This window comes from Microcaecilia unicolor, chromosome 2 (assembly GCF_901765095.1).
Source record: "Microcaecilia unicolor chromosome 2, aMicUni1.1, whole genome shotgun sequence".
Classification (NCBI taxonomy): domain Eukaryota; kingdom Metazoa; phylum Chordata; class Amphibia; order Gymnophiona; family Siphonopidae; genus Microcaecilia; species Microcaecilia unicolor.
The window spans coordinates 480,240,766-480,312,854 of NC_044032.1; positions in this window are offsets into that span (position 1 = coordinate 480,240,766).

Consider the following 72,089-nt stretch of genomic DNA (forward strand, 5'->3'; position numbering starts at 1 on the left):
TGCCTTGTTCATAGTCTGTGTGCCTGTGTGCACTTCTGCCTTGTTCATTGTCTGTGTGTCCGTGGGCACTTCTGTCTTGATTTCTTATTTAGGGTGCTTGTGTGCACTTCTGCTTCTGTTCTTCTCTGTTTGTCTGTGTAGGTCCTGCCTAGTCTGCCTTGCTTGCTGTAGTCCCCTCTACCCTCAGCTTCAGCCTTAGTTCTGTTATTTGTCTGTGTGGGTCAGCTTTGTGTCCTGCCTAGTCTGCCTTGCTTGCTCTAGTCCCCTCTACCTTCAGCTTCAGCTCCAGTCCTGTTTGAGAATCCTGAATCCTGCTTGAGTATCCTGAATCCTGTTCCAGCCAAGCCTGTTTGAGTATCCTGAATCCTGCTTGAGCATCCTGAATCCTGTCCAGTCCTGGTTGGGGGGTTTTGCCTCCTGCTGCTGCTTGACGACAGTAGGTCAAGGGCTCACATTGTTCCAGAGTCCATGACTGTTTGTTTAAAGCCTGGGACCGTGACACCTACATGGCATAAATGCACAGGAGGCGAGTTTCTTTCAATTGAAAGGAAGCTCTGGAATGAGGGAGCACAGGATGAAGATGAAAGGTGATAGATTCAGAAGTAATCTGAGGAAATACTTCTTCACGGAAAGGGTGGCGAATTCATGGAACGGCCTCGGTGGTGGAGACAAAGACAGTATCTGAATTCAAGAGAGCTTGGGACAAGTACATAAAATCTCTAAGGGAATGATAGGGAGAATTGATGGCATGGATGGGCAGACTGGATAGGCCATATGGAGGGGCATAATCTAACAGAAACGCCTATCTCCATGGGCGTTTATCTCTGAGAACGGGTCCGTGAAGGGGCGGACCCAAGCGTATTTTCGAAAAAATTAGACGTCCATGTTTTATTCGCCAAGTTGTGAGCTGGGCGTTTTTGCTTTTCAGCGATAATGGACAATGAAATCGCCCAGCTCAAAAACGAATAAATCCAAGGCATTTGTTCGTGGGAGGGGCCAGGAGTCGTAGTGCACTGGTCCCCCTAACATGCCAGGACACCAACCAGGCACCCTAGGGGGCACTTTTACAAAAACAGAACAAAAGGTAAAAGAGCTCCCAGGTGCATAGCACCCTTCCCTTGTGTGTAGAGCCCCCCAAATCCCCCTCAAAACCCACTGCCCACAAGTCTACACCATTACTATAGCCCTAAGGAGTGAAGGGGGGCACCTACATGTAGGTACAGTGGGTTCGGGGGGGGGGGTTGGACGACTAAGCATTAAGCAGCACAATTGTAACAGGTAGGGGGGGGATGGGCCTGGGTCCACCTGCCTGAAGTCCACTGCACCCCCTAACAACTGCTCCAGGGACCTACATACTGCTGCCAGGGAGGTGGGTATGACATTTGAGGGTCAAAATAAAAAGTTGTGAAACATCATTTTTTGAGGTGGGAGGGGGTTTATGACCACTGGGGGAGTCAGGGGAGGTCATCCCCGATTCCCTCCAGTGGTCATCTGGTCATTTAGGGCACTTTTTGGGGCCTTATTCGTGAAAAAACAGGGTCCAGGAAAAGTGCCCTAAATTCTAGCTAAAAACGCATACTTTTGTCCCATTATCTGTGAAATGCGCCCATCTCTGTTCGGCAGATAACCACGCCCAGTTCCGCCTTCGCCACACCTCTGACACGCCCCCATAAACTTTGTCCGCATCCGCGACGGAGTGCAGTTGAAAACGCCCAAAAATCGGCTTTCGATTATACCGCTTTATTCGTTTTTGTGAGATAAACATCCATCTCCCGATTTAGGTCGGAACTTGGGCGTTTTTCTCGTTCGATTATAAGCTGGATGGTCTTTATCTGCTTACATTTTTCTATGTTTTTATGTTTACAGTAGCTTTCTGCATTGGCCCCATGGATAAATTGGAGACAATCCAGAGAAGTACTACAAAAATGTCAGAATTTATATCAAAAGCCTATGAAATGAAAATTAAGGACCTAACTATACATACCCTAGAGGAAAGAAGAAAGCAAGGATAGGATATTCATATACCTTGAAAATAAATAATGTGCAAAAGACGTGCATTTTTTTAAATTAAAAAAACATTTATATCCCACCTAATCGCAAAGTTCTAAGGGGAGTGATAGAGGAGATACAATACAGATTTTAAATACGTGAAAGGTATTAGTATGCAAACAATTTTTTTTCCAGAGACAGGGAAGTGGTAAAACTAGAAAACATGAATTGAGGTTGCAGTGTGGTACATTTAGGAGTAACTTTTTAATGGAGAAGGTTGTGGATGCCTGGAATGCCTTCCCGGAGGAGGTGGAGGAAACAAAAACAGTGACAGAATTTAAAAATGTGTGGGATAAACTCAGAGAATTCCTAAATAAAAAGACAATGGAATCAAAACAAAACTTAAATGACCTCATGGCTGTTGATGTTATGATGGTCAGGAGTGATGCTCACCAGTAGTTGGGAAGTAAATCGAGTGCTGGGCAGACTTCTATGGTTTTTGTCCCACAAATGGTAAAGACAGATCATGATTTGTTGTTGGGCAGATCTATATCTGCCATCATTTACTATGGCGTTTATTCTAGAAGGCCTGTTTATGATTTGGATGTCCATGTGAGCCAGGATGGATGTCTGTATCTCCAGAATGTCAAAATCACCATTTTGTAACAGGGACTTCATGAAGTCCATGCATCATGGACGTCAATTATTGGGTGTTGCAAAATGGATGATCTTGGGGTAGATCCAGGGTATGACCTCGGCAGCGTTCTGCATATCCTCACAGCTGCATCCGGGGTGACTCCCAAATCCACCCCGATCTTCCCAGGGCCTTCGCCACAGTTACCCAGGGCTTTCGCTCCACCTACCCAGAGCTACCAGGTACTTCTTAGCCAGGATCAGGTGACCCTCAGGGGGAGGAATGCTGGCTTCGGCCTAACCCCTGGTAAGCCTTTTCTTGGTTGAGAGGTGCCCAGCTCTCCCACCGGTTGCCTTCTCAGGTGCCGTGGAGGACTTGCAGCTCATCTGCATATCCTCGGAGCCTTCGCCGGAGTGACTCCCAGGTCCGTTCCGATCCACTCGGGGCCTCTGCTCAAGGTGCCGCGCGCCATTAGGCGCGCGAAAGCTTTCCTTCTAATAAGTTCTGGGAGAAGAGGATATTTCTCTGGTAAGTGAACAAATTTTGCTTGTGCTTTCGGAACTTGAAGATTGGGGTTTAAAGGAGGAACTGTAAGTTAGTGATAGGCTGATATCCTTAATACTTTAGCAAGTTTTAAATTACGGAAAAACTCAAAAAACACTAAGATGGAGTCAGCAGTCCAGCAGCGAGAGGGGTGCTATCCAGTCTTTTGCATTGAGTGTCACATGTATGATTATCTCCCAATTGGTGAGGTGTCATATGTGTGTGCCCGATGCAAAGAGCTCCTAGCTCTCAGAGAACATGTACGTTCTCTTGAGGCTAGAGTAGCAGACTTGATGGAGCTGAGGGAGACAGAGAGGTACATAGAGGAGACCTACAGGGATGTTGTAGAGAAGTCCCACCTCCAGACAGGTAGCCCCTGTGCTACCTTGGAGGAGGGAGGTCTCCTAGAAGGAGAGCATCACCCTGGTGAAGTAGGAAGTACTCCTGTAGCCAGGACCTGCCCACCAGGGGATGTATTATCCTTTCGCACCGAGGATATATCTCCAAATGTTGCCCGGGAGGGAAAGGTTAGGACAGCTGTTGTACTGGGTGATTCGATCATTAGGCATATAGATAGCTGGGTGGCTGGTGGACGTGAGGATCGCCTGGTGACTTGCCTGCCTGGTGCGAAGGTGGCGGACCTCACGCGTCACCTAGATAGGATTTTATATAGTGCTGGGGAGGAGACGGCTGTCTTGGTACATGTGGGTACTAATGACATAGGAAAATGTGGGAGAGAGGTTCTGGAAGCAAAATTTAGGCTCTTAGGTAGAAAGCTGAAATCCAGATCCTCCAGGGTAGCATTTTCTGAAATGCTACCTGTGCCACGCGCAGGGCCCAAGAGACAGGCAGAGCTCCAGAGTCTCAATGCGTGGATGAGACGATGGTGCAGGGAGGAGGGCTTTAGATTTGTTAGGAACTGGGCAACATTCTGGGGAAGGGGGAGCCTATTCCGAAAGGATGGGCTCCATCTTAACCAGAGTGGGACCAGGCTGCTGGCATCGGCGTTTAAGAAGGAGATAGAGCAGCTTTTAAACTAGAAATGGGGGGAAGGCCGACAGTCGCTCAAAAGAGCATGGTTCGGGATAAGGTATCTTTCAAAGATATCACCATAACAGGGAAGATAGAGTATCCTGATAGTGAGGTTGCAAAAGAGATTGTAGTAGATCGGGTATCTTTAAATAACAATAAAAATCAGACAAAAGATTGCCAATTAATACTGTCAAGTACTAAGCATGATGTACTTAGGAACAACAAACATAGTTTGAAATGTCTATATGCGAATGCCAGGAGCCTAAGAAATAAGATGGGGGAGTTGGAATATATTGCACTAAATGAAAAATTAGATATAATAGGCATCTCTGAGACCTGGTGGAAGGAGGATAACCAGTGGGACACTGTCATACCGGGGTACAAATTATATCGTAGTGATAGGGTGAATCGGATTGGTGGAGGGGTAGCATTGTATATTAACGAGAGCCTTGAATCAAATAGATTGAAAATTCTGCAGGAAACAAAACACTCCTTGGAATCACTGTGGATTGAAATTCCATGTGCAAAGGGGAAAAGGATAGTGATAGGAGTGTACTACCGTCCGCCTGGCCAGGACGAACAGACGGATGCGGAAATGTTAAAGGAAATCAGGGACGCAAACAAACTGGGCAACACAATAATAATGGGGGATTTCAATTACCCGCATATAGACTGGGTTAATGTAACATCTGTACACGCAAGGGACATAAGATTTCTTGATGAAATCAAGGACAGCTTCATGGAACAGCTAGTTCAGGAGCCGACAAGAGAAGGAAAAATACTAGACTTAGTCCTTAGTGGTGCTCATGATCTAGTGCAGGGGGTAACGATACGAGGGCCGCTTGATAACAGTGATCATAATATGATCGGTTTTGATATTGGCATTGAAGGAAGTGAAACTAGGAAATCAAGTACGCTAGCGTTTAACTATAGAAAAGGTGATTACGACAAAATGAGAAAAATGGTGAAAAAAAGACTGAAAGGAGCAGCTCGCAGAGTAAAAAACTTGCATCAGGCGTGGATGCTGTTTAAAAACACCATCCTGGAGGTTCAGGACAAATATATTCCACGTATTAGAAAAAAGGGAAAAAAGACTAAACGTCAGCCGGCGTGGCTAAACAGTAAGATAAAGGAAATCATTAGAGCCAAAAAACAATCCTTCAGAAAGTGGAGAAGAGAACCAACTGAAAGTAACAGGATAGATCATAAGGAATGCCAAGCCAAATGCAAAGCGGAGATAAGGAGGGCAAAAAAGGACTTTGAGAAGAAATTAGCGTTGGAAGCAAAAATACATAGTAAAAATTTTTTTAGATACATTAAAAGCAGGAAACCGGCCAAAGAGTCGGTTGGGCCGCTGGACGAAAATGGTGTTAAAGGGGCGATCAAGGAGGACAAAGCCGTAGCGGAGAAATTAAATGAATTCTTTGCTTCGGTCTTCACCGAGGAGGATTTGGGGGGGACACCGGTGCCGGAAAGAATATTTGAAGCGGGGGAGTCGGAGAAACTAAACAAATTCTCTGTAACCTTGGAGGATGTAATGGGTCAGTTCAGCAAGCTGAAGAGTAGTAAATCACCGGGACCTGATGGTATTCATCCCAGAGTATTAATAGAACTAAAAAATGAACTTGCGGAGCTACTGTTAGAAATATGCAATCTGTCCCTAAAAACGAGTGTAGTACCGGAAGACTGGAGGGTAGCCAATGTTACTCCGATTTTTAAGAAGGGTTCCAGAGGAGATCCGGGAAATTATAGACCGGTGAGTCTGACGTCGGTGCCGGGCAAGATGGTGGAGGCTATTATTAAGAATAAAATTGCAGAGCATATACAAAAACATGGACTGATGAGACAAAGTCAGCACGGATTTAGTGAAGGGAAGTCTTGCCTCACCAATCTAATGCATTTTTTTGAGGGGGTAAGCAAACATGTGGACAATGGGGAGCCGGTTGATATTGTATATCTGGATTTTCAGAAGGCGTTTGACAAAGTGCCGCACGAAAGACTCCTGAAGAAATTGCAGTCATGGAATTGGAGGTAGGGTATTATTATGGATTAAGAACTGGTTGAAAGATAGGAAGCAGAGAGTAGGATTGCGTGGCCAGTATTCTCAGTGGAGGAGGGTAGTTAGTGGGGTCCCGCAGGGGTCTGTGCTGGGTCCGTTGCTTTTTAATGTATTTATAAATGACCTAGAGATGGGAATAACTAGTGAGGTAATTAAATTCGCCGATGACACAAAATTATTCAGGGTCGTCAAGTCGCAGGAGGAATGTGAACGATTACAGGAGGACCTTGCGAGACTGGGAGAATGGGCGTGCAAGTGGCAGATGAAGTTCAATGTTGACAAGTGCAAAGTGATGCATGTGGGTAAGAGGAACCCGAATTATAGCTACGTCTTGCAAGGTTCCGCGTTAGGAGTTACGGATCAAGAAAGGGATCTGGGTGTCGTCGTCGATGATACGCTGAAACCTTCTGCTCAGTGTGCTGCTGCGGCTAGGAAAGCGAATAGAATGTTGGGTGTTATTAGGAAGGGTATGGAGTCCAGGTGTGCGGATGTTATAATGCCGTTGTATCGCTCCATGGTGCGACCGCACCTGGAGTATTGTGTTCAGTACTGGTCTCCGTATCTCAAAAAAGATATAGTAGAATTGGAAAAGGTACAGCGAAAGGCGACGAAAATGATAGTGGGGATGGGACGACTTTCCTATGAAGAGAGGCTGAGAAGGCTAGGGCTTTTCAGCTTGGAGAAGAGACGGCTGAGGGGAGATATGATAGAAGTGTATAAAATAATGAGTGGAATGGATCGGGTGGATGTGAAGCGACTGTTCACGCTATCCAAAAATACTAGGACTAGAGGGCATGAGTTGAAGCTACAGTGTGGTAAATTTAAAACGAATTGGAGAAAATTTTTCTTCACCCAACGTGTAATTAGACTCTGGAATTCGTTGCCGGAGAACGTGGTACGGGCGGTTAGCTTGACGGAGTTTAAAAAGGGGTTAGATAGATTCCTAAAGGACAAGTCCATAGACCGCTATTAAATGGACTTGGAAAAATTCCGCATTTTTAGGTATAACTTGTCTGGAATGTTTTTACGTTTGGGGAGCGTGCCAGGTGCCCTTGACCTGGATTGGCCACTGTCGGTGACAGGATGCTGGGCTAGATGGACCTTTGGTCTTTCCCAGTATGGCACTACTTATGTACTTATGTACTTATATCCATAGGTGATTCTAGGTAGCGTAGCGATGTCAAGTCCTGTAAATGTGGTCATAGCATTTAGAACTGCTAAAAACATTTCCAAACACTGCTGCAACCTATTTTTGTGGACATTTTGTTTGTTAAATTTCATTTTACTTACTATTTTATGATATCATATTTATAATCAGCCTGTTAACCGTTCTGATGGGCTAGTCCAGATGGGATGGTATATCAAATCCAATAGATAAATAAAATAAAATCCAATACATAAATTAATCTTTGGAAACTAGTTGCGTTGGTGCTGACTAAAGGAGAGTGGAGAACAAGTTTGTGGTCTGATTGACGTCACTGTCTGCCTGCAACCTGTATTGCCCCACCTTTCATGCTCACACACTTGCCAATCCATTACCCACACCCATACAAACCCCAGTCTCTTCTCTTCTCCTGCCAACCTCCCGCTGCTCTCTCCCCACCCCTTACCCCAAGTATGCACTCAGCCTGGCCCAGTATGAGCCTGTCCATCTATGACCTGCTGTTCCATAGCCCCTTCCCAGCCTTACTGCTCCCTGTGTCCCATTGTCCCTATATTCTATGCATGACTGTTGAACTGTGTGTGCTGAAATGAAACACTGTGAGTCTAGGTGTGGTGTGCCTGTGATGCTGAATGCTAGTGGAGACACATCTTAGTGGCTGGTAGTGGGACAAGTTCTTTTTTTTTTGGTGGCTGGGACAACGCTGGTGGTGAGACACATTTCATATTTGGGGTCTGAGAGCACACAGGTACTGATGGTGGGACAAGATCCATCATAAAGTGAACCTTTGCACCCTAAAGATCCACTTCAGATGCTTAGACCACTCTAGGGGCAAACCTCTGTATGGTCCAAGATAATTAAGCCATATATTCCTTGCATGCTGCATATTGTACAACTATGCCAAAAGACATCAACAGCAGTTGTCAGAGGATGAATAGCAGAATGAGCAACCTGTACAAGAACCCATTGGTGAGGTCACACACCCACACCAGACTGGCATAGCAGCAAGGAATGAACTGATACATAGACATTTTCGATAACAGTAATTTGTGTAGTTTATTAGTGACATTTACATGGATCATATCCTCCCCCATCCTAACACACCTATCCACCACCACCTGAAACACCCATCCTCCCTTTTCAACACCACCCCTCCCCACTTCTCACATATCACATGCTGCCCCCACTTCACACATCTCCATGTACGGCCAGGACACCGATCGAATGCTTTCCCCACATCTATACTAAGAACTACTGCGGGAAGCTGGCTCTGATGGACAGTCCAAATCAAATCTAGTAATCGCCGAATATTATCTTTGGGTTGTAACCCTGCAATGAACCTAGATTGATCACCATGTACCAGTTCTGGCAAAAGGCACTGTAGCCTAGCCGCCAAGATTCAGGTGAGTAACTTGAAATCCACCCCTAGCAGCGATATTGGACAATAAGAGCTACAGTCTACTGGATCTTTCCCGGGCTTATGCAACAAAGCCACTCCCACTTGTCGAAAAAAAAAGCGGCAATTGTGATTCCTCCAATAACGCATTATAGCAATGGGTGAACGGCTCTACCAAAAGTAGAGCAAATGTTTTATAAAAGAAATTTGAAAAGCCATCTAAGCCTGGAGCCTTGTACGTCGGATGATGGGCAATTGCTCCCTCAACTTCCTCTATAGAAATTGGGGCTGAAAGTTGAAAATTGGCATTAGGTGACAACTTAGGTAATGCAATTCCATCTAGATAGCTCTCAGCCATATTATCTAATACCCCTTCATCGGCAATATACAATTTATCATAATACTGTACAAGTTCTTGGCCCATGATTCCCTCGTCCTGTACCACAACACCATGCAAGATTTTTCTGCATTATCTTATTCCAAGCTTGTTGCTTACGGATTTTGGACGCCAGTAGGTGTCCCGCTTTATTGCCCCCTTCAAAAAATTCCTGTCGTGCCTGCTGCAGAGAAAAAGCTAAGTCTTCAAAATCTAACTCCTGCAGCTCTCTCCATTGTCTTAATTGTTGAATAATAGCGGAATGGAACGGCCGTGCCCTATGAGCACGCTGTAGCTCCCCCAAACACTGACAAAGCTGCAAGTGTCTCTGACTCTTCATCTTATTGCAAAAAGCCTGTGTCAATATACAAAGACCACGAGCAAAAGCCTTAAAGCTCTCCCAAAGGCAGACAGGCCCAACAGTGTTCATATTTCTTGAAAAATGTTCTCGAAGCTCTGCTTCTAAATGTGTAAACAGTTGAGGGTCTGTCAGCAAATTATCATTGAGCTGCCAAAATTTCATGCCACTCTGTACCTGAGATTGATATAACACTATTGACACCGGGGTTTGATCTGACCACACCCACTGTACAATATTTACTGTGGATACCAAGGAGCAGTGACCTTGCTCCATCATCCATAGATCTATTCGAGTATAGGAGTCATGCAAAGTGGAATAAAAGGTGTAATCACGTTCACTTGGTTCATATAATCCCTAAACATCTTCCAGACCCAAGCGAGCCATAAAATTTGGTAAAAACCATGCTGAGAGATTGTGGCAATATGAGAGGCCTGATAGGAGACTTCAATTGAACTAAACCCTACAAGAATCTAAAAATTAAAAGATTCACAGAAAGATGGTTTCTTTGGTAGTAACCGCCAGCTGCACTTGTCAACCCTAATTGAGTTGGTTTGTAAGTCAGAGACTCAAAGACCTAGAAAATATTCAAGTAGTTTTTGTTTGGGGGAAAAAAGGCACAAAGGGCTAGGGATATGCTGAAATAAAACCCCACCACCAACAACAACAGTTCAGTTTTCATTTTTGCTTGAAGTTTCATGATTTTTGGTGTATGCTAATTCACTTTAATAGCAATTTTTTAGCACGCACTGCTCTGTTTTAACATACACTAATCAACTTAGCGTGTGTTGATTTGTCAGTTAGTGAACATTAAATCAACACAACATTCACTAAAACTTTAAGGTGCACTAATAAGCCCCAAAAGCACAGTAACAAATGCACATCGCTATAAAAGGCCTTACCCTCACATCAGATAGAAAACATTTAATCCATATATCTCTTGGTAGATTCTTTTTTAGAAGGCAAAAGACTTATAGATACTTTCTCAGAGAACTTATTTTGTCCTCATAAATATGCAGACTGTAATGGAAAGACATTGAGGGGGTCCTTTTACAAAGGCACATATGGGCCTACAGCTGTCACACACCAAATTGGCACTACCGCCCGGCTACCACGTGCCCCGGGTGGTAATTCTGAATTTGGCGTGCACCAAAAACACACAGTAGAAAATATGATGCTTTCCCAGCGGTACGCAGCAGTGGGCGGTGCTGCATACCTACTGCCCGGGTAGCGCATAAGACCTTACCGCTAAGTCAAAGGGTGGCCAAAACTTTGACAAAACTCAGAAGGCATAAGGAACTTAGTAAAAGGGCCCCTGAAACTGGGGTTGGAATAATGTTCCCAGGTAGTGAGCATAACCAATGTTCTCAGGGAAAATTCTGAAGAAGTGAAAACCAAATTTATTCTGAGTTTTGTCAAGGTTTTGGCCACCAGAGATATGTAGGGATACATATAACAATATCTTGTCCCCTTCCCGACAATGCAGAGAGCAGGCATGATCTCTTATTCTGCATTTTGATCTCCTCTTGTAGCAGAAGACTTGTTCAATCCTGTCCCTTGCTGTTGCAAACTGGTCTGCCTCACATGTTTTCAGGTTGTCTTTAAAAATATTAAATGTAAAAAGTATTTTGATCCAGATAACATTCATGGAGATAAAAGTGTATACAGCATCTGTTTGCCAGGACATTATCTCTCCTGCCAAGTACATGGCTCTTAGAACCATCTCATAAAAAATGGCCCAGATCCACATTTTTACAGTCTCTTCATCTAGGAAAAAGCTTGATCCTCCCTGCCTGTTCAAACAGAACATTACACTGGCATCTCTGTTTGAGTAGATGCCTTCTTTAGATCCAGAGACTATAGTCAGGCTCTTTAAAAAGAGAAGCCTAAGAAAACCATCTTGAATTTTTTTCTTATTCAAAAATTTGGTCAAGGCTTTTTGGTCTAGGATGGAATAGAATTATCCTGTCCTTTTTTGTTTAAATTCCTGCCTTCTCTCTTATAATGGGAGAGTTTCAACCAGTGGCGTAGCCACAGGTGGGCCTGGGTGGGCCAGGGCCCACCCACTTAGGGCTCAGGCCCATCCAACAGTAGCACATGGTAATGAAAATGCTGCTCTGCACAATACTGGCACCTTCACATGCTCAGTTTTCAGCGCATGCCTGCTGCAGACTACCAAGGTGGAGACTGGAGAGAAGCATTTTCCCACCAGCTGAGATATTTTTTTGATGTGGGGGTGGAGGAGAGAACATTTTGTGCCCACCCACTTCTTGCCTAGGCCCACCTAAAATCTGCTGTTTGGCTATGCCCCTGGTTTCAACTGATCAGACTTGAAAGAGGGAGGAGATTTCAGATCTGTTTTCTTTTGAGTAGCCTATTTGAATGGATTTGTAATAGATGTAACTTATAAACTTTCTTTTGAATCAACAAAACAGAGCTATCCGAGGTTACAATGGGCCTCAATTTACAAAACCATCTCGACTTTCCCTCTAAAGGGAGATTTTCAGAACTCTGACTCTCTCCTCTGGATTCAGTCAAATGTCCATCCCTGGTTTTGACTGGGTGATTGGATGAGGTTTAAAGCTCCTCTGGTCTCAAAAGTGAAGCCTTTAATCCCAACCGGTCTGGGGTAAATATGGCCTAGGAAGTATTTCTTTTAAAAGAACATCAGAAATGTAGGGTGTGGCTCAGATACGGTCTGAAATGGGAATGGTAGTCTTTCATAAATTCCACCACTTCTTTGCCTTGCTGTCTTCAGAGGTAAAGTTATGTCTGTAAGCCTTTCTCGAACATCCTTATAAAGGTCTACTATAGTTAGGGTCTGCAGGCATCAATAGCTAAGGCATAAACTCTCAATTCAATTATTAAAGGATTGTAGGTAATATGGAAGAGATCATTCTCCTTACTAATTCCATTAGATGACAGAATCCCTCCTTTTCTTTTGAGGGAGAAATTTGCAAATTCCCGAACAGGGTTTGTATGCAAAAGAAAACTAAGGGCTAGATTTACTAAAGTGCTTCATTAGCATGCTCTACCTCATTAGTAGAGATGGGAGTTACCTAGTTCTATTCTGGAGATTTTTTCCAGTCCTGATTGTGAACTTACATCCCAAAGCTGTGTGGGATTTGTGGTGCCTGATCCCGCCCGTTGAAATCAGTACTAAGGGACCCATAATGCATCAGGAAGGTGTAGTCGCAAATCCAGGTCTGTCTCAAACTCTCCAGCCTGAAATTGGATAACTTGGTGTCTCTGCAATAGTGTGAACTAAGACACACATTAGCAGTCATTATTTTGCTGTTCAGCTCCATCTCACAGAGTACTGATAACAGCACAGGAAACAGCCTGCTCTACAGCACTCAATGTCAGATTCTAAGGGTTTGGACTAGGCCTCTAGGAACTGGTGTGCTGTTTTCTGAGCCTGGGAGGCAGCGTTCCTTTTCAAACATGGCAATTTGGGATGATGCAGAACCTCCTGTCATCCTTAATCTGGAAAGCATTAAAAGCAGGCAGGCATTTAGTAGAAATTAATTTAGCTGGTATTCTTTAAGAATATAGGTATCTAAAGTATGATATTGATATAGTGGTTGGTAAATGGATGATATATTTTATGTGAACTGTTTACATTTTTGTTATATGTTTTGTAATCTGCCTAGAATTATATATAGTATGGAATAGAAATTATTTAAACAAATGATAAATAAATATGCCATAGATAGATTCTCCGAAAGAGTCTTAATGCCCCAACAAGTGAAACTGAAGGCCAAAAAGAGTGACACTTTCCAGGCACTGTGTCTGGGATATAAATCTCCAGCAAGAGAAGCACCAAGAGCCTCCAATATGTGGGACAATGATATTTAATAGTACAGCATCAATGTTATAATGACCCGACACGAGCCTTGTTTCAGCGCTATGCACCTGCCTCAGGGGTCTACATATAAGATAATTTAAATATATATAGATAGATAGATAATGATAATATAAAAACATGTAGATTAACTAAAATAATTGTTTAAAAAAGGAACCCAAAATGACAGATACACACATTGGAATTATATAGTGAGATTCTTATCAATATTGTGAGCTATATGGTGAGATAACACCTGAATATAAATACAGTGATGTGGAACATAAGCAAATGGACTATAGTGTATGGCAAAATGTGATTCCTGAAAAAGTGTATAAACTGAACAAATGAGAATAAATAAATGAACACATAAGATGCGTGGCTTTTGAATTTGGTGTGATGTGATAAAAATGATAAAAATGACGCTCACCGTATGCATTAAGGATGTGAAACCAAAACTTTCCTGCCAAATGGCACAGAAATGTAATCTCTATATTCTAAAAACATAGAAATAATAATAAAAGCCTAAGCATACGTTCAATGAAGACAACATGTGATAATATATTATCAACATGAGCCATGTAGAAGTGAAGCTCTTGTCAGACTTTATATAACAAACAAACGGTAATAATAGATAAAAATACCTTATCTATATGCTTGTTTAGATATCTATTTGACCAAAAACTAAAGCAAAATCCCACAGATAAATTTAGATAATGAGACAAAACTAAACTGTACTTAATTCACTAAGACACATGAATTTAACCTAGTTCTAAAAAACATTGCAACATGTCTTCCCGCTATTGTTCTGGCGCTACTAAACCTGGATTCAGAAAAGCACATTTTACATGTCATGAAGTTTTTCCTGCTTATTGCCAGGGTTTTAATCTGGCGCAGCTTGATTTAGATAAATTTTAGGAAAAGCTCATCATGTGTTTTACAGAGCAACGTCAAGCATTATGCACTCTCGTTGTTTGTCAGGATAGTGTTCTAGCACTGCTAAACCTAATTTCAGAAAAGTACATTTTTACTTGTCATGAATTTATTTCCTGCTTTCTGTCGGGGTTCAAATCTGGCATGACTTAATTCTATATAGAGATGAACTATACTTCTAAAGGGGCACAGGTCTCCTTTATAATCAATACAGTCTCATATATAACTAGAAAACCAATCTCAAGGTAAGCAAAAGAAAATTAATTCTTTTTGACAGGACGTGACTGATGGTTCTGAAGCAGCAGAGGCGAAATGGGGGCCAACGTTGACCACGGTCAGAGTAATATTGGAAGACAGAAAGAAAGCATACGTCTTCAAGCTAAGTACTTTTACATAAAGTCAATGTAATTTAAGACGGACGAGTTGAGTGCTTTTCTATGCAAAAAGAATAAATATAAGCGATACAGACTAGGAGGTTTTTCGCCCATGATGAAGAAGTCCTAGCCCTCCTTCTGTAGAACAGAGGGTTTTCCTCCTAAGAATTGGTTTTCTAGTTATATATGACTTAATTCTACACAGTTGGCACACATTTTTTTCTACTGTACTGCCTTCTTAAAAATCTGGCGACAGTTTCTGATGCCTTCTTGTTTTTGAGCAAGCAGATGAGTACATAATACTTGACATTGTTCTGAAACAATGCAAAATGAATTTTCCAATCAAGCTACACCAGATTCGAACCCTGGCAGAAAGCAGGAAATAAATTTATGACAAGTAAAAATGCACTTTTCTGAAATTAGGCTTAGCAACGCTAGAACACTATCCTAGCAAACAGCGAGAGTGCATAATGTTGACAATACATTATCACGTTTTTGTCTTCAATGAACGTATGCTTAGGTTTTTATTATTATTTATATGTTTTTAAAATATAGAGATTACATTTCTGTGCTATTCGACAAAAACGTTTTGGTTTCACATTCTTAACACATACGGTGAGCATCAAATTTATCATTTTTATCACATCACACCAAATTCAAAAGTCACATATCTTATGCGCTCATTTATTTATTCGCGTTTGTTCAGTTTTTCAGGAATTACATTTTGTCATACACTATAGTCCATTTGCTTATGTTTCACATCACTGTAGTTAGATTCAGGTGTTATCTCACCATATAGCTCACAATACTGATAAGAACCTCACTATAGTAATCACTATCAGGCTTATTTTCGAAAGTGACCGCCGGCGATCTTCTGACATAAATCGGGAGATGGCCAGTGATCTCTCAAAAGCGAAAAAATCAGTATAATCGAAAGCGACGTTTTTGACATCATCGCAGTTTTCCTGTCGCCACGCCAGCGAAAGTTCAAGGGGGCGTGTCGGCGGCGTAGCGAAGGCGGGACATGGGCGGGCATAGGCATGGCTACCAGATGGCCAGCTTTCACGGATAATGGAAAAACAAAAGTGGCGTTCATCAGTATTTCACCGGGTTTACTTGGTCCTTTTATTTTCACGACCAAGCCTATAAAAGGTGCCCCAACTGACCAGATGACCACCGGAGGGAATGGGGGATGACCTCCCCATAGTCCCCCAGTGGTCACCAACCCCCTCCCACACTAAAAAAAATACAAATAAAAACCTTTTTTTACCAGCCTGTATGCCAGACTCAAATGTCATACCCAGCTCCCTGACAGCAGTATGCAAGTCCCTGGAGCAGTTCTTAATGGGTGCAGTGCACTTCAGGCAGGCAGACCCAGGTCCATCCCCCCCCCCCCCCACCTGTTACACTTGTGGTGCTAAGTGTTGAGCCCTCCAACCCCCCCCCCCAAAACTCAATGTACCCACATGTAGGTGCCCCTCTTCACCCATAAGGGCTATGGTAATGGTGTAGAGTTGTGGGGAGTGGGTTTGGGGGGGATTTGGGGGGCTCAGCACCCAAGGGAAGGGAGCTATGCACCTGGGAGCTATTTGTATATTTTTTGAACATTTTTAGAAGTGCCCCCTAGGGTGCCCGGTTGGTGTCCTGGCATGTCAGGGGGACCAGTGCACTACAAATGCTGGCTCCTCCCATGACCAAATGCCTTGGATTTCACTGGGTTTGAGATGGCCGGCAGTTTTTTCCATTATCGCTGAAAAACAAAACCAGCGATCTCAAACTTGGCGAACTCTGGCATTTGGCCGGGCTAAACTGTATTATTGAAAAAAAGATGGCCGGCCATCTTTTTCGAAAATATGGTTCCGGCCAGCTGTTGCGCCGCCGCCAAAATAGATCGCCGGTGACTTATTTCGCTGGCGACGTTCGATTATGCCCCTCCACATAATTCTAATGTGTGTATCTGTTGTTTGGGGTTCCTTTATTACATTTTTAAACAATTATTTCAGTTAATTACTACTACTACTACTACTACTACTACTTATCATTTCTATAGTGCTACAAGGCATATGCAGCGCTGTACATCATACACAAAGACAGTCCCTGCTCAAAGAGCTTACAATCTAGATAAGACAGTACAATTAAGACAGAACAATTAAGGGTAAGGGTGTTCATATGTTATCATTATAGATATATAGATATATTTTTTAATTATTAATATCTTATATGCAGACTCCTGAAGCAGGCACATCGTGCCAAAACACGGCCCGAGTCAGGTCATTATGTAATACATCTATGCTGTACTATTAAAAATCATTGTTCCACGTATTGGAGGCTCTTGGTGCTTTTCCTGCTGTGGATCGTGTTTTGTGCTGTGGACCCTCTCTGTGCTTTTCCCTGGAATATAAATCTAAAATGATTTAAATGTTGTACTGCAACACAAAATGATATTTAGCATTCTTTGGTGTTTCTGAACAAAGAGGTTGCAGTATGAGGCCAGATCTCATGGGAATTTGCACAGAAAACTAAGCAGTTACCCAGCTAAGTTTCCCAGAGCTGAAAATTGCTCTCTGCTCAGTGGCAAAAAATGTGCAGACGTTTCACAGCGCGTGCACTTTTAACTGCAGGGAAAAGGCCTGAGGCGGGGGGACTTCTGGGGACGCAAAGTACACACTGGACCTGTGAACTTTGCATGCCCAAGTTTTCAAAAGGCAATTCATATTTACTGTATATGACACTGCCCCCATCAGAGAGAGCCATAGAAATACATCTATGCACAAATAGACTGATAAACACCCACAGGGCTATGTTGGGGGAGTGTAAGCCTCTCTAAAGTTGAGGAAAGAATAGTCTGCTTGGTGACTTTGGGGACCCCTCCCAATTTCTGCCCTGGGCCCCATCCTGTCTAACAGCAGCCCTGTACACAAATACAGATACTGTTGGAAGATACACAGTGAAGATAGGCGCAGATAAAAGGGGAGCGCCACAGAAATGGAAAGAGATACCAGCAGACACAGACCTAAATGCAGGAAAAGAAATACTCAGATAGACAGAAACACACACATATATGCACAGACAGAGGGAGAGACAGACATACATAATCATACAGGGAGATGCATTAAGAGAGATAGACAGAAAGGGAGAAACACATAGATGAAAAGAGGAACCTGAAAACAGACCAAGACATTAGGAATGCGCATTTGTTAGTGTGCATTTGTTTGTTGGCACACCTTAAAAATTTCAGTGTGCGCGAAACTGATTTAACATGCTCTGACTGATGAATTAACACGTGCTAAGTTCATTAGTGCACTTAAAAAAGCTACAGTATGTATTTTAAAATTTTCAGTGAATGTGTGAAATGAACTGAAGAGACACCCAATACCTGGGAAAAACACCAAACAAAAATTTGGGGCCTGTGCATATGCTTAACAGACATAAATGGAGAGGGAATGATACACAGATTTGACACATGGAGAGAGAATGATATACAGGTAAACACATCAGACAGAAATACAAACACACGCACACACTAATGAAATATACAGAAAGGCAGACACACATATAGGGATCCCTTTACTAAGGTGTGCTGAAAAATGGCTTGCGGTAGTGTAGGCAAGGGTTTTGAGTGCACACCGGTCCATTTTTCAGCGCGCCTGTAAAAAAGGCTTTTTAAAAATTTTTCCTGAAAATGGATGTACAGCAAAATCAAATTGCCGTGCGTCCATTTCAGGTCTGAGACCTTACCATCAGCCATTGACCTAGCGGTAAAGACTCACTTGGTAACTGGGTGGTAATGACCTACGTGTGTCAAGTGCCACTTGGCATGTGTCCGATATGCGCGTCCGAAAATAAAAATTATTTTTCGGACACACGTATTGGATGCGCACCAAAAATGAAATTACCACAAAAGCCACACGGTAGCCGTGCAGTAACTCCAGTTGGGTGTGCATAGACGCTTACGTGGCTTAGTAAAAGGGCCCCATGGAGAAACACACACGAGGATATAGGGGAATATAGAAACGCATGAAGAGGGAGATGCACAGGGCTGTTAATATAAATTTGGAGAAGGAATCTCTTCTCTTTCTTCTGCTGAACTCCCCTCCTCCTGTTCTGTGCCTTTGTAAAGAGCTTCTCAGTACAGCTACTTAATCCCGATCATTCAGGGATGATTGGCTCTCAAGAACTGAGAGAGAATATCGGACCACAGAGATGTGAGGTAAACTGCAGTGAGCTCAGATTTGTTCCTACATCAGACTTTCTCCTCTTAGGCTCTAATCAGAATAGATCAGGATTATGCATAGGCAGAAAGTTTCGGATGCATGAGAGAAAGGGCTCACCGTGCCAGAGTGTGAGAGTTCTCTCGGCTGCACATGATACATGCCTAATAAATGAGACTTGGCAAGTCTATTGGTCTGAAAATCATGCATCAAAAAAATATGCTGACACGTCATATCCTCTGCTTGGCATTGAGTGCTGATGCTCTTCAATTCAGTGCTTGAGTTATCAGGGCCTATGTCTTGCCTCAAGCAGGGGAGTGAGGCTTCACTCAGCTCCTGGGCCTGTCCTCTGACTACAGAGCTGAAGAGGTTGTGGTCTCTTTAGCACAGCCAGTCTACCAGCAGTCAGTATGGTTCCATCATCTCTGCAACAATCCTTTGATGCTAACTGTGATAAGCTACACTTTGGCAAGTAGACTGACCTTCCAGGCCCAAACTTCTCTGGGTGGCAAACCACCCTGCAATCAAACTTAGATCAGAGCTTCTCAACCCAGCCCTTGGAGCATACCTACAGTAGCCAGTCTTTTTCAGGATATCCACAATGAATATGCATGAGAGATTTTTATGCACTGCCTCCTTAGTATGCAGATCTATCTCATGCATATTCATTGAGGGGTATCCTGAAAACCTTACTGGTTGGGTTTGCCCCAAAGACTGGGTTGAGAACCTTGAACTTAGAGGACAAATTTGGAACCATTAGTAAGTTATTATCTCATCTAGAGCTCCATAAATATTTTGGAAGAGACTGATAAACCAAAGCAATATTCTACAGATGTAAAAACATGTCTTTCTTCCCAAAGTCTTTATTTTTCATTTATAATTTGGTAGGTTGGTATATCCTGTTCATCTTCCTTGAATAAGTATCTTTCGTAACCTTCTCATGAAAGAATAGCCATACTGGGTCAGACCAGTGGTCCATCTAGCTCAGTATTCTGTTTTCAACAGTGGCCAATCTATGTCACAAGTACCTGGCAGAAACCCAATTAGTAGCAACATTCCAAGCTACCAATCCTGGGGCATGCAATGGCTTCCCTCATGTCCATTTCAGTAACAGACTAAGGACTTTCCTTCAGGAAATTGTCCAAACCTTTTTAAACCTAGATACACTAACCACCATCACCACATTCCACGGCAATAAGTTCCAGAGCTTAAGTATTCTTTAGTGAAAAAATATTTCCTCCTATTTCTATTAAAATATTTCCATGTAATTTCACTGAGTGTCCCCCTGGTCTTTGTACTTTTTGAAAGAATGAAAAATCAATTCACTTTTACCCGTTCTACACTACTCATGATTTATAGACTTCAATCATATTCCTCCTCAGCCCTCTCTTTTCCAAGCTGAAGAGCTCTAACCTCTTTAGCCTTTCCTCATATGGGAGGAGTTCCATCACCTTTATTATTTGTTCGCTCTTTTTTGAACCTTTTCTAATTCGCTATATCTTTGAGAAATGGCAACCAGAATTGAGCACAAGGTGAGGTCAAACCATGGAGCGATACAGAGGCATTATAATATTCTTGGTCTTATTTTGGATCCCTTTCCTAATAATTCCTAGCATCCTGTTTGCTTTTTTGGCCACCACTTCACACTGGACAGAAGCTTTCAGCATATGTCTACAGTGACACCTGTAATCCCTGTAATGGTTGTACTAAAATTCATATCCTGGTACAAACATCCCTCTGCAGTGACAGAATCACTCAACGAAACAATATTATATAAACATAAGTTGTTACAATAGGTTCCATACAAGGTTTTTCTTCTTCTTTTCTTGATTGACAGTACATTTCCAGTAAGACTATCTTGTTTTGAGAAAGTTGGCAGCCCTAAATCTCACCTGTTTTCAATTACCACTGGCAGAGATAAGAGAATGTCTGTCTCCTACAGTATGAATGGAACAGGAGAAGAGTGTTTTAAAGTGATATTTGAATCAAATCAATGCATCTCAGTATTTGCATTTCAAGGTACCACTGAATTCCAGATTGGAAATCAATACCCAGTGTACCTGAATGTAACTCACCTTGAGCTACTACTGAAAAAGGTGTGAGCAAAATCTAAATAAATAAATAAATACCTAGAGCTTTTATTTCCCAGAATAAAAGATCTCTATCATACAAAACAAAGCAAATGTTTTCTTTAAAAGTTTCAACAGATCTTGATTCTTAAAACAAGTCACTTTTTCACTCAGCCATTAATTTCACAGAAATAGCAATCCAAACCAAAGATCAAACACAACTATTTTTTTTTTTTCATATTTAAGTACCAGGTGCAAATAAATACATGTGCAGTAGCATGTACCTAAGAGAAGAACATTTCTTTCTAGCTTGTTCTTGTTATCAACTGTGAAAATTAAATGACTTAATCAGTGTAACTAAAAGTTGCTTATTGCTAACTGGGTTAAAATGAGATCTAATCAGACAAAAGCAGACTGCATGTAGCGACAGCATGTTAGAACAAGACTACCAGCAACATAGCATAGACAGTGCAGCTAGCAGATAAGCCACTAAAGCCCCCTTCACAAGTTTCAAATTTGTATTTTATTCTCAATGCTACATATTAATGTTAAAAGTCCTTGGAAATTCCCTCTAAAACCCCATCCTCCAAGATTCCATTAGATATGCTGAAGCTCCATTGCTAAAGAAGTTGAGTGTATCCTATTACCAGGAACCCATGTATCATCGCATCACACAATGTACGTAATGCATATTCAGCAGAAATGATAGCAGGCCACCAAAACAATGACAAATAGTAGCATAGAAAGCTTTATTTCACTAAAGAAGATACTGTATCAGATGCAGCCTTATAGAGGCGAAACATGGCCACGTTGGCATAGTATTTTGCAGTACTGAGTGCTATTGATGACACTGCCCTGAAACAAAACAAACCCATGCACAACATTGGAAACTAAACAATATTTTTGACCCGCATAACCCTCATGGTGTGGGAAATAGGTGAGGAATGAGCATGCATTATGCCTTACCATTACACATGGTAACATACTGCATGCTGTCACCAGTACAGATAGGGTGGATGCACTTGTCAGCTCCTATTTTGGAGAGAGTAAGTGCCCCCAGGTAGAAGATATGATCAGTCTACCTGGGGGTACCTGGAGATGGGGGTAACTAGTGAGGTAATTAAATTTGCTGATGACACAAAGAGGGGCATTTTCGATACCCATAGGTAGCGCATAGACGATGTTTGCTCTCTGATCACCAGACACCCTTACCCACAACCAAACCACACTGGTGAGGGCGAGAAAGGAGCTACAAACAGCTGGGTCATCTTTTCACATTGAATGTATCAGCAATGGTATATAGTGCTGAGGAGAAAAGGGAAAACAATGGTAAAAGCATTAGATGGATGTTTACTTCATCACAATTACAATACATCAGGCACAGAAGGGCATAGGCTAGGGGAATTATATAGGCACCAGGCTGTAGCCACCTACAGGTAATTTAGAATAGGAACTATAACCAGAACCCCTCTCCTCACCATGACTTAAGGACTCAAGGCTGTGGTAGGCACAAACCTGTGGCCACCTTGAAAATGGTTTGCAGGATAGAATTTAAAAATGTTGTTGTTCCATAACTATGGAGGATTGTAGGACTGTGTTGAAGAATGTGGAAAAGACATTCAGTGTATATATGCTTTCCCCCCCTCCCCACCCCCCAGCAACCTTGAGAATGGGTGGGCACTTCATAAAAGGGGGTTGGGGTTCACACACATAAAGAAGGATGGGACCTAGCAGGGAGACACATGAGGTGCAAAGCAGGAGAAAAATCTACCAGCTGTGGATACCCTGAACCTGGTGAAAATAGAGGTAAAATTTGAATGTAGAGAACATACAGAGAATGGGGAGCCCTCATGGTCTGCACACAAACATTCTCAGGGCCTCTTCCCCTCCCCTCCCCCACCCCACCCCAAAGCAGTGGCGTAGCCAGACCTGAGATTTGGGTAGGCCCTGAGCTAATATGGGTGTGCATGCACTGTCTATATATGAGTAGTGTCTCTTGGGATCCTACAAAATAATGCCTTAGAATTCACTTGATGATGGTTTTCGAAGTAGTCTGCCCAACAGCTGCCCTACATCAGTATAACCACATACATATTTAATGGAAAAATTGATATTTTTAAATATAATTACAGTACATTATCCCACAATCTCTCCACTGCAAAATGCTATACACAAACTTGTGCAAAAACACACTCATACCCTTACTAAACCATAACAGCACTAATTCCAAAGACAGGATGAGCTACAACCTTATGCTTGAAAAGGCAGAACTGTAATTACACTAGGCTCTAAAACACCAATACACTACCTCGTGAAAAAAAAAAAAAAAGCAAACAAAAAGGGCTGCAATACTACACGCTAGAGAATACTGCACCTTGATTACACATGAAAAACACATGACACAACGACATGACACAATGAACTAGAAATCAAAAAATATGAAGGCAAAATACTGAACTGGAAAGTTAACTCAAGAAGTCAGACTCAGCATGCAGCAATACCAGAAAAATTGAAACTTGCATGCAAAATATCACAGATGCACATTTCAAAAATCTGACATATTCCAATTAATAAATTCTGAATAAAATACTTTTTTCCTACCTTTGTTGTCCGATCTATTCGCTTTGGTCCCAGTGTCTTCTGTTTTATGCAGGGTCTTCTTTCCAGTTGATATTTTTCTCTCACCATGTCCACCATCCTCCTGTGTCCTTATGTGTCCTGTCTACCATCTGTAGCCCTGTCCTTATCCTTCCTCGAGTTTCAGTATCTGCCCTCAACGTGTTCCAAACCAGCCCTTAAACTCAGCAGTTTTCCCTCCATCCATGTCCAGCATTTCTCCTCACTCCCCTCCATCCATGTGCATCTACTTCCTGTCTTCCCTCCCCTCCATCCATGCGCATCTACTTCCTGTCTTCCCTCCCATCCATCCATGCGCATCTACTTCCTCTGTCTTCCCTCCCCTCCATCCATGTCCAGCATTTCTCCTCTTGCCCTTCCCTCCATCCATGTGCATCTCCTTCCTTTATCTTTCCTTCCCTCCATCCTTGTCCAACATTTTTCCTCTCTTTCCTGCCCTCCACTCCATCCATGTCCAGCATTTCTGCTCTCCTTCCCTCCCCTCCATCCATGCGCATCTCCTCCCTGACTTTTCTCCCCTCCCTCCATCCATCTGTCCAGCAACTCTCCATTCTCCCCTGCCATCTCCTCCATCCACCCATATCCAGCAAATGTCCTCTGTCCCCTGCATGTTCAGCAATTCTCCTCTCTCCACTGCCCTCCCCTCCATCCATCCATCCATCCATACCCAGCAAATTTCCTCTCTCCCCTTTCCCCTCCATCCATCCATGTCCAGCAATTCTCCTCCTTCCCCTGCCCTCCGCTCCGTCCAGCAACTCTCCATTCTTCCCTGCCCCTCCTCCATCCATCTCCAGCAAATTTCCTCTCTCCCCTTTCCCCTCCATCCATCCCCAGCAATTCTCCTCTCTCCCCTTTCCCCTCCATCCATCCCTAGCAATTCTCCTCCTCCCCCTGCCCTCCTCTCCATCCAGCAACTCCCATTCTCCCCCTGCCTCTCCTCCATCCATCTCCAGGAAATTTCCTCTCTCCCCTATCCCCTCCATCAATCCCTGTTGTCCAGCAATTCTCCTCTCTTCCCTGCCCATCCTGTTTCTGCCCATCCCCTTCCCCCTTCTGTCCAGCGTCTCCCCCCCTCTCCCCCTTCGCGGCATCTCCCAGCCACCTGTAAGGACAATGTGGATGAAGCAGCTCACAGGTTTGCTTGCTATTTGCACTCCCGAAGTTGCAGCGACGAACGAGCGGGCAGGCAGCGGTAGGAAAAGCAACAAGGAGGTAGGTTCGACTCTGTCCTTCGCTTCCCTGCCCTCTCAGCATCCCGCCTGCCCGAAAGGAAATGACGTCAGAGGAAGGCGGGACGCAGAGGGCAAGCAGGGAAGCGAATGATGGAGCAGTCGACCTGCCTCCTTGTTGCTTTTACTACCGAAGCGCTGCCCGCCTGTTCATCGCTGCGACTTTGAGTAAAAAAGTCGCCGTTCCAGTCATCGTCATTTGGGTGGGCCTGAGCCGAGATTGGGTGGGCCTGGGCCCATCCAGGCCCACCCGTAGCTACGTTCCTGCCCCAAAGGCAGCCACAACTGAGTGTGTCCAATAGAGAACAAGACATCTGTACAATGAATTGGGTAGAAACAATCATGGCTCTCAGAGTCCAGTGTATTACAGTCCACTGCTGTCTCTTTTATATTCCTCTTGACCAGCTGTCCTGCAAGAAGTGTTTGTTTAGCACCTACATAGCAGAAAGGGAAGAGGTGGCTGAGAGGTATGAGCTTACCTTGAACTTGTGGTGCAAGAATCTTTTGGCTCCAAGGGACCAGAGGTTGCCTGCTTCAACAAAGGAGAGAGAAATTGGGGGGGTGGGCAGTGAGGGAGCACATCACACACAGCAAGGAGCTCCTGGAGGGTAAAAAATGGAGAGTTGGTCACATGTAGAAAATGCAGAGTATATACTAAGCTACCAGCTAACACCCAGTCTGAAACTTTTGGAAAGGATAGGTACAAAGCCCACACACCAGTTATCTTTCAAAAATTGGCAAAAAAGCTTCCCCACCCCCCCCAAAAAACCCAAACAGGTGTACAAAAGCTTACAGTGGCAAAAACAAGGTTTACTATAACTGAAGCTAAAACGCTTTCAAATACCACCCCATAATCTAAAGAAAAACCTCTAAAGTGCAAGCACAGAGAAAGTTGTTTTAAGAGGTGCCAATAAAGGGAATGCAAGCTTCCAAATGGGAAGAGCAGCTGGGGACATTTATCATTTTCACCCATAATCGAAATGAGGACGCCCAAAACACAGAGCAGCTGGGGACGCCCATAGTTCCCCACCCATAATTGAAATGAGGACGCCTAAATCACCAGAGCAGCTGGGGACGTTTAGAGATTTTGTCAATAATCGAAATTAGGACGCCCATCTCAGGGACGCCCATCACGTTCTTACATGGGTGTCCCTGGGATAGTATTTCAGTGCCCTTCTCTGTATTTTTGATTCTTTGCATCGCATTGGTACAATGGCACCAAAGCAACCACCCACACGCAAGGGTAATTTCAGCGACCCTGAAATTGAACTGCTGGTTCAGGAAATCCAGAGGAGGCACACGCATCTCTTTGCTCCCATGGGCCAGAGGCTGGCTGCTACAATGAAGCAGAGAGAATGGGAGGCAGTAAGGGACCGGGTCAATGCGGTCTTCCACTATGGCAGGGATGTGGACGACTGCAAACGGAAGTGGCGCCGTCTGAGGCGTGATGTCAGGAGGAAGGCTGGTGCCAACCCCCCAGCAGATGACACCGCTAACTTGACCCCCATCAAGTGCATCATTCATGGGCACTCCGCTCCATGGATAAATCCTTCTTATCTGTTCCCTTCTCCACTACTGCCAACTCCAGACTTCGCGCCTTCTGTCTCGCTGCACCCTACGCCTGGAATAAACTTCCTGAGCCCCTACGTCTTGCCCCATCCTTTGCCACCTTTAAATCTAGACTGAAAGCCCACCTCTTTAACATTGCTTTTGACTCGTAACCACTTGTAACCACTTGCCTCCACCTACCCTCCTCTCTTCCTTTCCCGTTCACATTAATTGATTTGATTTGCTTACTTTATTTTTTTTTTTTGTCTATTAGATTGTAAGCTCTTTGAGCAGGGACTGTCTTTCTTCTATGTTTGTGCAGCGCTGCGTACGCCTTGTAGCGCTATAGAAATGCTAAATAGTAGTAGTAGTAGTAGTAGTAGGGATCCACGGCATTGGGTCCCTTGACACATCAGCACAGCCTGAGGGCTCAGGTAGGTTGACCATTAGGAAGCTGGGGTATCTGTTGTGCTGCACTACACTCTGTTTTACACAAGTGGGGGACAGTGTGACACTCCTCAGTAGGGGAAGGGGTGAGAACATCACATGCAATACAAATCACTATTCATTACAGGACCATGGCACAGGGAGTAGCCGGGGGGAGGGTTTCCAGCAATGTGTGTGTAGGTTACTACTGCTTCACAGCTTTGGGGGCCTTCCCCACTCCCTCCTCTTTTCCCCATCACCAAATTCTGCATATCTCCTTCCCATACCTCTGCGCTGTAGCCACTGTGTCCTCTGCACTCCTTCCACCTACCTACCTGCTCCTTCCACAGTTCTGTCTACCCACCTGCCTGTGTGGCTCTCTTGAACATCAGTCTCTGTAGTACACTGCGCTCCTCGTCTCCAGCTCTGTACCATGTATAATGACATCTGTGGCTTGCCTGCCAAACCCAGTCCTTACCATCTCTTTGCTGGGTCTTTGCATGTGGGGCTATGTATATGAATGCTGAAAAACAAAAGTGGGTTATTTTGACCAACACACTTCCTCCCCTTTTGCTATGCAGGTGATGACAGCCAGTCAGAGGAAGAAGATGGCACACAGAGCAGCAAACCAGTGGGCCTGCACAAGAAAGCACACAGGACCATGGGGTGTAACCACAGGACCCAGCAGCAGCGCCGCCTCTCCCACCACCACCTGCAGCAGAGGCTATCCCTCCACCACCCGCAGCCTTTGCCAATGGTGGCGAAGAAGAAGATGCAGAAGGGGGGGGCACATCCTCAGCAGAGGCAATCCAGCCAGAGGAGGCAGCTACTGCGCCTCGCCACACAATTGCTGGGCCAGAATGTGCACATGGAAAATTACCGGTGCCAGAAATTGGAGCTGCAACGGGAAGCACTCCAGGTGCAACAGGAAGTGCTCCAGGCCCAACGTGAAGTGGTACATCAGCTTCAACGGCTGGAGCACAGCATCGAGGGCCTACGCCGTGACCTGAAAGCACCTATTTCAGCCCTGATGCAGCAACAAGTGGCGTCTACTTTCGCCACTGCACAGCAACCACCCACTAAGAAGAGGAGCTTGAGATCCTCAGCCTCCCCAGCCACTGGTCCAGCAGCCACCACACCAGCTCCCCTTCTGGGTCCTGTGCTCAGGTTGCAGGGCAATCCACAGACCGCAAGGTGGCCAGACTTCCACAGGGCAGCTGAAGCAGCAGGCTGTTTTGTGGACACAGAGGAGGAGAGTGGGGAGCTCATCAGAGGAGGACTCTTAACAGAGTTCCCCTGCAGTACCAGCTGCAAAGGAACACAGTGGGAGGGGTAGGAGGGGATGGGGACGGGGCCAGGGGAGGGGGCGGAGAAAGTGATGGGACATGCTAGGGGGTGGGGGTGAGGGTTGGAGGGAGGGGAATGCACAGAGCGGGTGATGGTGGTGGGAGGGGGGTGGTGGTGGTAGTGTGTAAATACTATGTGATAGAAATAAATGTCAACTTACTCTCACACTAAACTGGCTCTGACCCCCAGCTGGTTCTACGAGGATCAGGAAGTGGGAAAGTGCCAGCTGCAGCTTTTTCTTTGTTCTTGGTTTTTTGTGTGTGTGTGGGGGGGGGGGGGGGGGGGGGGGGTTGTTTGTTTGTTTGGGGTTTTTGTTGGTTGGTCCCATGTTCCATGTCTGGACAGGTAACATGGGTGCACCCACATTAGCACCTGAGATATGGACTGTGTGCTTGTGTGGTAAGTGCCTTATCTTTTGGAGTTAAGGTATAGCAGGTGCAAAATTTATTACACTACAATAAAATAGCCCCTTAATCTGGGTAGACCTAGCTACTATTATTAGTCAGTGTGGATATAAACAACTTTGAAAAGCATAAAAATAATTTCCAAGTTTTATTGAGTGCTTCTACACCCGATCTCAAACTAAAAGAAACCTCCTGAAAACAAATCCGACAATTTAGGGAATTCTGTCTAATGATTTCCTTGTAGTAATTTCTCAGGAAGATATCAAGCATTCCCAATCAGTGGTATGGATGCTTATTTACAAGGCACGTGGAGTGGCATTTTCGAAAGGGACATCCAAGTTGTGATTTGGATGTCCTTGCAAAACGGCAAAATCCAGGGGTGGAGAAACCCATATTTTCAAAAAAAAGATGGATGTCCATCTTTTGTTTCGAAAATACCGTCAGAGACATCCAAATCCTTAAATTTGGACATTCCTAGATTTGGATGACCTTGGATCTGGACGTTTCTGACTTTCAGCGATTTTTGAAACTAAAGACATCCATGTCAAAATGGCCAAATGCAACCCATTTGGTCGTGGCAGGAGCCAGCATTTGTAGTCCCCCTGACATACTAGGACAGCAACCGGGCACCCTAGAGGGCACTGCCGTGGACTTCATAAATTGCTCCCAGGAACATAGCTCCCTTATCTTGTGTGCTGAGCCCCTCAAAACCCACTCCCCACAACTGTACACCCTTACCATAGCCCTTATAGGTGAAGGGGGCACTTATATATAGGTACAGGGTTTTAGAGAGCTCTCTGTTCCCTCCAGAAATGTAACAGGTAGGGGGGTATGGGCCTGGGTCCGCCTGTCTGAAGTGCACTGCAGTACCCACTAAAACTGCTCCAGGGCCCTGCATGCGCTGTCATGGACCTGAGTGTGACATCTGAGGCTGGCATGACATATTTTGAAAGATGTTTTTTGAGGGTGGGAGGAGGTTAGTGACCACTGGGGGAGTAACGGGAGGTCATCCCCCATTCTCTCCGGTGGTCATCTGGTCATTTCGGGCACCTTTTTGTGCCTAATTCGTAAGAAAAACAGGTCCGGGTGAAAACGTCCAAGTGTTTGTCAGGGACGTCCTTGTTTTTTTCGATTATGGGTCAAAGACGTCCAAGTGTTAGGCACGCCCAAGTCCCGTCTTCGCTACACCTCTGACACGCCCCCTTGAACTTTGGCCATCCTTGCGACGGAGTGCAGTTGGAGACGTCCCATTATTGTGAACCTGTTCATGGCCAAATTTGAAAATGACTGGTTGTCTGATTCTCCTTTTTATAGTAAAATCTTTCCCTGGTGCAGATATATTGATATAATCTAGGTAATCTGGGGATTTACATGTGGGTGGTTTCTTAGAGTGTCATTCAATACATTGTAACAAAGAAACCTACTATATTACATACATTCTTTCTATCTGAATGTTGAGTAACTCACTTCATGTTACTAAGAGGTATGACATACCAATTAAAATTATTTAATTATTAAATAGTGCTCAGAAACTGGTGTTTGAGTTGAGCTATGAGCAGCTATGTGATGAGTGCTGTGATGGAGGTGATGGTGTTATGATAAGTGCTGTAATGGAGGTGATGGTGTTATGATAGAGAACGTTAAAATAAGGAACATTAGCCACAGGAGAGGTGGCATGTTAAAGTTTTGTGGACACCATTTTGGGTTTTTTGGACACTATTTTTGTTTACCGGCAAGATTGAAAAATTGAAAGAAAAATTATACCACCATTTGAGCTGAAGTCTATGTATGCAGCTTATTCCATTTGGACAGCACTCCAAAGCTAAGTACCATTCTAGTATAATATCTAATAAACCATCAACAGATATATTGGTAGGAAGGCAGGGTAGTGCTGTGATGGAGGAGATGGTGTTATGATTAAACAGCTGCTCATAGCTCAACTCAAACACCAGTTTCTGAGCACTATTTAATAATTAAATAATTTTAATTGGTATGTCATACCTCTTAGTAACATGAAGTGAGTTACTCAACATTCAGATAGAAAGAATGTATGTAATATAGTAGGTTTCTTTGTTACAATGTATTGGCAGATATATTGATGTCATCTTTTTATTATGAGCTGGTACCAAGGAAGACCTTGAATTGTTTGTGATGTGGTTAAACAAGTCGCTTATTAGAATTCCTCAGAATGTATTCATTTTCTGGATGTTTATATTACACATATGGGCACTACTTTTTCCATCAAGGCCTATTAAAAAAAAACACTGACCGCAATATTATGCTGTCATTCAGTAGTTCCCATTTAAGATGTCTTAGAGAGAGTTTACCGTATTCCCAATTCCTGCATTTCAGAAGAATTTGTACCGAAGAACTGACCTTTACGACTCAAGCTAAGAAGCTGTTTGTTGATTTGGAACAAACAGAATATCCTTCCAGAGTGTTGAAGCCAGCAAATACACAGGCTAAATACAATACCCGTGATTTGCTTTTGGCTGGATCACAGCAAGTCCAAGATAATGTGACCACAGATGTTTGTGTGATGAAGTTTATGTTGGGAGAGGAAGACGTGGCAAAAATTTTACAAAATAATTGGGACATTATCGGGTTCATTTTTCGAAAGAGAAGGACGTCCATCTTTCGACATAAAACGGAAGATGGACATCCTTCTCACAGAGACTTCCAAATCGGTATATTTGAAATCTGATTTTGGATGTCTCCAACTGCAGTCTGTCACAAGGATGTCCAAATTTCAAGGGGGCGTGTCGGAGGTGTAGCGAAGACGGGACTTGGGCATGCCTAACACTTGGACGTCTTTGACCCATAATAAAAAAAACAAGGACGTCTCTGACGAACACTTGGACGTTTTCACCCGGACCTGTTTTTCTTACGAATTAGGCACAAAAAAGGTGCCTGAAATGACCAGATGACCACCGGAGGGAATCGGGGATGACCTCCTGTTACTCCCCCAGTGGTCACTAAACCCCTCCCACCCTCAAAAAACCATGTTTAAAAATGTTTCGTGCCAGCCTCAGATGTCATACTCAGGTCCATAACAGCGAATGAAGGTCCCTGGAGCCGTGGCGTAGCCACAGGTGGCCTGGGTGGCCAGGGCCCACCCACTTAGGGTTTGGACCCACCCAACAGTAGCACACATTTAGTGGTATCTGGTGAGGATCACCAGCTCCACCAGCTGAAGACCTCCCCCTGATGGTAATGAAAATGCTACTCTCCTTGATACTGGCGCCTGCTACAGACTGCCAAGGTGGAATGAAGCGTTTTCCCCTCAGCCAGCTGAGATTTTTTTTGGGGGGGGGGGACACTTGGTGCCCGCCCAAAATCTGTTGTCTGGCTACGCCCCTACCCTGGAGCAGTTTTAGTGGTACTGCAGTGCACTTCAGACAGGCGGACCCAGGCCCATACTCCCTTACCTGTTACATTTGTGGAGGAAACAGCGAACTCTCCAATACCCATCACAAACCCACTGTACCCATATATAGGTGCCCCCCATTCACCCTAAGGACTATGGTAGTGGTGTACAGTTGTGGGTAGTGGGGTTTGGGGGGCTCAGCACACAAGGTAAGGGAGCTATGTACCTGGGAGCAATTTATGAAGTTCAATGCAGTGCCGCCTAGGGTTGCCGGTTGTTTTCCTTGTATGTCAGGGGGACCAGTGCACTATAAATGCTGGCTCCTCCCACATCCAAATGGCTTGCATTTGGACATTTTTGACATGGACGTCTTTGGTTTCAAAAATCGCTGAAAGTCAGAAACGTCCAGATCCAAGGTCGTCCAAATCTAGGGATGTCCAAATTTAAGGATTTGGATGTCTCTGACGGTATTTTCGAAAAGAAAGATGGACATCCATCTTTTTTTGAAAATAAGGGTTTCCCGCCCCTGGATTTGGACATTTTGCAAAGACGTCCAAATCGCAACTTGGACATTTCTTTCGAAAATGCCCCTCCACAAGACCTTACCCTGTGATTAGAGATTATTCTAATCACAGGGTAATTAGAGTAGAGTTTTCAAGGGGTAGGAATCTGAAAGAACTTTTGAGTTCTGCCATTCTCCCCCAGGAGACAGAGTCTCATGGTTTGCCCAGAGGACATGCATAAAGTGGTTGTTGCAACACTTGCAGTATCGCTAGAGAACACAGTGAATTCCAGAATCCTGTTGATGGCAAGGTATACCATCTGAGACACGACACTAATTGTAAGTCACGAGGAGTAGTGTATTTGCTAAGATGCCCTTAAAACAAAATCTACATTGGTAAGACTACCCATAGCTTATATATCTGCATGAATGAACATAGACATGGATTACATCATTGTAGGAAGGGTGCTCCTTTGGTAGCCCATAGCATGATGCTCTGACACACTTTTGAGGAATTTCAGTGTCATGGGGTAGATCAAGTTCTCTTCAATATCAGAGGAGGAGATTGGGACAAGAGGCTGTTACAGTGTGAGCAACTTTGGATCCATTGAATACAGTCTTTAGAGCCAAAGGTTTGAATGAAGCTATTCAGTGGACAAGATTAGCGTATGGCCATTAATGGAATGGCTAAGACCTATTTTTACCACAGTTTAATAAAATGACCCCCAAGAATATAACAATAGAGTTTGGGGAGGTGATTTTAGAAGGGTAAGGCACCATTTATATGTGTAAAATTAAGATTTGTGTGTGTGAACTGGCATAGATACACAAGTAGTGTTTTTAAACAAGCCACTGACTATATATATATATATATATATATATATATATATATATATATATATATATATATATATATATATATATATATATATTTTGAAGGAAGTGTTTTGGGCAGACCTTCATGGTATATATGTGTTCCATATTTTAGAACTGCAATGTATGTATATCCCAGAAAGGTTTCCCATCAGCTACTGCACCTGCTTTGAGTCATGTGTAGCTGTGGGCTAGCTTCTTGTTTGGACCTGGGATTGGGAAAGAGCACTGTGCTCCTCTGGCATCGAAAATCACCCTATATGTGCAAACATTAGTTTGAGAGGGTGACTTTTTAAGTGGGTTCCTATGGATATGCAAAATATGCCACTTACACATGAAAATTAAAAAAATGTTCTTGTTGTTTTATAAAATGGCTTCTTCTGATGCATGCTACACCAATTTTTTTTTTTTTGCAAAGTGGTTTTACACATATTTTACAAAAGTTTCCATGTTGAGCGAGCCTTTGATAAAATACTTTCAGTTGTGCACATGCAGATCTAAACATCTGACCACCTACACAAACTTGGACTTTAGTGTACAACGTCTTGATATTAAAATAATAAATCTGTAACATTTCTGTTAGAGCTGTACTGAATAACATATTTTACTAATGAAAAATATTATTCGACCAAATACGAATAGCAAATGTGAATAATGGGCATTGAGCTTTAACCTAACTAATAATAAAAGAAGCAATGTGAAATCAGAGATCAAGGGGTCCTTTTACTAAGGCACACTAGAAAGTGGCTGGTGCTGCAATTAGCATATGGGTTTGCCATGCGCTCCAGGCACTTTCTAGCATAGCCATGGTCAACATGTTTTTAATGGCCATGCACTAATTTCCCCATTAGCGCGTGGCCATTACTGCCAGGAGCCCTTACAGCTATCTATTTAGGAGGTAGTAAGAGCTCCTGCGCTACTCCAGCGCTAATTGGGTAGCACACGGTAATGTGTCCTTGCTACCCAATTAGCACAGGCACACCTACTCTCCACCCCCAGACACACCTCCCGTGGCAAAAAATAATAAATATTTTATACAGTGAGAGTAGCACATGCTGCTGCCCAACACTACTGCGAGTTGCCCCATAGCAGTGTCCTTTTACCTATCACAGGTTAGCAAAAGGGTCCCCAAGTGTTTACTTCAGTAGAATTTATCAAGTAGAGTCCCAGATTATTTATATTTGTATTTAAATCACTATTCAGCCAAATATGAATAATATATTTGGAGTCAAATCGAATTGAATATGAATATTCAGAACATCCCTAATGTCAGTACAAGTCAATGATAGTCACGATGATTCTGTGCTTATGGTTTTTGGTATACCACTTTTGAGACAAGGATAATAATGCAGTTTACACACTAAGGAGCCCTTTCACTAAAGCTTAGCAGGCACTAACGAAATTAGCATGCACTAAATGCTAAGAAGCTCATAGGTATTAAAAAATGGGCTTCTTAGCATTTAGCATGCACTAACTAAGCGCACGATAAGCTTTAGTAAAAGGGCACCTAAGAAAGATAGAAAAGAACAGCAATTAAATTGACAGTAAAGTTCAATAGAAATAAGAAAAAGAAATGGGCTGATGAATGCTGAGAAGGCCTGCAAGGGTAGGGGATACTCCAGTGTGTATTGAACATATTGACATGATGAAACAATAGTTAAAAATCCTGTATGAGCTGGTCTGATGCTGCAGCAGCTCATATTGAGCATTTTCACCAGAAAGACTCAATTCATTCTTCAGTCTTTTTTAAAGGTAGCCTTTTGGTCAGCTGAACACAGGATCAGTGGACTGCTGGCAGAAGGAATTGACATTACAGGGTCCTGGACTCCTGCACTGCATCATTATGATATCCTAATTTTCAAGTGAGGTCATAGTTTTAGTTTTGAAACTTGAATATACCAGTCTGAGGTATCTCTTTAAATTCACAGTAACAGGGCATGGTAACTGCTTGCTTCACACACAGAAAGCCTTTCTCCATTGTTTCTTCTTACTCCTCCAGAGGCAGGTAACGGCAATATTCTCAAATACCCTAAATACTTTGACTTAAGCATACACCCAAAAGAAGATGAAAATAAAGAAAGAATCAAGAAAGAGAGAAAGACATGGAAGATGCATGTGAAAGAGTCTGAAAACGAGTCAGTTTTCCAGTATAAATCTATTTTTTGGAAGCAGCAGCTGGCAGCCCTGTATGAGAGCAGGTGCTTTCTCTCAGCCTCCAGATGGAAGTGAGGCAACCTTTGCTCAACAGTATGCTTTATTCATTATGACAAAAGAAAATGAATCCATCATTATTCAAGTCATTCATGCAGGGTTTCCTTTCACTGTCTTGGAAAGATATAACCTTTTAGTGTATGACAATGAGGAAGCTTGTTGCCAAGCAAAGTACAGCTAATTGCACTCAAGTGAACTCAATGGTTAGGTTTATTTATTTAATTCTCAATGAAAGTAGTAGCAGAACATTTGAATGAAAGCAATACTACACACTCAGAAGTCATTGGTTACAGAGTTCTAAAATAATTCTTATTGTTATATGGGTGATACTTTTCTTCATTTTTATATTTTAATTTTAGTAAACATAATACCAGGGAATCTATACTGAAATTTCTAAAGCGTAAAAGGTAGTTCATTGAAATAAAGTTTCAATGACTGAGACAAAAGTCCCTTCAACTATTCCAAATAACATTTTTTTGGAGTGTAAAAAACCCCTATAGGCTCAGTGCCTCCTAAAAGACACTCACTTAGGGACCCCTTTTACTAAGCAGCTGTAAGCCCACCATAGGCTTACCACATGTCAATCTGGAACTATCACCAGGCTACTATAGGAGCCCAGTGGTAGTTCCCACCCCTAGCACGTGTGATTTCCAGTGCTACAAAAATATGATCTCAATGGGTGGCGGTAAGGGCTCCCCCCCGAAATGGTTGTGCAGTAATTGTTTTACTTCCTGCATGGCCATTTCTTTTCCTCAAAAACAGACAGCATTTTACCTACTGCAATAAAAGGGGGCCTCAGCAAGTGTCAAAAATATATGCTGATGCTAGCGCAGGCCCCCTTTTATCACAGCTTAGTAAAAGGGCCCCTTAAACAGCTCACAGATTTTATAGAATAAAAGCTGAAATGTATCTCATGTGGAGTATTGTGCCCAGTTCTAAAGGCGGCATCTTCAAAAAGTTATAGAATGAGTATATAGTACCATAATTGTGGTTTGCACCAAAAGTCCTATCAAGTAAGACTTAAGAAGCTGAATAGGTACAGTATACCCTAGAAGAGAGAAGGGGATATGAAAGGACACGAGGTTCGAAGAGCAAGGCTGGTCCAAGGGTATCTGGCATCCTAGACAAACTTTCAGCTATGTGCTCCCCCAGAGGAGGTTCAAATTGCAGCATATTCCCATACCCCTTCCTATCTCCCATGTCTAACATCTCCCCTCCTGTACTATTCCTCTTTGTCCAGCATCTGCCCTTCTCTTCTCCATCCCCCATAGTCCAGACTCTCCCTTCCTTACCCCCAATGTTCAGCATCTCTGCTTTCCTTCCCCAATCACTCCATGTCTAGCATCTCTCCTTCCTTCCTTTCTCTTCTCTACTTTTCCCAAATGTCCAGAAACTCTCTTCCCTTCCATACCCTCTCACAACTCTTCTTTCAGCTTTGCTTCCTTATGTCACTTTCCCTGTCTAAAGATATAGGATTTTTCCAATCCCTGATCCCCCACAAAATTTTCTTTCCTTCCATGTCAGCAGACTCAACTTCCTTGGAAGAAGTGCAGGAGATGACATGCCAAAGCAGGAGTCTTCAACCAAGTGCAGAAGATTTGGAAGATCTGTCTTGATATTTATTTATTGTCAATAATGTCTCATTACACACTACTTAATACTAAAGAAGAGGTCCTGAGATAAATAATTTTTATATGATTTTTTATATATATAGTTTTTTTTAGAAAGGAGATAAACTTTCGGCATTAGAGATGGTATGCACCATCCGTTGCTCATCTATGCTAATCAACAGTGATTGTAAGACTCACACAAGTCTCACCCACTAAAGCATTTTAAACCATCATATCTCAACATCCTTGGACTTCTCTATTTCTGATATAATTAAGGACTGCACACCACAGTATATCATATAAATGTCAAAGTGAGATTTTGATTCTGGGAATGATATTTATTTATTCATTCATACTTCACCCCCCTCTGAAAATCAACCAAACTTTCTACACATTACCTAAAATCCATATATTCAGAAATTTGTGTCGAAAGATGGGCACCCTTCTCTTTCAAAATAAGCTTGATAGTGTACAAACTCCTTTCCCATAGTTTTAAACTGAAACCTTTTCTAGAGGTAGAAACTAAACAGCCAAAAACTCTTGTTCTAAAAGGCAGTTATTTTCTGTACCTTGGCTGCTGGAGAGGTAGCACATCCAGTGACCTAAATTAAGTGTTAATTAAGGTGTGGGGCAGTAGAATACTTGCATAGGTTGCTGAGTCAGCTTCAAAGAGCCTGTTTAAAAAAGACCCCTTAGATTTAAAACTATATAAAGAGGAAAGGTCCCACTGAACTTTCTTTCTGAGAAGTTCCGCGAGAAGAAGACATTTCTCTGATAAGTGAACACTATTTTGCTTTCTACTTTGGGAACTTAAAGATTGAGGTTTAAAGGAGGAATTGTAGGTTAGTGATAGGCAAAATAAAAATATAAAAAGCAAATTTTATCAACTTATCTCCATAGTCTTTTCCACTTAGTTTTAAAAACTTTGTATCACAGCATTAACAGATAGAATCTAGCAGGCACTGATAGTGAGGTTGCAAAAGAGACTGTAGTAGATCAGGAGGGGCATAATCGAACGCGAACGCCCAGCTCCATGGGCATCTATGTCCGAGAATGGGTACGTGAAGGGGTGGGACAGACCGTATTTTTGAAAAAAAAAATGGGCACCCATCCTTTTTTTCGATAATACGGTTTGTGCCGGGCAAATGCATCGGATTTGTGCGGATTTGAGCTGGATATAATCGTATTTCAGCAATAATGGAAACCGAAGGCGCCCAGCTCAAAAACGAACAAATCCAAGGCATTTGGTTGTGGGAAGGGCCAGGATTCGTAGTGCACTGGTCCCCCTCACATGCCAGGACACCAACCGGGCACCATAGGGGGCACTTTTAACAATAATTTTAAAAAAGTAAAATACCTCCCAAGTCCATAGCTCCCATCCCTTGGGTGCTGAGCCCCTCAAATCCTCCACAAAACCCATTGCCCACAACTCTACACCATTACCATAGCCCTTATGGCTGAAGGGGAGCACCCACATGTGGGTACAGTGGGTTTTGGGGGCGGTTTGGAAGGCTCCTATTTACCACTACAAGTGTAATAGGTAGGGGGGGGGGATGGGTCTGGGTCCACCTGTGTGAAGTCCACTGCACCCACTAACAACTGCTCCAGGGACCTGCATACTGCTGTGATGGAGCTGGGTATGGCATTTGAGGGTGGCATACAGGCTGGAAAAAAAGTTGTTAAAGTTGTTTTTTTTTTTGGTGGGAGGGGGTTAGTGATCACTGGGGGAGTCAGGGGTGGTGATCCCTGATTCCCTCCGGTGGTCATCTGGTCATTTAGGGCACTTTTTTGAGACTTGTTCGTGAAAAAAAAGGGTCCAAAAAAGTGACCCAAATTCGCAGTAAAAACGCCTTTCTTTTTTCAATTATCGGCCGAGGGCGCCCATCTCTCCTTGGCTGATAAACACGCCCCAGTCCCGCCTTCACCATGCCTCTGACACGCCCCCGTCTACTTTGTTCATTCCCGCGACGGAGTGCAGTTGAAGACACCCAAAATCGACTTTCGATTATACTGATTTGGGCGCCTTTGCGAGATGGGCGCCCATCTCCCGATTTGGGTTGAAATCTGGGCGCCCATCACTTTCAAAAATAAGGCTGCAGGTGTCCTTAAATAAAAATAAAAATCAGACAAAAGATTGCAAATTAATACTGTCAAGTACTAAGCATGATATAAATAGGAACAACAAACATAGTTTGAAATGTCTATATGCGAATGCCAGTAGCCTAAGAAATAAGATGGGAGAGTTAGAATATATTGGACTAAATGAAAAATTAGATATAATAGGCATCTCTGAGACCTGGTGGAAGGAGGATAACCAGTGGGGCACTGTCATACAGGGGTACAAATTATATCTAGTGACAGGGTAGATCGAATTGGTGGAGGGGTAGCATTGTATATTAATGAGAGCCTTGAATCAAATAGATTGAACATTCTGCAGGAAACAAAACACTTCTTGGAATCACTGTGGATTGAAATTCCATGTGTAAAGGGGAAAAGGATAGTGATAGGAGTGTACTACCGTCCGCCTGGCCAGGATGAACAGACAGATGCAGAAATGTTAAAGGAAATTAGGGACGCAAACAAACTGGGCAACACAATAATAATAAATGGGTGAGTTCAATTACCCTGATATTGACTGGGTAAATGTAACATCGGGGCACACTAGGGAGGTAAAATTCCTTGATGAAATCAAGGACAGCTTTATGGAGCAGCTGGTACAGGAGCCGACGAGAGAAGGAAAAATTCTAGACCTAGTCCTTAGTGGAGCGCATGATCTGGTGTGGGAAGTAATGGTGCTGGGGCCGCACGATAACAGTGATCATAATATGATCGGATTTGATATTAGCTTTGAAGAAAGTATACATAGAAAATCAAATATGTTAGCATTTAACTTTAGAAAAGAAGACTATGATAAAATGAGAAGAACAGTGAAAAAAATATATTCCACGTATTAAAAAAGGAGGATGGAAGACCAAACAACAGCTGGCGTGGTTAAAAAGTGAGGTGAAGGAAGCTATTAGAGCTAAAAGAAAATCCTTCAGAAAATGGAAGAAGGAACCAACTGAAAATAATAAGAAACAACATAAGGAATGTCAAGTCAAATGCAAAGCACTGATAAGGAAGGCTAAGAGGGACTTCGAAAAAAAGATTGCGTTGGAGGCAAAAACACATAGTAAAATATTTTTTAGGTATATTAAAAGCAGGAAGCTGGCAAAAGAATCGGTTGGACCGCTAGATGACCGAGGAGTAAAAGGGGCAATCAGGGAAGACAAAGCCGTAGCAGAGAGATTAAATTAATTCTTTAAATTGATTAAATGAATTTATTTGGAAAAGCTTACGCCAAAGTCCCTCCTCGTATCCATAACTCCTGAACTGTAGCTATCATAACGACTTATTGAACCCTATTGCCCTTCTCCTTCTCTTCTTCTCTGTAATTACTCCCTAACCTCTTCAAGTTCAATGTACTTGATTGTTTATTGCCTGTTTGATGTATGTCTTTCAGACTGATGTAAGCCACATTGAGCCTGCCCATGGGTGGGAAAATGTGGAATATAAATGCTATAAATAAATAAATGCATTCTTTGCTTCGGTCTTCACCGATGAAGATTTGGGTGGGATACCAGTGCCGGAAATGGTATTCGAAGCTGACGAGTCGGAGAAACGTAATGAATTCTCTGTAAACTTGGAGAATGTAATGGGGCAGTTATACAAACTGAAGAGTAGCAAATCTCCTGGACCGGATGGTATTCATCCCAGAGTACTGATAGAACTGAAAAATTAGCTTGCTGAGCTATTGTTAGTAATATGTAATTTATCCTTAAAATTGAGCATGGTACCGGAAGATTGGAGGGTGGCCAATGTAACACCGATTTTTTAAAAAGATTCCAGAGGAGATCCTGGAAATTATAGACCGGTGAGTCTGACGTCGGTGCCGGGCAAAATGGTACAGACTATTATAAAGAACAAAATTACAGAGCATATTTAAAAGTATGGATTAATCAGACAAAGAGGGGCATAATCGAACGGCGCTGGCCAAATGGATGGCCGGCCATCTTCGGGGCCGGCTCCACGACGGGGCAGAGCCAAGCATATTTTCGAAATACACTTGGCGCCGGCCAAATCGCTCGCTGGGTTTAGAGCAGGATCGCCAGGTTTATATGAGATGGCCGGCTTCGTTTTTCAGCCATAATGGAAACCGGGCCCGGCCATCTCAAACCCGGCGAAATGCAAAGGCATTTGGGCGTGCGAGGAGCCAGCATTTGTAGTGCACTGGCCCCCCTCACATGCCAGGACACCAACCGGGCACCCTAGGGGGCACTTAAAAAAATTAAAACAAAAAAACAAAAATAGCTTCCAGGTGCATAGCACCCTTACCTTGGGTGCTGAGCCCCCCAAATCCCCCCCCAAACTCACTCGCCACAGCTCTACACCATTACCATTGCCCTAAGGGGTGAAGGGGGGGGGCACCTACATGTGGGTACAGTGGGTTTTGGGGGGGGGGGGTTGGAGGGCTCAACATTAACCACCACAAGTGGAACAGGTGGGGGGGGATGGGCCTGGGTCCATCTGCCTGAAGTGCACTGCACCCTCTAAAAACTGCTCCAGGGACCTGCATACTGCTGTCAAGGAGCTGGGTATGACATGTCAGGCTGGCATATACGCTGGCCAAAAAAGTTTTAGATTTTTTTTTTGGGTGGGAGGGGGTTGGTTACCACTGGGGGGGGGTAAGGGGAGGTGAACCCCGCTTCCCTCTGGTGGTCATCTGGTCTGTTGGGGCACTTTTTTCAGACTTGGTCCTAAAAATAAATAGACCAAGTCCGGCCGGCGAAATGCTCGTTCGAGCTAGCCATTGTTTTTTCATTATAAGGTGAAGCCGGCCATCCTGTACCCACACCCTCGTCCCGCCCCTCATCCCACCTTCGCTACCCTACCAACACCCCCCTTGAAGGTTGGCCGGCGCCACAACGAAAAAGCAGTTGGGGCCGGCCAAAATCGGCTTTCGATAATACCGATTTGGCCGGGATCAGGAGATCACCGGCGATCTCCCGATTTGTGTCGGAAGATTGCCAGCGATCCCTTTTGAAAATGAGCTGGACAGTCAACATGGATTAGTGAAGGAAAATCTTGCCTCACCAATCTACTACATTTCTTTGAAGGGGTGAACAAACATGTGGATAAAGGTGAGCTGGTTGATATTGTGTATCTGGATTTTCAAAAGGCGTTTGACAAAGTACCTCATGAAAGACTACAGATGAAATTGGAAAGTCATGGGATAGGAGGTAGTGTTCTATTGTGGATTAAAAACTGGTTAAAAGATAGAAAACTGAGAGGGCTAAATGGTCAGTATTCTCAATGGAGAAGGGTTGTTAGTGGGGTTCCCCAAGGGTCTGTGCTGGGACCGCTGCGATAAAGCTGGAGTGCAGTAAGTTAAAAACAAATAAGAGAAAATTTTTCTTTACTCAGCGTGTAATTCGACTCTGGAATTTGTTGCCGGAGAATGTGGTTAAGGCAGTTAGCTTAGCAGAGTTTAAGAAAGGTTTGGACGGCTTCCTGAAAGAAAAGGCAATAGAATGTTATTAAATGGACATAAGGAAAAATCCACTATTCCTGGGACAAGCAGTACAAAATGCTTTGCTCCGTGGATCTTGTCGGGTGATTGTGACCTGGATTGGCCACTGTCGGAGACAGGGTGCTGGGCTAGATGGGCCTTTGGTCTGTCCCAGTGTGGCGATGTTTATGTCTTGTGTCTTAGGTATTATTAGGAAAGGAATGGAAAACAAAAATGAGGATGTTATAATGCCTTTGTATCGCTCCAAGGTGCGACCGCACCTCGAATATTGTGTTCAATTCTGGTCGCTGCATCTCAAAAAAGATATAGTGGAATTAGAAAAGGTGCAGAGAAGGGCAACGAAAATGATATTAATATTTAATATTTATTACATTTGTATCCCACATTTTCCCACCGTATGGCAGGTTCAATGTGGCTTACATATTGCTAAAAAGGCAGTTACAAAATTTAGATTTGTAGAAGTCTAGTACATAATACAGAAGTACAATAAATGCTTAAGTTGATATATTAGCATATTGTGAGAGAGGTTAATATTATTGTTTTCCATTTCTGAACTTTTCGTGATGTATGGTGGTGTGGGATTAGGCAGATCCAGGGGGGAAAGACTTCGTGAAAAGATGTGTTTTCAGATTTTTTTCTGAATTGTAGGTAGTTTTCTGTGAGTTTCAGGTCTTTGGGTAGTGAGTTCCAAAGTTGTGTGCCTATAAACGAGAGGCTGGTGGCATGTGAAGATTTGTATTTTATACCTTTGCAATTGGGGTAGTGAAGGGTTATGTAGGTTCTTGCTGTTCTCGTCATGTTTCTTAATGGTAGATCGATAAGTTCCGTCATGTAATCTGGTGCGAGTCTGTAGATGATTCTGTGGACTATTGTGCATATTTTGAATGTTATGTGAGCGTTAATAGGAAGCCAATGTAAGCTTCTTAGGAGGGGTTTTGCACTTTTGAAGCATGTTTTCCGAATATGAGCCTGGCAGCCGTGTTTTGTGCTGTCTGTAGTTTTCTTATGATTTGATCTTTGTAGCCTATGTAAATACTATTGCAGTAGTCTACATGGGTTAGCACCATGGTTTGGATCATGTTGCGGAATGAATCCCTGGGAAAGTAAGGTTTTATACGTTTGAGCTTCCACATAGTGTGGAACATTTTTTTGGTCGTGTTCTTAAATTGGCTTTCTAGTGTTAGGTTGCGGTCAATTGTTATGCCTAAGATTTTCAAGTGGTTGGAGATTGGGAGGGATGAACCCTGTGCGTTAATTGCCGAGGGGGGAACATTATTGTATTGGGATGAGAGAATGAGACAATGGGTTTTATCTCTATTGAGTTTTAACTTGAATGCAGATGCCCAGGATTCCATGATGTCTATTATCTCCTTGGTGATTTATGTGGGGTTCTGTTTGAAGGGAATATAGATGGTGATGTCATCTGTCTAGAGAAATGGATTGAGGCCTTGTTTGTAATAGTAGTAGTAGTAGTAGTTGTTTGGATAGAGATTTAGCCAGTGGTATCATTAGGTCGAATAATATAGGTGAGAGCGGTGATCCTTGTGGTATTCCACATTCTGCTTTCCAAGGTGGAGATATATCAGAGTTTGATTGGACTTGGTATGTTCTGGATGTCAGACATCCCTTGATCCAGGAGAGTACTTTTCCTGTAATTCCTATCTTGTTGATTATTCTCAGTAGTATGGGGTGGTCGATCATATATGACAAACGCCAAACACAGTAATACTTGAAAATGTAGTTTGTAGATTAATTTGATAGCGATCAAGGTCCATACATGAAATCTTCTAATAAATCACTTCAGTGCCTGCACACTTCAGCCAGCACCACACAACCTGGTTTACTTGCAGTCACAGCACATGAATGAGTGGAGGAGTGGCCTAGTGGTTAGGGTGGTGGACTTTGGTCCTGAGGAACTGAGTTTGATTCCCACTTCAGGCACAGACAGCTCCTTGTGACTCTGGGCAAGTCACTTAACCCTCCATTGCCCCATGTAAGCCGCATTGAGCCTGCCATAAGTGGGAAAGCATGGGGTACAAATGTAACAAAATAATATTCAATACTAGTAATGCATTTTCAGTTCTCTGAATGGTCTTTAAGGGAGGGAAGCAAATAGATAGGTCCAGAGAGCCAAATCTGCAATGGCGCCATAAGTGGGAAGCTCAGAGTTGATGCCCCTGTTAAGCCCTGGTTTTCATTGTGTCAATGGGGGTGCCCTCAGGAGCATGACTCACTCCTTATTCATGCTTCTTTGTTGTGTTTTGCAGATATCTAAATATGTAGGGAAATACCAGTGGTGTCACTTCCGGGAGCAAAGTCTGGGTGGAGCTACGTGCTGCTGCCGATGTGGCGGCCCGGGCAGGAATGTCAGGCATGGCAAAAAGCCTACTTTCAATCTGAAGGCTTTTGTCACAAAATAATCCGCAACCCGTAGTTCACAACAATCCAGTAACTAACACATCCTCATCCTGGAACGTAGAGAAGGGGATGGGACAACTTCCCTATGAGGAAAAGCTAAAGCGGCTAGGGCTCTTCAGCTTGGAAAAAAGGCAGCTGAGGGGAGATATGATAGAGGTCTATAAAATAACGAGTGGAGTTGAACGGGTAGATGTGAAGCATCTATTTACGCTTTCTAAAAATACTAGAACTAGGGGGCATGCGATGAAGCTGCAATGTAGTAAATTTAAAACGAATTGGAGAAAATATTTCTTCACTCAACGTGTAATTAAACTCTGGAATTCGTTGCCAGAAAATGTGGTAAAGGCGGTTAGCTTAACGGAGTTTAAAAAAAGGTTTGGACAGCTTCCTAAAGGAAAAGTCCATAGACCATTATTAAATGGACTAGGGGAAAATCCACTATTTCTGGGATAAGCAATATAAAATGTTTTGTACTTTTTTGGGATCTTGCCAGGTATTTGTGACCTGGATTGGCCACTGTTGGAAACAGGATGCTGGGCTTGATGGACCTTTGGTCTTTCCCAGTATGGCAATACTTATGTACTTATGTGGTTCTCCCCTCCACCTGAAGACACCCTCCCTTGTGGGCCCCCTCCTGAACAGAATCACTTCCCCGAAAAGCCTGTCTGAACATCTCCCCTGATACAGAACCACGAAGACCCTCCCATAAGCCCTACCAGGTCTACCTCTCCCAATTCCTGGGTGGTCTAGGAGGTTCTAGGACAAGAGCAATCCCCAGTTGCTCCTGCCTCTGCTAGGACCAAGTTCCAAATGGTGCCAATGACCCATAATGGTAAACTCCTAGTTTTACCACCATGGAGCCAACCTGCCATATAAAGATCCTTTGAAATCATTTTCTATCTTGTTCACTGGAATTTCCACTACCTATCTTACATGTACCCATAGCAACACAGGAAAGTCTTATTCTAGGTGTCCTTTTGGATAATAACTTAACATTTGATCATCAGATTTCACTGTTATGAAATCTTGTTTTATCTCTCCTAGGCATATTTGAGCCATTCAACCTTATTTACATCTTAAAGATCTTCAAGTACTTATTCATGCATAAATACTCACAAAATTAGACTATTGCTATTCACTATACAGTGGGGTAAAACTGGCCTCTTTAAAGCATACACAAATTATACAAAGCATGGCAGTAAAATTACTTAACTTTGCTCAAAAATATGATCATGTAACTCCATTAGTAATCGATCAACACTGACGTGACATATCATTTGAGTTAAATTTTAAAGTACTGATTATACCATACAAATCATATTGTTAAGGTAGCCCAGAATACTTAACCAACTTTTTAATACCATATATACCTCAGTGATCATTATGTTCAGAATCTGATAATCTCTTAACCCTTCCTTCTCTAGTAGTGGTCCATTTTAAAACCATTCGTCATTCAGTTTTCATTTTGTTGGCCTTCTCATTCTGGAATATCTTACCATATGGACTAAAATTGGAAATAAAAATATTCAAAACCATGTTAATGACTTTTGTTTTTGAAAAGTCCTATCATGATTCATTTTAAATTTCAATTATTGTGCACTCATTTGTTTGGCTGGCTGATAGGAGGTGGCATGGGCGCCCGGTATGGGAGGCTGAGCCTCCCCAGCTGAGGTGCGCTCACTTGCAAAACCTTTTACCTGAAGTTGTGATTTTCCTCTCTCCCCTGCCCAAGTCGTCCTGGCAAACTGGAAGTGAAGGCAGCGCAGCAATGCTCACTGAGGTAGGCATGCTCTGCTGAAGTTGCTTAAAAAGAATACAACCAGTGCTATATATGTCTTTGGTATGGGAAGAACTTCTCATTTGGGGTGAGCTTGAAGTGAACAACATTCAAATTAAAGAGAACAGGTTTGGAGGGAGGTGTGCAAGTGAGACTGGGGAGAAATAAAAAATAAATAGTGTAGTTGTTAAAATCTTTAAATGGTTCAAAGTTTTTGTTTTTTTTCTGAGCATGTACACCGAGAGGAGGGCATGACTGCAATGATGTGTGCATAATTATCAGGTAACCTGGGATAGCTACAGCTAAAAGCCATTTCATTGGCTGATGGTTTGAACAGTAAGTTCAAAGAGGAAGTTTAGCTGACATAGTGTTGACAGAGCTGGTAAGTGAAAATCTGATTGCTTTTTTTTGTGTTTGTTTTTATATAAAACATTCTCGGATAGGAAGAGTTTGTGATATGTGAAAATACATTTTCCTTTAATGAAATTGCTAAACTTTAGTCAGAGACTTATCAATGAGGGATACATACAGTGCTTTTTTTGTGCCGGTACCTGGTCCGGCTCACTTGCCCGCTCCCTTCCGTTCCTGCTCCCATGCTCCAAAATCTTTTACCCGAAGTTGCAATTCTCCTCTCGCCCTCCCCTCCATGTCCAGCAATTCTCTCTCCCCTCCATGTCCAACATGTCGCCTCCCTCCCCCGCCCTCCCCTCTCCTCTCCAAGTCGCGGCAAACTGGAAGTGAAGGCAGTGCAGCAGTGCTCACTGAGGCAGGCACGCAGGCAGATTCGTCTCCTCTTGTGTCATTTCCCTCTCAGTGCGTCCTCTGCAGTGCCCAGGTTAAAATAATAATAATAATATTATTTAAAAGCTTTATATTTAATGTGGGCAGGTTTCTGGGTGGGGGTGAGGGGATGCCATACTAGGGAGTAATGGGTAAGGGGGTAGGACAGGGCTAATGCTAGGCTGCGTGCAGGGAGGGCTGAGGCAGATGCCTACCAATCAGATGGATGGTGGGGAAGGGAAGGACTGATGCTGGGCTATGGGAATGGATAGTGGGGGTAGAGTAGAGAAGGGAAGGGCTGGATGGTGGGATAGGGAAGGGAAAGGCCGATGCCAGGCTACAAGGATGGATAGGGGGGTAAGGAAGGGAAGGACTGATGCCAGGCTACAAGACAATTTCTGATTTTTGGTCCTTAATTCTATAATTGATGAGGGTTGGTCTGTGTTTTGCATGTGAACCAGCAGGTGAGAGATTTTGCTGGCATGTAGTTTGTGTGTGGGATCTAGGAGTCTGACTTGTCTGGCCTTTCCAATGAGATGCGTATTGCTGTTGTGTGTATTCACTGCTGCCTTTTTAAAGGTACTGTTATTGGCATTTGTATTCAGAATTGGTTAAGGTTTGCAACATAGACTCAGAAGCTTCTTTGCAGGATTTTCTGTTACTTCACAAAGTACCTGGAGGTGAAGGGCTTTTGTGTTGTTATTATTGAGGTGCTACCCAAATTTAAATACATTTTTCCTATGGAAAGCTATAAGAGGAAACATTCTAGTTATGTCCTCTATATATGACAAATTCCATAGTAGGTAGAAAAGGAAGAAGTCTTCAAAGGTATATTTACCAAATTTTAAATGTTTGATTAATACAGCTTAATAAGGTATATATTATAATGTAAAGTTGAAGGATATGTACCAAACCCTGGTCATTTTATTTTGTCAGCATCAGAAGGGAGATAGAGTAGAGCTAGAGGAAGTGAAAAAGACTTCAAAGTTTACTTAATCAGGCATTTGTTATAAAGCAGAGTTTGAAGGATCTATGCTATTGCTGTAATTATATTGCAGGATCTTGTCATGTGTATTGAGATGTTTGCCATTATTGCAGACTTATGTCTGGTCAAGTTTAAGATATGGGATAATGTATTACAAATATCTGTTTTTCTATTAAGTATATATGTGGTTTATATTGATGCAGGGCAGCTGTTGAGCAGACTACTTAGAAATCCATTATTAAGTGCTACACATACCTATATACATAGTGCCCACCCATATTAGCTCCAGGCCCACCCAAAATGTCAGGTCTGGCTATGATGAGAGTAGACCAGTCGACTGACTCCAGTCCTCTTTCTTCTTTGCAGTGCTGCCGGCTCACCATCACCTGAGCGCCATGCCCAGTTCCACCCGCCCGGGGTTACTCGGTCTCTCACCGGCGCGCTGCGTCCCTCCTCCTCCTCTTTTTGCCTCCACACCGCCGATCCGCCTTAAACCGGCTTCGGGCTACCCAACGTCACCGATCATCATCATGATGTTCTTCTTCGCCTCAGGCTCAGCCAGTCAGAGTCAGCCTTCCCTACGAGAGCTCCCATCCCGTCATGATGCAACTTCCTGTTCCGCATAGGCGGGAATGAGCGGGAGGGGCCGTCACTGAGTAGGGAAGGCTCAAGGCTGGTTAAGAGTGGCTGTCTGAGGTGTTCCCACTTCCTTCCCAGACCCAGACCATAATAATTCGAGGAAATTGTGGCACGCAGCGCACGATGGATTTCAGGAGAGGTAGGTGCTGACTCTGAAGGGTTTAAGTCAAAATAAAAAAAATAATATTTTGTTTCATGCAGATCTCATTTGTTTAAACATAACTAAATGGGCTATAAGCCCCTAATGCTTTTGGTTTTCCTATATTTTTTGTGATGACTTATACTGTGCCAAAATTGAAATTTGAAAACTCTTATCTCTATCTGGTCATTAATAAAAGGAGCTCATTGTGAACACTATCCACCCTAAAAGGGTGTTTTGTGGCTCTACATGAGAATTGTGATATTATGATCCCTTGTTTCATATTGTTGACGGTCTGCATTTTCCGTATGGGTGGTATATTAAGGTCTGCTCAGTGAAATATTTATGGTACAGTAAGGTTCTGAGTGTGTTTTTGCACAAAGTTGTGCATAGTGTTTTGCAGTTGAGTGATTGTGGTTAGAATATGCTTTGAGCAACCACTTTATTCTTTGACATATGATACATATCTAATATCTAAATTTAATAAAAGGTATTAATTGTGACTATTTTATTTGTACTTTTTCTGTGTGTTGTCAGACAGTTATGGATGTAAGCTCCGCCCATGACCACACCCATAACCCCCACCCCCTTTAGCCTCCCCAAACAGTTCGGTCACCAACCGCCTATGGGAGGTGGTTCTGTGAGGCACTGGTTAGATCCTATTTTTTCCTCTACTTCTATACTTTGTCTTTCTTCTTTGTCTTCGTTTCTTTGCTTTTGATTTTATCATAATCTTTATTTTAATTTCAGTTTCTATTTTAACAGTATTACTGTAATTTCTGTTTCTATTTCCACATTATTATTCTAAACCGTTCTGCTGATTATGCCAAAGGGCAGTGTATAAAAATTCTTAAACTAAAATTAAACTCCTGCTGGTGTCAGCAGCAGTCATGCTGCATGGGACCTGTGTGCCAGCATCCCAGGCCCCTGTTCCTCCTTTTAAAGCATGGATTTCCTGTTCAATAAATAGTGTGGTTGCTGTGTTAGTCCTTGTGCTCATACAGAAATAAAGATTAAAGAACAAAAAAATATTACAAGCTGATGCCTTTTGTCTTAAACTAACAACGCATTTCTTAACATCTTGACAAGCTCTCAAGAGTTAATGTTCGTTCCCTCAGGTCCAAACAGAATGTACAAAAGATAATACTGCCTGAAAACTCATTGAAAAAGAAATAAAAAGCTATCTTTTGTTCATTCTGTTTGGATCTTAAAAGGGTGTATTAACTTCTGAAAGCTTGTCAAAGAATGTCTTAAGTTAGTCCAATGAAAAGGTATTAGCTTATATAATTGCTTGTTTATTAACTTTTATGTCCGTGCTGTTCAATAAGGAAACCAATTCAAGGAGCAGACTGGCAAAGCAGGTAACACTGGCCCCACAGATTTAGTACAACATTCCTTCAATAGGTCCAATAAGCCCAGAATCCTGTCTCTGACAGTGGCCAATCCAGTCACAACTACCTGCCAGATCTCAAAAAGCAGATTTATTTCTCATGGCCCATTTCCAGCCTGTGTAAGAAGGAAAGTTGAGCTACAATACCAACTCTGGCTTTTCTTATAAAGGTCAATACAATTCTGCAACAGTGGAGTTGGGTAGACTCTATAAATAAAAATCCAATGAAAAATAAAGAAAAACATGTGGAGGAAAAGACCTCAGAAATCAATGGTTTTGCGACTTAACTATCGCTGATTACCAGATTTACATGCTACTGCCAATAGACTGGGCCTAATCATTGGCAAAAAACTTCTACAATAATATGTACCAAACTTACCCCCCCCTGTTTACTAAGCTGTGCTAGCGACTGCCACACTGCAGTGCTGACACAGCCCATTCATAGTGAATGAGCTGTTTAGGCATTAGTGCACAGCAGCCGCTAGCATGGCTTAGTAAACAGGGGGGTTAATGCAAATCACATGCAAAAACAATTAGCAAAACAAACTCTGAAAATCTGGTCTGGTGCTTTTGTATACACTTTTAAAGCAGGAAAAAAAGAAGCACTATCTTTCTATACACAGTATGTACACTATTTGCAGTTTATTTGATTATAATCTGTTGCTCTAAGCCAGTTGATCATACTACTTCACTATTGTGAAATTCAAACTCTGTATTTTTAATCTACTGTAAGCCACATTGAGCTCGAGTTTGTTTTCAGGATATGTGGGGTATAAATGTCATAAATAAATAAATAAATAATATAGATCCCAACAGGGACCTGTTTCACCCACAGCTTCATCAGGGAATCTGGCAGTGCTTCAATATTCTGCAGGATACAAAAGCCATAGTTTAAATAAAAATTACATCTAAATCAATTAGTTGAAAATCTCAAAACATGGCACAACCTATTACTAACAGCAAGTACTTCTCTTCCATTTTACTAAACCCGCTAAAAGTGAAAGTAAAAAACAAAATGGTACTTGAATTTATCTAAAACGCCAAGGACAGCAAGCTGATTGTTCTCACATGTGGGTCGACATGCGCGTCGGCCCGGGAATCAGACGGCTATTTTGCAAGCAAAATATAAAAAAATCTTTCCAGAGTCTTCTAGTGCGTGTGTAGCGCGCACCACGCATGCGCGGCCATCTTCCCACCTGTCGCGTGAGTGTTCCCGCTCAGTTTAATCAAAAAGCAAATAAACAACAAACAACTCTAAAGGGGAGGTGGGCAGGTTTGTGAGAACAATCAGCTTGCTGTCCTCGGAGAATACCCACTACAGGTATGTATCTTCGCTTTCTCCGAGGACAAGCATGTGCTTGTTCTCACATGTGGGGTATCCCTAGCACCCAGGCTCACTCGAAACAATGAACATTGGTCAATTGGGCCTTGCAACAGGGAGGACATAACATAGATTGACCTGAAACTATAAATAACTAACTGAGAGTGCAGCCTGGAACAGAACAAAAATGGGTCTAGGGGGGTGGAGTTGGATTCTAAACCCCAAACAGATTCTGCAGCACTGACTGCCCATCAGGTATCCTGCTGAAGGCAGTAGTGAGATGTGAATGTGTGGACTGATGACCATGTTGCAGCCTTGCAAATCTCCTCAATGGAGGCTGACTTTAAGTGAGCCACTGACGCAGCTATGGCTCTAACATTATGAGCCGTGACATGGCCCTCCAGATCGCTCTTAATTCCAGGAGGTTGATCTGCAGACCTTTTTCCTGAAAGGACCAGGCTCCCTGAGTGTGGAGCCCATCTACATGAGCTCCTCATCCCAGGAGAGATGCATCCGTCGTCAGCACTTTCTGTGGCTGGGGAACTTGGAATGGTTGCCCCAAGGTCAAATTGGATTGAATCGTCCACCACTGGAGAGAATTCCGAAAGCTGGTGGACAGTTTGACTACATCTTATAGATCCCCCGCAGCTTGAAACCACTGGGAAGCTAGGGTCCATTGAGCTGATCTCATATGTAGACGTGCCACGGGAGTTACATGAACTGTAGAGGCCATGTGCCCCAGAAGTCGCAACATCTGCCAAGCCGCAACCTGCTGGGACGCTCAAACCATGGACACCATGGACAGAAGGTTGTCCGCTCTTGCCTTGGGAAGGTAAGCTTGAGCCGTCTGAGTGTTCAACAGGGCTCCAATGAATTCTAATTTTTGGACTGGGGTGAGATGGGACTTGGGATAACTTATGACGAACCCCAGTAGCTCTAGCACCCGAATAGTCATTCGCATGGACTCCAGAGCACCCTCCTCCGAGGTGCTCTTCACCAGCCAATCGTCAAGATAAGGAAACACATGCACTCCCAGTCTGCGTAGCGACGCTACGACTACAGCTAGGCATTTGGTAATCACTCTGGGCGCAGACGCCAGGCCAAAAGGCAGTACACGGTACTGAAAGTGCTGTGTTCCTAGCCGAAATTGAAGATACTTCCTGTGAGCTGGGAGTATCGAGATGTGGGTGTAAGCATCCTTTAAGTCCAGAAAGCATAGCCAATCGTTTCCTGAATCATGGGAAGAAGGGTGCCCAGGGAAACCATCGTGAACTTTTCTCGGACTAGAAATTTGTTCGGGGCCCTTAGATCTAGAATGGGACACATCCCCTGTTTTCTTTTGCACAAGGAAGTACATGGAATAGAATACCAACCCCTGGTGGAACGGGTTCGACCGCTTGGGCCTGTAGAAGGGCAGAGAGTTCCTCTGCAAGTACCTGTTTGTGCTGAGAACTGTAAGAATGAGCTCCCAGTGGACAATTTGCAGGTTTGGATTCCAGATTGAGGGTGTATCCTGACCGGACTATTTGAAGAACCCACCGATCGGAGGTTATGAGAGGCCATGTTTGGTGAAAAAATATCAACCTCCCGCCGACCGGCAAATCGTCCGGCATGAACACTTTTTCTGAGGCTATGCTGAACTGGAGCTAGTCAAAAGCCTGTCTCTTGCTTTTGCTAGGGAGCTGCAGAGGCCTTAGGTGCACTCTGTTGACGAGAACGAGCTCGCTGGGACTGAGCCTGGACTGGCTGCCAAGAATCAGGATTGTACCTATGCCTAGCATAGGAATAGGGAGAACTTCTCTTCCCTCCAAAATACCTCCTAGATGAGGAGGTAGTAGCAGAAGATGCCCAGCGGGAGAGAGAATCCATAGCACTATTGTGCTTTTTGAGCTGGTCAACCATATCCTCTACTTTCTCACAAAAAGGTTATCCCCCCGGCAAGGAACATCCGCCATCTGCTGCTGGACCGAAAGATCCAGGTCAAAGACACGCAGCCATGAGAGTCTGCGCATCACTATACCTTGGGCAGCCTCTCTAGGTGGAGGATAATCCAGGACCTCGAGCATCTCAGCCCTGGGCTCATCAATAACCGCAGCCATTTCCCGGACAAAAGAGGTAAAGGATACTACTACTACTACTTAACATTTCTAAAGCGCTACTAGGGTTACGCAGCGCTGTACAATTTAACATAGAGGGACAGTCCCTGCTCAAAGAGCTTACAATCTAAAAGACACGTGAACAGTCAGTCCGATAGGGGCAGTCAAATTGGGGCAGTCTGGATTTCATGAACGGTAAAAGTTAGGTGCCGAACGCAGCATTGAAGAGGTGGGCTTTAAGCAAAGACTTGAAGATGGGCAGGGAGGGGGCTTGGCGTAAGGGCTCAGGGAGGTTGTTCCAAGCATAGGGTGAGGTGAGGCAGAATGGGCGGAGCCTGGAGTTGGCGGTGGTGGAGAAGGGTACTGAGAGGAGGGATTTGTCCTGTGAACGGAGGTTTTGGGCGGAAACGTAAGGGGAGATGAGGGTAGAGAGGTAGTGAGGGGCAGCAGACTGAGTGCATTTGTAGGTAAGAAGGAGAAGCTTGAATTGAATGCGGTATCTGATTGGAAGCCAGTGAAGTGACCTGAGGAGAGGGGTGATATGAGGTTATCGGTTCTGGCGGAATATAAGACGTGCAGCAGAGTTCTGAACAGATTGAAGGGGGGATAGATGGCTAAGTGGGAGGCCGGTGAGGAGTAAGTTGCAGTGGTCAAGGCGAGAGGTAATGAGAGCGTGGACGAGAGTTCGGGTGGTGTGTTCAGAGAGGAAAGGGCGAATTTTGCTGATGTTAAAGAGGAAGAAGCGACAGGTCTTGGCTATCTGCTGGATATGGGCAGAGAAGGAGAGGGAGGAGTCAAAGATGACTCCGAGGGTTGCGGGCAGATGAGATGGGGAGGATGAGGGTGTTATCAACTGAGATAGAAAGTGGAGGAAGAGGAGAAGAGGGTTTTGGTGGAAAGACGATGAGCTCGGTCTTGGACATGTTCAGTTTTAGGTGGCGGTTGGACATCCAGGCAGCAATGTCAGATAAGCAGGCTGATACCTTTGCCTGGGTCTCCGCGGTGATGTCTGGTGTGGAGAGATACAGCTGGGTGTCATCAGCATAGAGATGATACTGGAAACCATGAGATGAGATCAGGGAGCCCAGGGAAGAGGTGTAGATTGAGAAGAGAAGGGGTCCAAGGACAGATCCCTGGGGAACACCGACAGATAGCGGGATGAGTGAACTCTGAAGGTGCGGTGGGAGAGATAGGAGGAGAACCAGGAGAGGACAGAGCCCTGGAACCCAAATGAGGACAGTGTGGCAAGAAGTAAATCATGATTGACAGTGTCAAAAGCGGCGGATAGATCAAGGAGGATGAGGATGGAGTAGTGGCCTCTGAATTTGGCAAGGAACAGGTCATTACAGACTTTAGAGAGTGCTGTTTCTGTCGAGTGTAGAGGGCGAAAACCAGATTGAAGTGGATCGAGGATGGCATAAGAGGAGAGAAAATCAAGGCAGCGGCTGTGAACGGCACGCTCAAGTATTTTGGAGAGGAAGGGTAGGAGGGAGATGGGGCGGTAGTTGGAGGGTCAAGTGATTGTTTTTTGAGAAGAGGTGTGACTACGGCGTGCTTGAAGGTGTCAGGGACAGTTGCAGTGGAGAGAGAGAGGTTGAGGATATGACAGATGGAGGGGGTGACAGTATGAGAGATGATGTTAAGTAAGTTGGTGGGGATGGGATCAGAAGAGCAGGTGGTGCATTTCGAGGAGGAAAGAAGGCGAGTGGTTTCCTCCTCGGTGATGTCAGGAAAGGAGGAGAAAGAGGCCTGGGTTGGTCAGTTGATGGAGAGGGTTGGTTGGTTGATGGAGAGGGTTGAAGGGTGAAGAGGAGGAGATGGCTTGGTAGTGAACTCAAGGTTGATCTTTTGCACCTTGTCGGGGAAATAATCGGCCAGTGATTGAGGAGAGAGCGAGGGTGGGTGGGAGCGGAGGGCACTTTGAGGAGGGAGTTAAGGGTGCCGAAGAGATGACGGGGGTTGGAGCTGAGAGAATTGGTCAATTGGGTGTAATAGTCCTGTTTGGCAAGGAATAGGGAGGAGTGGAAGGAGGATAGCATGAATTTGTAGTGAAGGAAGTCTGAATGGGTGCGAGATTTCCTCCAGAGGCGTTCAGCAGATCGGGCGCAGGAGCGAAGGTAACGGATGCAAGGGGTCAGCCAAGGCTGGGGATTAGTACGCTTTGTGGGACGGGAGGTGGATGGTGCGAGGGTGTCCAGAGCACAGGAGAGAGTGGCATTGTAAGTGGAGACAGCCTTGTCGACAGACTCAGAGGACATGATGGAGGGGAGGAGATTAGAAAAACTAGAGGATAGGGTGGGAGGGTCAATAGCCTGGAGATTCCTGGAGGTAGTGGTTAAAGTTGGACGGGGCTGAGGGGGGGGGGGGGGGGGTGAAGAAGCGTGAAGGTGATCAGGTGGTGATCGGAGAGAGGAAGAGCTGAAGCGTGGAAATTGGAGGGAGAGCCGGAAGAGGAGAGGACAAGGTCAAGACAATGGCCGTCACGGTGAGTAGGGGTGGTGGAGCATAGCTGGAGGTTGAAGGAGGATGTTAGAGTGAGGAACTGAGAAGCGTGAGGGTCGGATTGGTCATCAACGTGTATGTTAAAGTCTCCGAGAATGAGGGACGGAGATGAGGGTTCAAGAAAAACGGAAAGCCAGGCATCGAAGTCGGTGAGGAAGGGAGGGATTTATTAGGGGGGCGGTAAATGACTGCCACTCTGAGTGGCAATGGGTAGAATAGCCGGATGGAGTGTGCTTCAAAGGATGAGAAGCAGTGAGACTGCGGTAGGAGGAGGGGTTGGAAACTACAGGAGGGCGAGAGTAGTAGCCCGACGCCTCCACCGCGGCCAGCTGGGCGGGGAGTGTGGGAGAAGAGGTAACCTCCATGACAAAGGGCCGCGACTGAGGCAGAGTCGTCAGGGGACAGCCAGATTTCAGTTAGGGCGAGCAGTTGAAGGGAATGAGAGATGAAGAGATCGTGGGTGAAGGGCAGTTTGTTGCAGACCGAGTGGGCATTCCACAGGGCACATGAGAAGGGGAGGGAAGAGGGCGGGAGGAGGGAATAGAGAGTAGATTGGAGACATCATGGAATCGTTTGCATGGATAGGAGGAGGACAGGTGAGGGGGCCTGGATTAGGATTAATGTCTCCCGCAGATAGCAAGAGGAGGAGCAAGAGAGTGCGGAGGAGGGTGGGGAGGTCGGGCGACGAAGGCAAAGAAGATGGGATGCACTTAGGAGGAATGGTGATGGGTTAATGGCAGGAAGGAAGTGTTGAAGGTTAAGAGCTAGGAAGAAGGAGGGGGACAAGAGAGATGGTGAGGTGGTGAGGGATGGGGGTGAATAGGGTATTGCCGTAGCGAGCAGGACGGGAGGGGACATGGGTGGGCAATGAGTTCCAGCGGTAGACAGTGGTAGGGGGAGGGGAAAAAGATTAGGAAGGGACAGGGCAAGGAAGAGAATGTGGACAGGGGCCATAAGTAGTGATTGCGGTGTAACAGGTGTATGTGTAGTGACTGAGGTGAGAAGCAGATAGATAGAGCAGAAAAGCTGGATTGGAGGCTTGGAATTGGTGGAATTGATAGACTGGAGAGCAGGTAAGTCAATGGCTGACAAGTTAGCAAGCAGGCAAGTAAGGCAATGGCTGCCAAGCTAGTAGGCGGGCTGTAGCAAGCTGGTGCAGATGGACAGGAATGAGCAGGGAGAAGCAGGGAGAAGCTGGAGAGCAGGTAAGTCAATGGCTGACAAGTTAGCAGGCAGGCAAGTAAGTCAATGGCTGACAAGCTAGCAGGTGGGCTGGAGCAGGCTGGTGCAGATGGACAGGAATGAGCAGGGAGAAGCTGGAGAGCAGGTAAGTCAATGGCTGACAAGTTAGCAGGCAGGCAAGTAAGTCAATGGCTAACAAGCTAGCAGGTGGGCTGGAGCAAGCTGGTGCAGGTGGAGCTGGATCAGGCAGACTGGAACAAGCTGGTACAGATGGACTGGGACGAGCTGGATCAGGCGGGCTGGAGCAAGCTGGAGCAGATGGCTGGAATAAGCAGGGAGAACTGGATCTGACGGACTGCGGCAAGCTGGAGCAGGTAGCTGGAATAAGCAGGGAGAGGCTGGACGAGCTGGATCAGGCGGGCTGGAACAAGCTGGAGCAGATGACTGGAACAAGCGGGGAGAAGCTGGATCCGACGGACTGGGACAAGCTGGAGCAGGTAGTTGGAACAAGCAGGGAGAGGCTGGATCAGGCGGACTGGAGCAGTAGGAAGAAGCTGGGTCAGGCGGGCTGGATGGGCTGGATGCATCTGGCTTTGTGCTGGAGTGATATGCAGAGAAGGGCACAGCACCTGTGCAGGCAGAAATCCGGCTAGGGATGTGCTGTGAGCACGGGGCAAGTAGATTAACCTGATCGATGGGTCATGTTGTTCTCCTAGGTAGTGTAGAGTTGTTTGTAGAGTCGGTTCACCTGGGAGGATCGCTGGACTTGTTGCGCTTTGTTCGGTTGGGATATGGTGCTATGTTGCGCTAAGTAGCTACCACGTGGGTCCCCACGTGGTTGGGACTTGGGCTTTTGAGGTGCTGAGTTCGGTTAATTTTTGAGATTCAACTGGTTGGTACTGCGCCCGATTTCCAGGATCAGGCTGCTCATTTCGCTGCCCGTTGGGTAGTACTGCGCCCGATTTCCAGGGTCAGTCAGGGCATTGTGTGGTTCTGCAGGCTGGGTTCTGGGTGTCTGCGGCATCTCCTCCGGTCTGTTCCGGATCGGGTCCCGCAGATCGGCAGTCGGGGCTTTGTGTGGTTCTGCAGGCTGGGCTCTGGGTGTCTGCGGCGTCTCCTCCAGTCCGTTCCAGATCGGGTCCCGCAGATCGGCAGTCGGGGCTTTGTGTGGTTCTGCAGGCTGGGCTCTGGGTGTCTGCGGCGTCTCCTCTGGTCCGTTCCGGATCGGGTCCCGCAGATCGGCAGTCGGGACTTTGTGTGGTACTGCAGGCTGGGCTCAGGGTGTCTGCGGCGTCTCCTCTGTTCCGTTCCGGGTTGGGTCTCGCAGATCGGCAGCAGAGGCTTGGGTTAGTTGGATTCCCTACGTAAGGGCTCCTCTGCTCTTTCCTTAGACTCGCTCCCAGGCCGTTCCTGCTGGGGAGCACGTCGGCGGTGTGGGAGTCCTCAGGATCGGCGAAACCGGTTTCTGGACCGTTTGTAACCATCGTGAGAGGGTTCCGTGTCCCGAGTTCTTTGGGGTACGTGCTGCACCGGTGAGGTGAGGTAGTGGGGAGCGTTGGGAACTCGATCTATGGACCGGTTCTCAGCAGAGCTCCTCACTTTGCTTCTTCTTAGTCGGCCATCTTAGGATAGACTCTCCGGTGGGGACAGTCTTCTTTCTGGTGGAGGGAAAGGTTCAGAAGGAATCCCATAGGACTTGTCAGAAGAAAAGTATCTGGGATCCTCCTCTTCCTCCCACGAACGCTTATCTTCAGTATAGGACAAGACATCTCTCAGAGCAGTCCGAAACTGAGCCTGCCTCAATGCCAAGGAACGATGTCCTCAATGACGATGCCAAGAAGTCAACGCCCGCCTGGACTCCAGTGCCCTTTTTTAAAAGAAAAAAGGGCACAAAAAGAAGGGAGCAACCCGACCGCGCGGCCTATGAAGGCCACGTAGAAAAACAAAGGAAACTTTAAAAGGGGCAAAAAAGTAAAGAAAACTACGTTTTTTAAAAAACTATAAATTCTACTACAAATAAGAAGAAAAGAACAAAAAGACAAAAAAGTAGTCAGAAAACTCTTTCCCGGGCCTGCGAGGAGTGGGGAAAACTCGACCGCACCTCACCACAGAGAAAAAATAACTGAGCAGGAACGCTCACGCGACGGGCGGGAAGATAGTTGCACATGCCCGGTGCACGCTACACGCGCACCAAAAGACTCTGGAAAGATTTTTTAAATATTTTGCTTGCAAAATAGCCGTCCGATTGACGGGTCGACGCAGACGTCAACCCATATGTGAGAACAAGCAGCCTGCTTGTCCTCAGACAAATATGTGAACAATAGTTGGACAAAAATTCATGTCATTATGATTCTTGACACATCTTCTTTCATATAAACACAGCACATTCAATCTTATTAAGTAATCCAAAAGGTTCAAAGGACTTCAGTCTATAAATCCAGCATTGTTCACACTGGAGTAATTTCTTATCAACATTTCCTGATTAAACTTGTGGTCAAGGATCATACAATGTGCCACCAAAGTGGCAGCGGCGTATCTACCTTTGTTTCATGTCGGAGCATCCCCCTCCTCTGAGCAGTCACCAGCTATCAGCTTTGCCAGTCTCCTGCCCCGGAACAGGAAGCTGACATCAGAGGGGGCAGGGGACCGGCAGAGCGAACAGCCACGCAACTGCTCAGCGCACCTCCTTGCTGCCCCTCCCATGGTATGCTAGAGCAAAGGGACTCTACTCTGCTGCCTCTGAACATTAGGTTTATGCTCATTCATCCATAGATTAAACACCATTTAATCTTACCTACACATAATTTTTTGCAAGGACATCTGAGCATATAAACCACGTGGTCTGGTCCACCTTACAATTAGTGCTTGTCTTGAATTTATATACTTGCCTGCCTGCCAGATTCACAAATTCACTACATTCCAAAGTGATGGAACAAGGTTTACAACTCCCACATTTCCAATGACCACAGACAAATATAACTGCAGGCAACATGGCATCTACTGCACAGCTAACAGAATACTGCTGAAATGAATTTGGTGCCTTGCGCTAGTGGTGAAATAGAGCAGTTTCTGGTTTCCACTGGCATACTTTTCCCTGGCTAATTTAAAGGAGAGTGATCAAATATGCCACAAGCTACAAATATAGGGGTATGTTTACTAAGGTGCATTAGCGTTTTTAACGTGCCTGTAAATTTAATGCACGTTAAACTCTAATGCACCGATACATTTTTATGGGCACGTTAGCATTTAACACATGTAAACCATTTATGCACATTAAAAATGCTAACGCACCCATAGCGCCCCTTAGTAAACATAGGCGATAGATTTTTTGCCTACACAAATACTGTCATTTTATATCTGAACTATATTTTGCTAATAGGCACCAGATGATCTAATTCTTTGATTGAATGCATTTTTTTCTGCAATTATGACCATGTGAACATTTTTTAGCTCACATTAATGAGGCATTTATTCAGCTCCCCATTCTTTAATTCATTATTAAACTCACTGAAGCATGACTATTCAAAGAAGAGCAAGAATTGGTTAACCATTCAGATAATTTGAGGTACCAGTCCCAATGCAATATACCAACTAGATAAGCAACTCTTCTATTTCCCTATGTCCCATTACTAGCTGTCTTCCTAAAGTACCCTCCTTCTCACCTTACCCCAAGGATCACTCATTGGCAGCAGTACAAAACTAGACTATTGACTGCTAGAAATCCTGGGAGAATCTGTGGAGACTGGGCAGGCATTTCTCTGTCACTCTGGTTCCAAAGCTCCACTTCTCTGGCTAGCTCCACTTCATCTTAGCTGCTGGATCTTCCTCCTGCCTGGATGGGGTCTCTGTTCTTCCACCTCTCTGCTGCTGGACCTCCATCTTGCCTAGAAGAGTTGCTGCTTAAGGTGCATCTCAACTAGAGGATGCTGCAGCTTTAATCGAACTGCTTGGAGCAATCTGTCATCTGCCTCTCAGCTTGTCTTGCTTGGGAGAAGTTTCTTTTGCCATGGGTTGCATCCCTTCTAGGTCCAAGGGTCAGTGGTTCTAGCTCTTAAGGATTCTAGCCAACAGACCCCATGAACTGCAGTTCGGTATACCCGAACTGGAGAAATGGGGCGGATTCCTACCTTTCTGGTTTGGGTGGAGAGTCTGCCTTTCTCATGAATACATCCCTGCCATCTCCTTATAAAATATATTATTTTCTTAATCTTTGCATAATTATTATTTCTCTGTATAAATAATAATTATACAAAGATAATTTTCACCTATCAGTTAAAGTCAGCAATTTAAATTTCCGTCTAGTCTGGGTACAAATGTTGCCTGATAACCCACTGGAGTGTAGTAGTCACCTAATGGTTAGTGCAGTGGGCTGAGAACCTGGGTAACTTGATTGAATTCTCACTGCAGTTCCTTGTGACTCTGGGCAAATCACATAGGGGCCCTTTTACTAAGCCGCGTAGGCATGTATGCGCATTCTATGCATGCCAATTTTGAACCACAGCCCAGCTACCATGTGGCCTCAATGGTAATTTCAATTTCTACGTGCCCCAGAAAATTACCGCGGCTAACCGGACAGTAGCCAGCATTGTACGCATGCTGACAATTACCACCCAGTTAACGCATGAGACTTTACCGCTAGGTCAATGGGTGGTGGTAAGGTCTCAGGCCCAAATGGACGTGTATCAAATTTTATTTTGCCACATGTCCATTTTCGACTATAAAAAAGGCCTTGTTTTGGCACACCTTAGTAAAAGGACCCCTTAACCCTCCATTGCCCCAAGTAAAAAAAAACAACAACTCAAAATAGATTGTGAGCCCAGTAGGGACAGATAAAGTACCTACATAGAATATGTAAACTGCTTTGGTTGTACCATAAAAAGGCAGTATATGAAGTCCATGACCCTTTACTCTTTCTGTTTGTAACTTTTGCTGTTCTGTGTTGACAGTTTATTCCAGCTTTTAATAATAGCCTTTTCCTTTACCTTGACAGTTTATTCCAGCAAAATAATCCTTCCTCTCCCCAAACCCCCTGGGGGAAGGAAGTGATTCACTAGTTATTTTACCTGCTCTGGAAATTGATCCCATACATTTTGTTTAGTCATATACAATACTCAGGTCTTATGATTTATTTATTTGCATTTCATTACAGGCCTTTTCAGGTTACACCAGGCATTGTACAAATAAATACATAAATATATACATAATTTAAAAAATGCAGCTACCATTAATAACAATCCTATTTCAATCCCCATAAAACCTAAAAGGTGCATTCAAAAACTAGACAAATCATCAATAACTCATTCCAATTATTGTATTATATCAGGGTAATCATTCACCATATTTTTCAAGGTGTTCTATAAGAGATATATTTCTTTATGTCAAACTGCAATTTATTTCTTACAATGTGCAATCTTATTTTGAATGTAGGGATATTGTTATAGGGTAGTTGTAATATCGATGTTCTAACTTGAGAGCAGGCAGCTGTACTGAGTTCTGCCACTAGGTGGAACAGCATAGCTTCAGAATGTATGAAAATCAGGTCAAGCTGTTATTTTCCTCCTCATTCTGAGGGATAGAAGTGTGGAGCTTGGGGAAGGTAGTTTATTCTCATAGCTCTCTGCTGTGCCTAAAGAATCTGGAGAAAGGACACAAAGCTCTGAAACTCAGTCTTCATGTTGCAGAAAAATACTTTTGATGCATACATTTTGCAGCAGAAAAATTGAAGGAAAAGGAGTTCAAAGTAAAATTCTGGAGCAAGTGAGCAACTTCATCCACAAGTTAGGAAGGTTTGAATTGGTGGATAGTTATCGCTCCTTATCTATACTGGAAAGACATACAAGATCTAGTTCTCCCATATGTTCTGTTTCTTCTTGCTTCAGTAAAGTCAACAGCAACTGTAAGAGAAATATTTTAGCTAAAAATGTACTAACTGTAAATATTTTTTCTACCCATGGAATGATAGCTATAAATGTTGTTGCAGCCACCACAGAAAGCATACTCAACTAAACTCTAAATATCGATCTATTAAATTTCTTCATTAGATTCTGTTGCACTTCTGGGATTCAGAAAATCTCATGAGAAACAAAGTAAGATTGCTCCTTAGTACACTAAAGCTCTGCTGATAGCAAAACAGCTTTCTTGGCACCTAAATCAATTACCTTGATTGTAATTGACAGCCAATTATTGCCCTATTTCTAACTGTTTTTTTTCTATCCCCTCTATCCCGGGAAGAATTGCCCCTCTCCCATGGTGGACACAAGTCCAAACGGGCGAGGGGAGTCCTCCAGAAGGCTGTGAATATATTGACTAAACATGACCTCTTTTATCTGACTCCTGATACCCATGAATAGCAGTAAGCGAATAAGTATCCTATCCATACCTAATTAGGACTGAAAAGATTGAACATTCTACAAGTCCTTATTGAAGGAGAGAAGACAGGTGATAAAGAGATAGATAAAAGTTTATTGATTCTTACCAACACAGTACAAGGCAATCAGGCACATCAATCTGATTTCAGAGATCAAACGGGCAGCATGCCGGGAGGAATCTGAACAGTCTCCAAACTCCTCCCAATTCTAATGGCCAAGTTGTTTATCCCAAAGTTTATCCCAAAGTCGCTAAACCACAATCTCCGGTACCACCCCTATTTCAACAGAAAATTTCCCCACTCCTGCACCTGTCATGATGTTTTCAGATAAACACTTTTTTCTAACTGAGATTGGGTAATTCCACTCTATAGCTGGCACTTCAAAGTTTCCATTTTGTTTTCTGATTCCATTTTGTTTTCACACTTCTTTGCCCTTTCTTTTCCAACTCAGGCTATTCAGGTCTCAGTTCAGGCTTAAAAACTAGGCCAAACTTTTCCAGTAAGCTCCCAGTTATGCCAACCATCAGAGTTTTGACTTGGCCAATGTCTCTAGTAGCCTGGGCTCTATGGCTCAGCCCTCCACCATTCCAGTGGGGGGGGGGGGGGGGGGGTCTCTGGCTGTATTATATTTTATCAAGGTCTATAAAATAATGAGTGGATTTGAACGGGTAGATGTGAAGCGTCTGTTTACGCTTTCCAAAAATACTAGGAATAGGGGGCATGTGATGAAGCTACAATGTAGTAGATTTAAAACGAATCAAAGAACATTTTTCTTCACTCAACATGTAATTAAACTCTGGAATTCATTGCCAGAGGATGTGGTAAAGGCGGTTAGCTTAGTGGAGTTTAACAAAAGGTTTGGACGGCTTCCTGAAGGAAAAGTCCATAGACCATTATTAAATGGACTAGAGGAAAATTCAGTATTTCTGGGATATTGTCACGGTTGTGCCCATGTTTCGTGCTCTCCTTCCTCTCGTCACCTGGTGGCCCGACCTGGTGGCTGCAGTGTACTGTCTGGTTGTTGTCACCCGTTCCAGATTTCAGGCCGGTCCGGTCCGGATCTTTCAGACTGCCAGACTTGCTCTGCTTGTTTGAACCTGCACAGCACCCATAGTTGCCTGGTGATTGCTGCAGTGAGCCTCAGCTGCTGTTGTGCTTATTAGCCATTCTGAAATCCTGCTGCTTGCCTTTTCATCGCCTAAGGCCCTGAGGTTTGTCGGTGTGCTTTGTGCACATCTGCCTGATCTGGTTTCTGTCTTGACTCTTGTTTGATTTCTAGTTAGTCTGTGTGTAGTTTAGTTTAGGGCTATTGTTTATTAGTCTTGTTCCTGGTTTGCAGTTCTTTGTGTAGTTCTTAGGTTATCTGTGTTGTCTGTCTTCAGTGGCTGCTTGCAGCTTCTAGTTCTGTCCCTTGTCTGTCCGTGTTTGTTTCCTGTTTAAGTGGCTGCTTGCAGCTTTCAGTCTCTGTCTCCTAGCTTGTCCTCTCCCTGCCTTGTGTTGCATTGTCTGTCTGTGAGTCTACTACTACTTAACATTTCTAAAGAGCTACTAGGGTTACGCAGCGCTGTACAATTTAACATAAAAGGACAGTCCCTGCTCAAAGAGCTTACAATCTAAAGGACAAGTGGAAAGTCAGTTCGATAGGGGCAGTCAAATTGGGGCAGTCTGGATATCCAGAAGGTAAGAGTTAGGTGCCGAAGGCAGCATTGAAGAGGTGGGCTTTAAGCAAAGACTTGAAGATGGGCAGGGAGGGGGGTTGATGTAAGGGCTCAGGAAAGTTGTTCCAGGCATAGGGTGAGGCGAGGCAGAATGGGCGGAGCCTGGAGTTGGCAGTGGTGGCAGTCCTAGCCCAGTTTCCTGCCTTTTTGCCCATGTTCATTCAATTCCCCTCTGACCGTCAGTCCTTGTGCTGCCTAGCTGATATCCAGTCCCGGCCTTGTCCAGTAAGTCCTACCGGCCGCCTGCAGCCGGGAGCTCAACTCCCAGTGAAAAGCGGCCAAGTGTAGATGAAGTCTCACTGTTTGTCAGAGTTCTGCCTAGTCTCCAGTGTGGGGTGGTTTTGCCTACCCCTGCCGCTCCTTGGCAGTGGTCCAAGGGCTCAAAACCCAGTTCCTGCTTGGAAAACCTAACAGATATGCAGTATAAAATGTTTTGTACTTTTTTGGGATCTTGCCAGGTATTTGTGACCTGGATTGGCCACTGTTTGAAACAGGATGCTGGGCTTGATGGACCCTTGGTCTTTCCCAGTATGCAGGGCCATGCCAACACGGTAAGCGGGGTAAGCACCACAGGGGGCGCCTGCCTTCTAGGGCGCCGCGCCGGCCGTGGCGCTGCTGTCGAGTTGTATTTAAAAATTAAAAAACTAAACCTTACCGCGTTGGTGCGTCATCTCCTATGCTCATGCGCTCGGCTCTTTGGCACCGCCCAGCTCTTCCATGCGCTTTGGAGCCTCGCGAGTTATTTGGAGCAAAATATAGGGGAGGAAGGAGAGAGAGGAATCAAGAGTCACCTCAACATAGCAGAAATGGGAACTGAGGAGATGGAAGATCCGAAGAGAGTAACCAGTGAGGAAGGAGTCAGGTATGAACTGGAAAACCAGCAGGCAACAGTCTTGTCGGTATTCACCACGAGTTGGTGATCAAAAAGCCATTTTGTTATTACATCTAGGCAGGTCTATAGAGGGGAGAGTGAGGGACAAAGTGGGTTAGTAGGGAACATAATAAGGATGTCGTCAACATAGAGATAGACCACGATCCTGAAGGACTGTATAAGTGCTGCCAGTGGACTCCGATATAAATTGAATAAGAGTAGGGACAGGGGGACACCAAAATGAAGTTTTCTTTTTTGGAAGGTGAAAGATGCGGTAACAACTTGAAATAAACGATTAGACAGAAAAGAGGCGAACCAGGAGAGGACAACTCCAGAAATTCCTAGAGAGGATGGATGGGGGACCTGATGAAAAGCTACGGAAAGGTTTCTGTACTGAAGTTGGCTCTAAAGTCAGCTTGATGGGGTTGTAATGCCAGCTTTTTTTCTGAAAAATCTGAAAGTTGCTGAACACAACCTTCTCTAAGATCTTGGACATGAAGGTCAAATTTGAGACAGGGCGATAATGCTTAGGTAAAGAGGAGTCTAAATTAGTTTTTTTTTCAAGATGGTGCTTACAATGGTGAATGTCCATAAATCTGGAAAGAAGCCTGCGGAAAGTGTGGGAAGAAGAGACAGTGAAGTGGCTTTTAGCCAAGTTAAAAGAATAGGATCAAACATTTATTTATTTATGCATGCATTTGTACCCCACATTTTCCAATCAACGTGGCTTACAGTTTGCTTAAGACTGGCATGTTACATTGTCATTTTGATTTGACAAGTTTCATGTTCGTTTACTCTTAGTAGTGTTTCAGTTGGTGATTAGTTTGACTGTGTGGGATCATCAAAGAAAGATTTTCTGAAAAAGTGAGCTTTTGGGTGTTTTTGGAAAATTATGTAGTCATTTGTGCATTTTAGTACTTTTGGTATCGTATTCCATATCTTGGGGCATATGTATGTAAAGTTGGTTGAGTATGAAAATTTGTATTTTAGTCCCTCATGAGAGACTCCTGAGAAAATTAAAAACCCATGGGACAGGAGGAGGCAATGTTCTGTTGTGGATTAGGAATTTATTGATAGACAACAGATGGTAGGGTTAAATTGCCAATTCACTTAATGGAGAAGGGTGAATACTGGAGTGTCCCAGAGATCTGTAAAGGGACCGGTGCTATATTGTACTGATCTAGAAATGGGAATGATGAGTGAGGTAATTAAATTTGCAGATGACGCAAAACAATTCAAAGCTGTTAAAATGCATGCGAATTGTGAAAAATTGCAGGAAGACCTTAGGAAGTTGGAAGACTGGGAATCCTAATAGCAGATGAGATTTAATGTTGGCAAGTGCAAAGTGATAAACTTGCCGAAACTGATCATGAACAGCTCTGCAGGGGGGCACCAGAGACCCTAGGCACGGCCCTGTCAGTATGGCAATACTTATGTACTAAAGCGCACTAGCATTTTTAGCAAGCACTAAAACTTAGCATGAGCTAATGCTAGAGACAGCCATAGGAAAATATGTCTCTAACATTAGCAAGCGCTAAAACCTCTAGTGTATCTACAACGCGGCTTAGTAAACATGGCCCTTACTTTGAAAAGAGATGAATCTCCTTGGGATTCAATTAGGTGTGGGATACATTAGGGTTCTTTCTCTTTAGCTGCATTGCTTAACATTTATTTGTCACTCTCTTGCTGCTCTATTGAAGTCTCCTGATTATCATATCTGTTGGGAATCTTTTCATATCCCCAGTCAATAAGGTTAAGAGACTGGGTTTGAAGGTAAACTCTCAATTTCAGTTTCAGGATTAAGTGTGGTCTGCTTTCTCTCTGTTTTGTTGTTGTTGTTGTTGTTGTTTGTTTTGCAAGCTTTGTATGCTGTTCATATTGAGGAATTTTTCCTCACCTGAAAATTTTTGATTGTACAATTCCATGTTCTTCTAGGGTTAGACTACTGTAACTAAATTGTAGTTCTGGAAAGGACAGGGATTTATCAATTTTCACTAATGATTTAATCAAAATATGTGGATAAAGGTGTGTTGGTCAATATTGTGTACCTGGATTTTCAAAAGGCATTTGACAAAGTATTTCATGAAAGACTCCTGAGGAAATTAGAGTTATAGGATAGGAGGTAGTGTCCAATAGCAGATTAAAAACTGGTTAAAAGATAGAAAACAGAGTAGGGTTAAATGGTCAGTATTCTCAATGGAGAAGAGTAGATAGTGGGGTTCCACAGGGGTCTGCGTTGGGACCGCTGCTTTATAAAACATATTTATAAATGATCTAGAGATTGGGAATAACCAGTGAAGTAATTACATTTGCTGATGACACAAAGTTATTCAAAGTTGTAATCACAAGAAGATAGTGAAAAATTAGAAGAGGACCTTATGAGACTGGGAATCCCAATGGCAGATGACATTTAATGTGAGCAAGTGCAAAGTGATGCATGTGGGAAAGAGGAGCCCAAATTATAGCTATGTGATGCAAAGTTCCACATTAGAAGTCACCGCCCAGGTTATCAATAATGATATGTTGAAACTCTATGCTCAGTGTGCAGCAGTGACTAAGAAAGCAAATAGAATGTTAGGAATTACTGGGAAAGAAATGGAAAACAAAACTGAGAATGTTATAATGCCTTTGTATCACTCCATGGTGCGACTGTACCTCAAATACTGGTCACTGCATCTCAAAAAAGACAGCAGAATTACAAAAGGTAGAGAGAAGTGTGATGAAAATGGTAAAGGGAATGGGACAACTTCCCTATGAAGAAAGGCTAAAACAGCTAGGGCTCTTCAGTATGGAGAAGAGATGGCTGAGGGGAGATATGATAGAGGTCTATAAAATACCAAGGGAGTGGAATGGGTAGAGGTGAATCGCTTTTTTACGCTTTTCAAAAATACTAGGAATCGGGGGCATGCAATGAAGCTACTAAGTAGTAAATTTAAAACAAATCAGAGAAAGCATTTCTTTAAGTACATAAGTAATGCCACACTGGGAAAAGAGCAAGGGTCCATCGAGCCCAGCATCCTGTCCACGACAGCAGCCAATCCAGGCCAAGGGCACCTGGCAAGCTTCCCAAACGTACAAACATTCTATACATGTTATTCCCGGAATTGTGGATTTTTCCAAGTCCATTTAGTAGCGGTTTATGGACTTGTCCTTTAGGAAACCGTCTAACCCCCTTTTAACTCTGCCAAGCTAACCGCCTTCACCACGTTCTCCAGCAATGAATTCCAGAGTTTAATTACGCGTTGGGTGAAGAAATCTTTTCTCCGATTTGTTTTAGATTTACTACACTGTAGTTTCATTGCATGCCCCCTAGTCCTACTATTTTTGGAAAGCGTGAACAGACGCTTCACATCCACCTGTTCCACTCCACTCATTATTTTATATACCTCTATCATGTCTCCCCTCAGCCGTCTCTTCTCCAAGCTGAAAAGCCCTAGCCTCCTTAGTCTTTCTTCATAGGGAAGTCGTCCCATCCCCGCTATCATTTTAGTCACCCTTCGCTGCACCTTTTCCAATTCCACTTTATCTTTCTTGAGATGGGCGACCAGAATTGAACACAATACTCAAGGTGCGGTCGCACCATGGAGCGATATAATGGTATTATAACATCCTCACATCTGTTTTCCATACCTTTCCTAATAATACCCAACATTCTATTCGTTTTCCGAGCCGCAGCAGCACACTGAGCAGAAGGTTTCAGTGTATTATCGACGACGACACCCAGATCCCTTTCTTGGTCCGTAACTCCTAACGTGGAATCTTGCATGACGTAGCTATAATTTGGGTTCTTTTTTCCCACATGCATCACCTTGCACTTGCTCACATTAAACGTCATCTGCCATTTAGCCGCCCAGTCTCCCAGTCTCGTAAGGTCCTTCTGTAATTTTTCACAATCCTGTCGCGAGTTAACGACTTTGAATAACTTTGTGTCATCAGCAAATTTAATTACCTCGCTAGTTACTCCGATCTCTAAATCATTAATAAATATATTAAAAAGCAGCGGTCCTAGCACAGACCCCTGAGGAATCCCACTAACTACCCTTCTCCATTGTGAATACTGCCATTTAACCCCACTCTCTGTTTCCTATCCTTCAACCAGTTTTTAATCCACAATAGGACTTTTCCTCCTATCCCATGATCCTCCAATTTCCTCTGTAGCCTTTCATGAGGTACCTTGTCAAACGCCTTTTGAAAATCCAGATACACAATATCAACATTCTAATCATAGACACATGCCCTAATGGTAGGAGGGAGGGCATGTGTCTATGATTAGAATGTTAGCAGCAAATCAGTTCAAAATCAGCTGCGACTAAATATGAGACTGTGCCCGTAAACTCCACCATAGTAATCCTCCCATAGCACTCTACTTTTCTGTATTTCTAGGATAAGCAGCATAAATTATGTTTTATTGTTCTGGGATCTTGCCAGGTACTTGTTATCTGGATTGGCCACTGTTGGAAAGAGGATAGTGGGCTTGATGGACCTTTGGTCTGTCCAGTGTGCTTTTTCTAGCAAAAAAGTTGCTGGTACTCAAATGCTAGGCCACCCTTCAGGGGTGGGGTGATCAATGAGGGACCCACCCCACAAGAGCCAGGCCCCCTGCAACTAGTCACAGAATCTATGACAAGGCAGAATTTATGTGTAGAGCCTGAGCTCTTTCATTAACACTTGGGGACTATTGGTCAATTTTAGCAGACAATGGAAAAGGTGCTGGAACTCAGTACCCCTCAAAAAAAAGCCTTGGCTCTGTCCCAGTATGGCAATGCTTATTTTCTTATGTTATGTAAAATAAACTCTTATAAACTGTGGAACTATTTAGGAAAGGTACTAGAATTCTTGAGTAAATAAGTGAGCCAGGTCAAATTTACAAATTAGCTTACTAGTGCTGCCCGCTGAATTAAACAGGAACTAAAAACCAACTATTCCAAGTCTGCAATAGTTGAAACTACTGTTCAAGTCATCAGACTCACAGGCATGAAATACCTTGAATGGTACCTAGACTTCACTTTGCCTAGACCAAAGAAGATACAACACTCTCATTACAATAAAAAGATTACACTGAACCTAATAAATAGCTGACAATAGAGATTTAGGAAGAACAAGACACACCATATTTCCTGATAGGAGCTATCATACAGATAGATGATCTTTTGTCTCAGAAGGCGATTCAGTTCTGGCATATGATTCTGAATTAGTACACA